The sequence below is a fragment of the Diceros bicornis genome, chromosome 9, assembly GCF_020826845.1.
Source record: "Diceros bicornis minor isolate mBicDic1 chromosome 9, mDicBic1.mat.cur, whole genome shotgun sequence".
NCBI lineage: Eukaryota > Metazoa > Chordata > Mammalia > Perissodactyla > Rhinocerotidae > Diceros > Diceros bicornis.
Window position 1 is genome coordinate 37221148 of NC_080748.1, and position 72089 is coordinate 37293236.

Consider the following 72089-nt stretch of genomic DNA (forward strand, 5'->3'; position numbering starts at 1 on the left):
ATACATCGATTTGACTGCCTGCTAAATCACTTTTTAAAATTTCACATGATAAGATATGCTTTATAATAAGAGGCAACGGAGAGAGAGAGAACAATGGACAACAATGAATAGTGCTATTTGAAAGGCTGATTACCACCAATAGGTTTCTTCTTTGTTCTTCTCTGATTTCTTATTCATAATTTAGCTTCATTTGAAAACACTTGATGTTATGTTATTGAATCAAAATTATGACTATGAAAAATAAGATTGCATGGATGGGAGGGAAATAAAGAATATAACAGTAGTACATCAACAATCTCCTTTTCCCCTCATAGTCAAAATTCTCATTAAATGTGAACTTCAATATAAAAATTAGATGAAGTCTGCCATAATAGTGAAAACCAGGAAAGATAATATCCACATAAAAAAATTAATCAGTTTGTACAATTGGAATTATATTCTATGACAAAAAATAAAAATTCCCTCAGTGGGCCAGCCCAGTGGTGTAGTAGTTAAGTTCACACGCTCCAGTTTGGCAGACCAGGGTTCACAGGTTCAGATCCCGGGAGCGGACCTACACACCACTTATCAAGTCATGCTGTGGAGGCATCCCACATACAAAAAAATAGAGGAAGATTGGCACAGGTGTTAGCTCAGGGACAATCTCCTTCAAGCAAAAAGAGGAAGACTGGCAACAGATGTTAGGTCAGGGCCAATCTTCCTTACCAAGAAAAAAAAAAAAAGCCCCTCAGAGACAGGTTCAAAACAGAAAATCTTATTGTGATATTTCAAGAGGCCTAATATGTCTTAAAAAATTACATGAGACAAAATACTTAGTTTAAAGCCCCACTGGTTATATAACAGTCTTGAAGTAACAAAGCATGGAATTAAATAAGACAAAGTATGTAATGAGCACAAGAAAAATCAACATAAACAACTATTTAGGAAGACTTTAATAAATCATTCTGTCTTTAAAAGAACAAGCAATCTACAATGCATAAAGATATATGTCAGAATAATATAATCCAGTAGACTTTTTGACAGTATAAATATATAAAATAACATATAGGTATATAAAATGACATATAGTTATATGAAATGATTTTTTTAAAGTTTTGCATATAAATAGAGGATACAATTTTCCACAATAAAATCAACAAATAAGACTGCAATGATATTCCAAATTAATGTGAAAGCTATATTTAAAGGCCACATTCTTTGAACTGCATTGCAATAAAACTACAATTTGATAGTGAACAATCAACTATTAATCATCAATAGTTATTGAACAATATGTGTAGCTGAACAGATCAATAGCCCAGAGAAAATTCAAAATATTTTAATATGTTTTCATCAAACTTTCAAAACTGCTTGATTTACTTGTTAGCTCAAACTTTTAAAGAACAAATAATATCTAGTCATATAAATAGTTCAAGAGCATTGACAAAAGAAAAAAAAAGTGTTCTAGTTAATTTTATGAAATTAGCTAAACCCCAATTTAGTGGAGAGCAAGAAAAAGCAAACTGTGCACCTATCTTGTTTGTCTGTAGAGTTTGAGTTGAGAACAGTGGGGAGATTATGCAGCTTGAATTCATCCTACTGTTAGGAGGAAGCCCTGGCTGCTGTGTGGAGAGGAGTGCAAGGGTTGGGGGTGGGGGAAGAGCCATGAGGAAGATGAGAAAGTTGTTGAGGTCATGGTGTCTGGGAGCAAGACGGTAGCAGAAGAAATCATAAGATGTGGTTAAATACTGGCTTCATTTTGAAGATAAACCTAATTTGATTCCCTGAATGATTAGATGAGGAGTGTCAGAGAAACAAAGGGCAAATGGCTTTCAATGGATTCTAGAATAAAATCTAATTTTTTTTGCTATGGGCTGTACAAGATTAGGCCTCACTTGCCTGGTTAGACTCACTCTTCTTCTCTTGGCCTGGTGCATCAGACCCCCACTTCACTGGACTTTCACCTCCCAAGGTGACCCTTAAATCTTTCCTCAACTGGGAGTCTTTGGCATAATATTTCACAAACGATTTTCCTCAGTTCTTGTCCTGGCTGTTTTTGCTGTTGTTCTTATCGTTGTTAAACCATATTGTGGGTCTCAGCTTAAATGTGCTCTTTAATAAAGACTTCCATGAGCATCATATTAAAGTACACCGCCCACTTACTCTCCTTCAACTTCCTCCAAAATCACTCTTTATTGCAGCATATAACATGTTTGTTTTCTTTGCAATACTTCACATTTTGGAATCATTTATTTGTAGGTTTGATTTCTTACCTTATTTTGCCTGTCTCATTGAATTTCACTAAGTTCCATGAAGACAGGAACTAACTCTGAATTAACTTCTAATGCATACTGGGCACCTGCTGAGGGCTTGGCCTATCATTTGCCCTCAGAAAACATGTAAATAAATGAATAAATCCAAACAAAATTGGATAAACTGAACATCTTTTCCTGATCAATAAAAACATAGTTAATTAATAATAGGGTAATAAATTACTTAAAGTGATAGAGAACCTTTATCTTAGGTAGAACTATAGCGGAACTCATACTTAACTGTGAAAGAATAGAAACATACCAGCAATGTCAGGATGTGACAAAAATGCCCCTCAACTGGGTGTCTTTCACTTTCCCCTTCAGATACACCTTCTTCTCTGTGCCCTCCAACATCAATTCAAATGAATGACATTAGGGATTCCTTTATCCTAAGGCTTCCTTTTGGGTTTATCTGAAGTTCAATACCAGTAGAAGTTACAGAGGTGGGAGAGAGTTAAGTGGAGTACATATTCCCTTGGTATGCTCCTTTTAGGGTTACTACACACTGATTGCATTTCACAACACACTCTCTCTGTTTCCAGGTCCTGGTAACTACTCTCTCCCTTGCATCTTTAGCATTAAGGTAGTATAAACATCCATTTTTACTAGGCCTGGAACTTCATTGTATCTTGTTGCTTCCCTGCCCCTCACCCATATATTTATAGTCTCTGAATTAATCTTTTTACGTTACTCAATTTGAGTGTGACCTTTTCTTTTCTGCTGGGGCCTCAACTGAAAAGCCACTATTCAAGCTATTATATTGCAATTTAAGTAACCTCTAGATGTAAATAGAACATCACGGAAATCAGAAATAAAAGGTGTAACTGTTGAAAATAGGAACAAGAAAATTATTATACATAGATGGCAGATATATTTATTAAACAAAATTAAATAAAAAGTTTTATAAGAACTTTAAGCAGTTCAGTAACAAGATACACATACAACAAAAAGCTTTCCCTATGTATTTTCTGACTTCTGCTGAGTGTTTCATAGAAGATATGCACTCTACTAGGTTGTTTGCCCCATATAAACTCATCTAATCCATACCACAACTCAATGAGGTTATTATTAGGATCATTATATTAACGTAATTTTATAAATAAGCTAACGTACTCAGAAATTAAATGATTTTCCCTAAGTGGAAACCAGGAGAGCCAAGATTTGAATCCAGACAGTCTGGGTCTGGGTAATCTGTACTCTTTACCTCTGCCTTATACAGCTTCCTGTTAGAACCCATGGGGTCCAAGATTAATCAGGTAGAAAACATAGAGAAAATACATTTTCTCAAAATAGTGTCTTTAATACCAAAAATATATATATATGTATATAAACCTATGAAGAAATGTTACATATCCTTTCAAAGAAAATTGCACTATTTTATCCAGAAAAAATTTTTTAAAGATGAATAAATGGAAAGAGTCATTATGTCACTAATTGAGAAAACACATTTTTATAAAGAGTTCAATTCTCTCCAACTTATTTAATAAATCAATTCAAGCTAACCATGCGATATTTTCAGCCCAAACTTGAGAAGCGATTCTGAGGTTAATATGGAAGAATAAATGGACAAGAATATCTATCAAACAATCACACAAAAAGAGAGTTTTATCAAGAGGCTTGTCAGAGACTAAATACAGTACAAAGACATAGTCATTAAAGTGTAAGCAACATGGAAAAATATAAGAAGAAGTAGACCATGTTGTATTCAAGAGTTTAATGGATAAAGGAAACTCTGGCAAATTTTCAGTAAAAAGTTTCTAGATCAATAGCTCATCTAAATGAAAACTAATGAAGTTGGATATAGACTTATTTAATTCCATGAATTGAAGCATTTTTAAGTCAAAGTATTACTTATAATATTATGTAAACAATACACTCAATATGCAACAGAAACACATTTGATAGATAAAGCATTAATTGTCAAAGAATATAAATTTTTAAAAAAAATTTGAAGACAAACTCCCCAAAATAAAAATGGACAAGTGACATGGGTAACCAATCCAGAAAATTAGATTTAAATGTCAAATGTCTACACTGAAAACACTATACCTAACTAGTAAACAATACATTAAAATTAAAATGAGATATTTCTTTTATTCAAAATTGGAAAAATCAAAGATAAAGACATTACATCATGAACAAGAGGATAATGGATTATTCTTTCCAATAGCTGAAACATAATCAAAGTGTCTTTGTATCTGAACTAAAATTATATTGAAAATGAGCCATTGAGAGTTATAGAAACATTCTTAGACTGCCTAGTAAGGAGGAACATAATAACTACAGAAACAAATCCCAAGTTAATAATAACGCCCAAGTTCTTAATTATGTTTTATAATGTTTATAGTTTTTCCCAGAAAATTCCATTAGAATTTTGCACCAAAATATTAACCAAAGCACCAAAATATTAACCATGCTTATATTAGGAGGGAAGGGGAGACAATAAGTGGTGAAATAAGAATACATATTTTATATTATGTTTATAAAAATTTTAGGATGCAAATGTTTTTATTTATTATCTGAACATTATAAATAGAATTTCCTAGAATAAAAAGTAGATGTTATATATGTTTTCAACTATGATGATCTTGGATGATGGAAATACAGGTGTTAATTTTTGATTTTTTAAAATGTTGTTATTTAAAAATTTTTCCATAATAAGCATATAATGCTTTAAAATGTATTTAAAGAAAACTGATACTTTTATAATTTTATTTATTTATTATTATTTTTTTGTGTGTGTGAGGAAGATCAGCCCTGTGCTAACATCTGCCAATCCTCCTCTTTTTTTTGCTGAGGAAGACTAGCCCTGGGCTAACATCCATGCCCATTCTCCTCCACTTTATATGGGACACCCCACAGCATGGCTTGCCAAGCCGTGCGTCGGTGTGCGCCCGGGATCTGAACCGGCGAACCCAGGGCCACTGCAGTGGAGTACGCGCACTTAACTGCTTGCGCCACCAGGCCGGTCCCTATAATTTTATTTTTTAACTTAAATTTGTAGATTAATGTGTCAGAGTCATTATAAATTCCCAGGTACAGCATGTTTCAGCCTAAGATAATATCTGTATAGGTTTAAATTTTCGAGAGCTGTTTGAATACTTTTGGCTGCACCCCAAGCACAGGGGAAGGGCAAAGAGAAGCCGGAAGAGCTTCACTAAGTATTTATTGACCTTCACAAGACCAGTGACACCATCAGGTGAACAGAGATCTGGCAGCTTCGAAGCACGTTTGCATCACTGAGAATTACACCAAGATTGTTTCATTGCGATAATTTTTGGCAGCTGTGTGAACTACAGGACTCTTTTTATCAGCCCCATATTTCATATTCTAGCTTCCTTCTTCTCCCTACTCTTCCATAGATCTTTAGTTTGGCATTTAAAACTTTGAACTAGTAAAGTTTATTTTATCATCCCAATCTTACATCTCCTGACTGCAGAAAAAACAAAAGCGAAAACAAACATAAAAACTGCTACTAGAGTTCATGATTCTCCAAATTTTCTGTCAACAACTTTGATACTTAGCTGCCTTTCCTCTTCTTGCTCTTAACACTCTAACAATTTTTCAAAGTCAAATCTTATGCTACCTATTTGATTTTTCCTTCTAATTTTGATAACCTTACTATTTCTGCCTTCCTAATATACGTATAGTATAACCCAATATATAAAGTATTTAATACAAGACTCACTTGGTTGAAATGAAGTTGAAAGTAGTTGTGAAAATTATTCTTTTAAATGTGCTAGAGAATCTCACATTAAATGTGAACAGCAGCAAAAATCAGCTAATGAAATAAGAAGGTACTAATTATTGTCACACTCTTTCTTAAATCTCTCTGATTTCTATTTATGTCATTTTAACTGCAGTTCTCAAGAATAATCTTTACTTGCTGCCTCCATTTCTTACACATACACTCCGTAGGCTACTCCAAAGTAAATCGATTCATTTCTCTCATTGTAATTAAAGCAGCCCTTAAAAAAGGTAGCCACAGAATGCTTTCTAAGCTTTCCTTTTTATATGATGTCTCAGTAAATTGAATACAGTTGGTACTCCTTCCTTCTCTAAACTCTTTCTTTCCCTGGACTTGATAGCACTTCTGTTTTATTACGGTTATTCTCTGTCACATTCAAAGGATAAATGTCTTCTTCACAACCTCCAAGTGCCACACCCTTAACTCTTATCAACCTTGACTCTCTCACAAGACTGTCTCTTCCAAGCACATAACTAAAATTTCCATATAAATCAAAGATTTGCAATTTTATCCTCAGCTAAGATTTCTTCCCTGAGCTTCAGATTTGTATTTCCAGGGTCTCTTGATTTCATCACTTAAATGCTTCAAAACCTCCCCAAACTTGCAAGTCAAGAATTGAAATCATGATTTCCCCCATTTCTTCCCCAGAGCCAATTCTCTTCCAGTGTTCTGGTCACAGTGAATAACACATGCTCTTATGTGAGCCAGAAACCAAGGGGTCATTCTTGACAACATCTTTTCCTTCTCTTCCTCATATCTGATCTACAACATTGTCCTGTTAATTTTATCTTGTAATTATATGTTGAGTTCATTTCTCCATCCCTAACATTATAGCCAAATCTCAGTTAATCTTGTCACGCACTATTCAACAGACTCCCAATCATCTCTTTGCTTCTACTGCATCCTCAGCTAATGTACTCTTCTCACTTAGATATAATGCTGTTTTTACAAAGTCTTCTCCAAGCATTCGGAGCTGTGGATTATAGTTGTGCAGGTTGTGTTTTGAACAGCTTTAGGGGGTATTCTTCACTCAGTACTCTTCTTAGTTTATGTAAGTCTCTGACAATTTTCCAGCAAACGTCAGTCAAGTGTCTTGAAGAAAGAACTCCTTTTCCTAATTACACAAAGTCACCCTTTGGGCTAGTAGCAGAATGCTCATCCCTCATTCTCTTGCTTAAAGTCATTCAATTCCTCTTCATATATTTGAGGATTAGGAATAACATACTAAACATGCACTAGAACGTCTTACACACAGACAACTCTGCCTTTTTTTCCAAATTTATTTTGTACCATGCCCTTCTTATTCCCTTTGGCTCAGTCATCCTGACTTTTTCACGCTTAATTCCAGGAAGCATTACATGCTCTCCTCCCACTCTCCTTTCTTACTTTTTATTTCTGTTCATGGGGTGCTCTTCCTTCCGCCTTCACCCCATTAACTCTTAATCTTTTTTCACATCTCAGCTCTACTTTCAATTCCCTAGGAAAATATTCTCAAATCTTCTATCTAGGTCAAATTCCTCTATTATGTCCTCTGATTGATCCATGAACCTCCCTACTCATAATATTTAGCACAGTTACAATTTCAAAATTTTGTATGATTATTTGATTAATGTATGTATTCCCTCCAAACTGGAACATTCATGAGGCACAGTGACCATGTCAGTTTTGCACAATATTGTATCCCTATTTCTACCCCAGATCCTCGACCCAAGTAGATTGGTCCACAATAAATAAGGAGGGAAGGAAGCCAAGAAGCAAAGAAGCAAGGAAGGAAGGAAGGAAAGACGGTAGAAAGGAAGGAAGGAAGAAAAGAAGAAAGGAGAGAGGGAAGAAAGAGTTTGTACTTACCAACTGCTGGTAGCATGGCAAACGGAGATGGACAACTGAATTATGTGGAAGGTTTTATTAGAAGTTTTCTGATAATAATGGCAGTGTTTAGAGGATATTAAAATTTAAAGTACAGAGAACATAAATAATGAAAGCTTTCAATTTAATAGAGTTTATAAAGTGATTTGATATTAGAAGAATGATAAACAATTTAGAAAGAGTTCCTCCAGCAGAGAGGAAATTGAAACTTTTTCAATTGTACATAATGTATTTTAAAGTTTTTTTAAAAACATGTTATTGACAATAGACTGGGTTTAACTACATAATACATTAAATATGTTTCACATATTTTCCGTTGAGTATGCTTATTTTTTATGTAAAGTTTTCTAAGAAGACTTTCATTAAAATTTTACACTTCAGTAACTGGAACATTAACAACAGGTGAATATATCTTTTCATTATCTATTTTGTTTCAGAAAATTAGTAAGAATGCTGTATTTGAATAGTACTCAATTTTGGTGGATGCTAATGAAATAAGAATTTAGCCTGTCTGTGACTTCATTTTTTTAAATTATGATTAAATAATGTGTTAAAAATAAATGTTACTCAAATTCATTATATAAAGTGAGTTTCGTTTAGATTTAAGACTTGCAAAATTAGGAAGAAAGATTACATTTATTAAAGGGATTAATAGGATTCCTGTTGGCCAACAAAATTGATGGTACATTTATACATCCAACTGGTCAATAAATATATATAAAATGTATATGTGCATTTATGTACACATATATATGTATCTACTGGGTGCTGTGTCATAGACTAGGTTATGCAGCACTAATTGAGACATAGTCTGTGTTCTCAAACAGCTTACAGTTTTATAAAAGAGATAGATTTAAAAACTTATTATACAATAGCTAATAATGAGCTAAAGATAAAGTGTTGCAAATGTATATGGAAGAGATTTCAATCTTTGAATTTCAAACAAGGATTCATCAAAGGAAAGATAGCAAGAGGGAAAAGAACTAATAGAAAGAGATTATACTGAAGTAGATGTGATCAAATCAATCAATCTGGTTTGGGGGAAAATATTTTTAAATGAATGGTATGTACAAGAAATGGATAGTAGTTTCTTTGTTGCTAATGTGTGGTTTAAGGAGAAAGCTAGTGAGAGATGAAGCTGAAAATTTTAAATTAGAACCAGAAATTGGCCTTGATTTACAAATTAGAAATTTGGTCTTTAATTTGTAAATGGTTCACAAACAGAGACTTTGGAAAGAAATTATAGCAAAATGCATCTTTCTTTTAAAAAGATCATGATGATGGCTCTATAAAACACAGATAAAATGAGAGGAAATCAAAATAAAAGTATTGCAAGAGTCTCAAATTTAATCAGAAACGTACCGACCAATACCAGAATTGTAAGAAGGAATCTCATATCATTTCTGGATATCATAAGCTAGAATTAAAAGGTCTAGTTGGGAAAAAATTGAGCTAAACAAAATCTTTAAGTTTTGAGACAACGTGATCGAATAAATGATTCTTTGTTAATTTTTATTCAGCGAACATTTATTACGTATATAAAATTTGTCAAGCAACTTTCTAGACTCTGAGGATACTATAGAGAACAAAACATACAAAAAGCCTTGCCTCCACAAAGCTTATATTCTTGTCAAGGAGACAAAATGGCTAACATTGCATTCAAACATAGAGAATTTTGGATAGTGATAAACACTAAGGAAAAATAATAATGAAAAGAAGTAGACTAGGAAGGGGAGAGGGTGAAATAGTTGATACAGTGGCCAATAAAAGCCTCATTAAATAGGTAAAAATTGAATAAGGGCCGAAGGAGGAGAGAGAGTAGATCAGAAAGGATTGGCCAAGTGTAAAGTGGCGAAGTTGGCCTTAACTAGGAACATGGACAATTTATCTTTATAAGTAGGTGAGAAGGTAGAGTATATGGATACAAACACATGAGGGAAGGTGGAGAAAAGTGGAAGTTTTCTTCTACTTACTTCAATTTTCTCAGTCAAAAAAGACACCAAGTGTTTCAGTTATGCAGGATCAATATGTTCTGGAAATCTAATGTACAGCATAGTGACCACAGTTAATAATACTGTATTGTATACTTGAAATTTACTAAGAGAGTAGATCTGAAATGTTATCACCACACACAAAAGAATGATAGCTATGTGAGGTGATGGGTGTGTTAATTAGTTTGATTGTGGTAATTATTTTGCAATGTACATGTATATCAAAACACCACATTGTACACTGTAAATATATGCAATTTTCATCAATTATACCTCAATAGAGTGGAAAAAAAGATACCAAGTTATCAGCAAAGAATGTTAATGAAAAGGAAGTAATATGGTGTGATGGTATGAATAGTCATGTAGAAGAGGAAATGGAACACATATGCATGTGTACATACTTATGAATATACATTGTATTAAATATGTATTTATATGCACATACATGCTTAAACATGTAGATATCAATGAATAAAAATATATTTAATTATATATGCATGCACACACATGTATGTATATATACATGTGTATATACGTACATACAAATACATATTCTTGTGTGTATATGTATTTTAATATACGTAGATATATATATACATTTGCTAATTTTGTTGCCCTGGTAGTACTTTCATTTTTTCTATTTTTTACTTTTTTTCACGTCGCTTTTTTTTATTGAGGTCATATTGGCTTATAACATTTTGAAAATTTTAGGTATACATTATTATATCTCAGTTTCTGTATAGACTGCATCATGTTTACCACCAATAGTCTTGTTTTTATTTGTCACCATACATATGTGCCTCTTTATCCCTTTCGCCCTCCCCCCATCCCCTCCTCCTCTGGTAACTACTAATCTGTTCTCCTTGTCTATGTGTTTGTTTATCTTCCACATATGAGTGAAATCATACGGTATTTGTCTTTCTCTGTCTGACTTACTTCATTTGGCATAATACCCTCAAGGTCCATCCATGTTGTCACAAATGGCACAATTTTGTCTTTTTTATGGCTGAGTAGTATTCCATTCTATATATATACCACATCTTCTTTATCCATTCATCAGTTGATGGGCACTTGGGTTGCTTCCATGTCTTGACATTATTGTGAATAATGCTGCCATGAACATCGGGATGTATAAATCTCTTTGAATTGTGGATTTCATGTTGCTTGGATAAATACCCAGTAGTGGGATAGCTGGATCATATGGTATTTCTATTTTTAATTTCTTGAGAAATCTCCATACTGTTTTCCGTAGCGGCTGCACCACTTGCACTCCCACTGGCAGCGTATGAGAGTTTCCTTTTCTCCACATCCTCTCCAACACTTATTATTTCTTGTCTTGTTAATTATAGCCATTCTGATGGGTGTGAGGTGATCTCATTGTAGTTTCGATTTGCATTTCCCTAATAATTAGTGATGTTGTACATCTTTTCATGTGCCTGTTGGCCGTCTGTATATCTTCTTTGGAAAAGTGTCTGTTCATGTCCTTTGTCCATTTTTTGATCGAGTTGTTTCTTTTTTTATTGTTGAGTTGTATGAGTTCTTTATATATTTTGGAAATTAACCCCTTGTCAGATATGAGATTTGAAAATATTTTCTCCCTGTTGATGGGTTCTCTTTTTGATTTGTTGATGGTTTCCTTTGCTGTACAGAAGCATTTTAATCTGATGTAGTCCTGTTTGTTTATTTTTTCTTTCCTTGCCTGAGTAGACATGGTATTTGAAAAGATACTGCTAAGACTAATGTCAAAGAGCATATTCCCTATATTTTCTCCTAAGAGTTTTATGGTTTTAGGTCTTAGATTCAAGTTTTTAATCCATTTTGAGTTAATTTTTGTGTATGGTATAAGAAAATGGTCTACTTTCATTCCTTTGCATGTGGCTCTCCAGTTTTCCCAGCACCACTTATTGAAGAGAATTTTCTTTCTCCATTATCTGTTCTTGGCTTCTTTGTCAAAGATTAGCTGTCCATAGATGTGTGGTTTTATTTTTAGGCTCTCAATTTTGTTCCATTGGTCTGTGTGTCTGTTTTTCTGCCAATACCATGCTGTTTCAATTACAATAGCTTTGTGGTATAATTTGAATTCAGGAAGTGTGATACCTCCAACTTTGTTCTTTTTTCTCAGGATTGTTTTGGCTGTCCGAGATCTTTTGTTGTTCCATATAAATTTTAAGATTCTTTGTTCTATTTCTGTGAAGAATGTCATTAGAATTCTGGTTGGGATTGCACTGAATCTGTAGCTTGCTTTAGGTAATATTGACTTTTTAACTATGTTTATTCTTCTAATCCATGAGCATGGCATATCTTTCCATTTCTTTATGTCTTCTTTGATTTCTTTCAATAATGTCTTATTGTTTTCAGAATAGGTCTTTATCTCCTTGGTTAAATTTATTCCTAGGTATTTTATTCTTTTTGTTGTGATTGTACATGGGATTGTACTCTTGATTCCACTTTCTGCTAGTTCATTATTAGTATATAGAAATACAACTGATTTTTGTATGTTGATTTTTTATCTTGCAATTTTACTGTATTCGTTGATTATTTCTAGTAGTTTTTTCGTGGATTCTTTTGGGATTTTTATATAGAATCATGTCATCCACAAATAGTGGGAGTTTCACTTCTTCCTTTCCAATTTGGATCCCTTTTGTTTCTTTTTCTTGCCTAATTGTTCCAGCTAAAACTTCCAGGACTATGTTGAATAACAGTGGTGAGAGTGGACATCCTTGTCTTATTCCTGTTCACATATATATACATATATAAACTTGCTAATTTTGTTGCCCTGGTAACACTTTTAAATGTTATTCTAAGGAAGTCAGCAAAGGCCTTCAAACGGATAGTTTCCAAACGCAGGACAGGGTGCCTATAGTGACCAATATTGGTTATCCACACAAGGGATAGTCTCCTTTACTCCTAACTATTGGAAAACTAATTTCATTTAAGCTCAGATATCAGAGGGTGGACCCAGAAGAGCAGTATGCTCATACAACAGCTAGGGGGTATGAATTATGATTGTTTGAAACTAATAGTGGTAATCCCATTTTTCTTTGCTAGTAATCAGATCAGGGTGTACATATGACTCAATTTTGGCCAACAAAAATTTAGAATTCTGTTCAGAGAGGAATTTTATTTTCTTATAAAATACTTTTACATGAAGAGAGTTGTTTTCTCCTCTTTCTCACTTGGAACATTATTACATGAGGACATGATATTTAGAGGTTTGCATGCGTCTTGCAACAATGGTGAAAGAGCGAAATAAATTGCAGAAATGCCAACCCAGAGTTCTAATATTGTCAACCAACTAAATGAATCCTGGGGTCAGCACTCTCTAAATTTTATGAAGTTAAAGTTAAAAATCATTGTGGCTTAAACTAGTGTAATTCGGGTTGTTTTTGCTTGGAGAAAAACATATCATAACTGACATACTACCTATAAAATGCCTTTATAGCAAGGCAAAGGGCCAAATAAATGGGATAACCCCATCGGAAGATCCTTGGAAATCTAAGTTACCCACTCAAGCCTAGAAGACCTTCACTATTCTGGAATGATTGTTTGTTTTGGGGGAAGCATGCAACTGTTGAGTGGAAGGACATTTGTAAATAGAAGAGATGAATAGAAAGAGGAGATAAACAAAACCTTAGTTCAAAGTAGTGGTAAAAAATTTTTCAGACATATGTAAACACTATATTTACATTTAAATACAGAAAGCAAGAGTAATATTTCTCAGCTAAATTCTCTTAAAAGAAAATCTTCTTAATGAAGTAGGAATCAGGAGGTAGAAACTAGAGGCTGAGATTCTCAGCAATCTAGAATATTTATGAAAATATTTAAATGTATATGTGTCATCCCCCGGCTACTTCTTCATAACGATCAGAATTTATACAACAGGACTTAGTGGTAGCTTAGTAATAGGTTTTCTTTAGAGCCAGCAAGAAAAATTGAGTCAGTCTTGAAAAAAGGGTCCTCAAAGAATACAGAAAGTAATGGTTGTTTTAAAAGGGCAAAAAGGCAGCTTTGGCAATGAAATAAAGAGTATATGTAGCCATCTTGGGGCTAAGAAGTAACCCTTGGGCTTACTAGTATATAAATCACAAGATTAGAAAATGCAAAGACAAATAGCTCCCTGCAGGCTATAAAGGTTACGGGGGAGTTGAAGGCTCCAGCCAAGCTAGGAACTATTCATGGATGATCAGCAATGCTCTTGCAAAAGATACACTAATTGACAGAGAAGTTGGGAGGTTGTTAATGCTCTTCTTTTGACAGCATGACATCTGATGAGTCAGTGAGCACAAAAACAAGATAAAGGTCAATAAAATTGCAGTACAATCCACCAATCATACAAATGTCAGATTTGGAAAACGAGTGTTGTAACTTTAAATTAAGTGCCAAGGAAAACTGTGAAATCAAAGCTCTTGAGTGGGATCTGTAAGCTGGCATAAATGCCATACATGGATCTTATTACAAGAATCAATATATTTTGAGGACATGTTACGTATATTATAAAACAATATAAATAATCTTGAAATCCTGAAAGATTTTATTAAAAAATGCTAATCAAGCGAAAGTCTTAGAAATTCCACAGAAGACCACATATTAGAACAAATTAACATAATATTTATATACAGCTGATATATTTTAATTTGATAATACTCTTTAGGTACTATCATATGAAGTAAGTTTCAGTGAAGAAGGTAAATTTTACAGGGAGTTTTGAAGGATTATGGCTAGAACTGTATTTGGAGATAGATATATGAACCTTAGTTTTGCAGTACAACATCAACATGTCTGCTAGCTGAAAACAAGATACTCCACAAAAACAAAATATCGCCTCTACTTGAATACCATCATAAAAAATAGCCCAAATCAACTGCTAGGCTCGCATCGTTAGGAAATGCAAAAACAGATTTTAGTTTGTTCGTTTCAAAAAATCACTCTTACGTGTATTCCTTTTAGAAGAGTCTCTTTGCCTAGTGATACTTACTGTCAACTTGTTCGAAAAATGAAATAGTATATTAACTTTCTGTTCTTTGATTGCATAACAGGTTATGTGGTAATTAATAAATTGTTGAGAAGATGTACGTCTGTCTAAAGTTCACAGCAATGATAATTTTGGAAGAAATAAAGCTAAATATTCATAAAATTATTTAAATATCATAACTATTTATATTGTACATAATTACTGATTTTTGATAAGAGAGATATATCGGATTTGTTTTTTGTTTCATCATATAGCTGTCTCTTTTTTGGTTTGTTTTTGTGAGGAAGATCAGCCCTGAGCTAACACCCACGCCAATCCTCCTCCTTTTTGCCGAGGAAGACTGGCCCTGGGCTAACATCCGTGCCCATCTTCCTCCACTTTATATGGGATGTCACCACAGCATGGCCTGACAAGCGGTGCATCGGTGCACGCCTAAGATCCGAACCCTGGGCCGCCAGCAACGAAGCACGTGCACTTAACCACTATGCCATGGGGCCGGCCCCGACAGTTGTCTTTTTTTATTGAATCAATGCACATTTGCTTAGTTTCATAACTAAGAGAAAACAACTATCAGAATTTTACTTCCATATGTTCAGTCATTCTCTATGCATGTTACATACGTGTGTCTGTATTCTGCGTATTCTAGTTTGTATGTAATCTAGTTTTTTTGTATAAAAATAAAATCGATGTTTTTTCCTATGTCAGTATCTCCACAACATAATTTGTAAGCTTTGCTTTCAAAAAGCCTTTTATATTTTATTACCACTCCCATAATTAACCAATCCCATATTAGTGTATGTTACGTTTCTTAATCTTTCCACTTTTCTGGGTAGTGTGTTGATGAATATCATATAACACAAGCTTTGACCACAGCCTTATTCTTTTATGATAAATAGCTCTCAATGTATTGTTGGGTAAATGGTATGCACTTAAAATATCTTAATATATGTTGCTAAATACATAAATATGCTATCAAGTTTTAAATTCCTAACAGTAGTTTATATCTCTTGCTTTCTCTCTCTTCTCCTGTATATTTGTGCTCAGATATACACATTCAAGTTGATCAGTTCTTCAGATTACTGCACACTATTACCAGTCATCAATTATCATTTGATTTATTTTAATTTTTCTTATTTTCCCTTCATCCAAGCTCCCAATCCTACCCCCTCTTTCACACAGACACCCTATTTAATGTATTTGGTGTGTGTCTTCAGATATATCCACCATTCTAAGATATATCATGTTTCTTTGTCTTTGTATATATTTTTGATTTACAGAAATGACGTCCTGCTCTGGAGCTCATTATTTTTCTTATCTATTATTCTCAACAGCATGTTCTATAAGATTTATGGTGCTTCTGAGAGTACATCGAGTTCATGCTTTTATCACTGCCTCCTTCACATTTGCTCCTCTAGTTCCTTTAGTGATGGGAATCTGAGTTGTCTCCAACTCCTTCTACCAGAAAAAGTGGTGCAACGAATGTACAAATACATTTTTTTCACAGACTAGTGCAAACTTATTTTTTGAGATAGATACCTTAATAGGGTAGTCTAGGTTCTAGGAATACTTAATTTTATTAATTACTCCCCAATTTCTTTCTACGATGGCTAATTGTCTAACTATGTTGCACTCTTAACTGCAGGATATGCATGGGTCTTTCTTCCCCTATTCTTATCAAAACTTGATGGTATCTGACCCCCTATTTTTGGCCAATCTGATGACCATAAATTGGTATCTTGTTGCCTTTTTATTTGCCTTACTTTATTCATTAGTGATAATGAGCACCTCTTTATAAATGATTTAGTGATTTGATTTTCAAGGTCTGCTGGATCTTATGGCCCAAGTGGCAGAGCATCTTGCACGGCAGCCTGGACCTAACTCACAACCTTCTCTGTTCTGGGCCCCAATCAAAACTAGCAGCCTTTCAGGTCACTTGGTAAATGGCCCAGAATAGCACGTCTAGGTGAAGAATATGTTGCCTCCAGAATCCAAAGCGACCCACTAAACATTATGTCTCTGTTTTTATTATGGAAGAGGACAGATGCAACAACTTAACCTTCACCTTAGAAGAGATATCCTGAAATGCCCTATACCACAGGACCCCTGGAGATTTTACTGAGGTGGAAGTTGCCTGAATTTTTATGGAATTTATTTCTTGACTTTTAACATGCAACTGTCTTAACAAAAAGTCTAGAGTAGTTGCTAATTCTTGCTGATTAGATCTAATCAGAATAATATCATCAATATAATAAACTGTGTAATGTCTTGAGACAGGAGAAGGTGATCAAGGTCCCTCCAGACTAAATTATCACATAGGACTAGAGATACCCTTGAGGTGGGACAGTGGAGGTGTACTGCTGGCCTTGCCAGCTGAGAACAAACTGCTTCTTGTGAGTTTTACTACCATCTACCAAGAAAGAAGTGTTTGCTGCATACCGGGTGCCAAGGGATGCGTTAATTTTCTGAAGTAATGAAATCACATCTGGAACAGCAGCTGCAATCAAAGTCTCCATTTGGTTAATTTTACAAAAATCCACTGTCAGTTTCCAAGATCCATCTGTTTACTGTACACGTCAAATAAGGCAAGTTGAATAGGGATGTGGTGGAAATCAGCAGCCCTGCATCTTTCAAGTCCTTGATGGTGCCATAATCTCCAAAGGGAACAATGTATGGATTCTGCCAGTTGCTAAGTAAGTCTATTCCAATTATACATTCTAGAACTGGGGAAATAACCACAGGGTGGATTCAGGAACCCACTAGACTCGGTGTAAGATGCACTTGAGTTAAAACTCCATTGATCACCTGACCTCCATAAGCCCCTACTCTGAGTAATAGACCACATGACATACAAATCTTCTAAAATCAGTATTATTTCAGAGCCAATGTCCAGAAATCCTCAAAAAATTTGAATATTTTCTTTCTCCAATCCATGGTAAACCTAGTAAAAGGCCACAAGCCCCTTTCAAGAAGGCTGGAAGAAAGATCAACAGTATAAATTTTTGGCAGTGTAGCTGTATTCTTTCTCAAGAGGAGCTGGCCTTCCCTTCATTCAAGGGGTTCTGGGTCTATAAACTGGTTCACAACTGAGAGTTAATTGAGGGGGCATGGCTCTCTGTTGTGGTGATTCAAGTTAGACATCTATGCATTCAACCTAGAACTTTTCCATTACATTTCATAAAGTAAAAATTTCATAGACTATCTCTTTCTCAACTATACTGGTTATAACTTGGACTCCACTGTTCATTATGGTAACCAGATCCACCTTGTCTTTAGTGATTGAGCTCTGCCCCTTGTCCGCTGCCTGCTCCGGGATCCAATTATCCCCATTGCATTTAAGGATCTCTGTTAACTAACAGCAGTTCCCACTGCAATTTCTGGCCTACAGAGAAGAGATAACAAAGAGCTCTTCAAAGATACTGGGGCTCATCTCATAAATTATTTCTCAAAGTACTGTGAAAAGTGTGTCTTCTGGACCCTCCTGAGGTGGGTAAACAGTTCTTACATGATAAACGCACTTTAACATTCTAATATTCCTAAGCCTTTTAATGCCTTCCTCTACAGCATATCAAGAAAGTTCTTGCATTTCAACTTCATGTAGTATAGGCCGCCTTTTGGTCAATTTTTCAGCTAACCAACCAACCAGTTAGAGCCCTTTCTAACCCTTCAAGCTGAAAAATTAATTCAGAATTTCTGCTTAATTGTCCCATATGTCAAGAAAGTTAGCCTGATTCAATTTTATGTTACTTCTACCATTATCCTTCCCTCTTTATACCCTGTCCCACACATATTTCCCAGATTTCTGTCTATATAAACTAGTAGGCAGTATTCCTCCTCGTAAGGCACATATTTTGCCTCATCCTTTAAGGCCTGCTGGGGCTTAAGTATGGTTGTCCCTTGGTATCCAAGGGGAATTGATTCCAGGACACCTGCGATACCAAAACCCATGGATGCTCAAGTCCCTTAGTCAATCCTCTGTGTCTGTGGGTAAACATAGTACACAATCGGCAGGTGGTTAGTTGAATCTGCTGATGGAAAACCCACGGATACCGGAGGGCCAACCGTGTAGTTGTAAGTCTAGAAGCAAAGAGAGATGGCGGAGGTGGGTCCTGAGACGAATCGGCCATGTCTTGAAAGGCAACAACCTCAAGGAAGGCCATTAGAGTTTCTTCAGGCACATCAGGGTTAACCTTCTTGGTCAGTAGTGGTGAAAGGACTGCTGCTACAGGCAAAGAAGACTCATTAGAGTTTAGGGGTTCAATGTTCACAGCTTCACCAGGATCTGCCCAGTTGTCCCCATTCCTATTTTCAGGATTCCATTCCTTCCCAGTCAAGGCCCTCACTTTATCAGAAGCCATCCTATCAAGATGATTGAGAATTCAATTTGTGTCATGATCCAGCCACTCATAGGATGAGACTCTTAATTTTGTTTTTTTAGAATCTCAGTTCTATAGCTATTGGAGATGGAGTTTGTTTCAGGGAAGACATAGAAGATTTCAGGTAATTTATTCAGACCTTGAGCTGGAAATTGGATGTGTTCATCCTTTCTTTCTCTCAATTTCTTCAGTGCAGTTAGGAACAACCAGCCAGTCTCATTATATTAATTAACTTAACTAAAATGTTCTAAAATATGAAATAGTTACTAGAATCTTACTTTTTATGTATATTTGATTAGGAGAACCCAGTGTGATATTTTGCGTAGTTCTGGAGGCCAGGAATTTGAAATCAAGATGTCAGTAGGGCCACACTGTTTTCAGAGGCTCTAGGGGATTATCCATTCCTGCTTCTTTCTTCTTATTGTTGCTTTTGTCTTTCCTTGGCTTATGGCCACATCCCTCTCTGCTCTATCTTCATATCACTTTCTCTTCTGTGTATCTGTGTGTAAAATCTCCCTCTGCCTCTCTCTCACTTATGATGGCATTTAGGGCCCACCTTGATAATCCAGGATAATCTCCTCCTTTCAAGATCCTTAATCACATTTTTTTTTTTGCCATATAAGGTAATAGCCACTATTTTACCGTATAGAGTAGTATTTACAGTTCCAGAAATTAGGACATGACACGTATTTTGGAGAGTCACTATTCAGCGCACTACACTCATATTATTTGTAAGATCCTGCATCAATCAATTGTACCCTGTTTTGCTTAAAGCATGGCATTGTGATTTGCCTTAGTATTTAATAAGAGAGAAGCTATCCATTTTTACTATCTTTTTTTCTGATGTTATGAATAATATCTCATTTTCTATTATAATTTTTATTGACTATTGACGATGTAGAAAAACACAGGTGGCTTCATAAGTTGATCTTGCATACAGGACATTGGCTAAATTTTCTCATAGTTCTAGAAATGTCTTTTGATTCAATTGAATTTTCTATATAGATAATCATATTGTCTGCAAATAATAGGACTTTGACTTTTCTCTATCAATCCTTATAACTTGTATATCTTATTCTAAAAAATAATTCTAATCCTATGTTTATTTGTAGTGGCAATAGTGAGAATTCTTATTTGTTTTGGTTCCTACAGGAAGTATTTCAAACAATTTTCCATTAAGAATCATGTTTATTAGTCAAACACATTGAAGGAGAGAGTATAATGTTGCCAGAGGGTACAAAGTTTCAGTTGTACAAGATAACTTGGAGATCTACTGTACAACATAGGGCCTATGATTAACAATATTGTATTGTGTACTTGAAAATTTTCTAAGGGGGTAGATCTTATGTTAAGTGCTCTTACCACAAAAGGAAAAACAAAACAAAGAAAATTATGTTTGTTGTTAATTTTTAATGTACACACTAGGTCAAGTTAAGAAAGATTCTTTCTATTCCTTATTTTCTGCTTTCAAGCATATTAGTCACATTATTATAATTTTGTATATGTATTTCCTTTTCATTATGTGATTGGCATATCTCTTTGTGAGAGGGAAATTTAAAATGTTCAGCTACAATAGTTTATTTGCTCTTGTTCCCTCTCCAATTTTGTGGTTGTTTGTTTACAAAATTGAAGGCTATATATTAAGGTGCATATACATTTAAAATAGTTATAACTTCTGAATCTATTGTCTCTTTACAGGTGAAGTATTACTACTCATGACAACTTTAGCTTAAATTATATATCATTTGATATTAAAATTTCTATATAGAATTTTTTTGGGGCCTATATTTGCCTGTCATATCTAGCTCTAACAATTTAGTTTCAGAATTCTGTGTTCTTTTCAGTTCAGTGAATTTCTTACAGACAATATATTGTAAGATCTTTTTTCCCCCTTATGTAATATCTCTTCTGTTTGATGCAGTTACCCTATGTAGTGGGCTAAATGATGGCCCTCAAAAAGATATGTCTACGTCCTAATCTCCAGGACCTGTGAATATTACCATACATGGCAAAAGATATGGTTAAGATAAGGCTTTTGAAAAGAGGAGTTTATTCTGGATTATCCAGGTAGGCCCTCAATGGAATCATATATAACCTTCTAGGAGAAAACCTGAGGAAGTTTTGGGACAGACACACGGCTAAGAAGACATACAGAATAGGAGGAGGCAATGTGACCATGGAGATAGAGATTGAAGTGATATGACCTCAATTCGAGGATCCACCAGAAGCTAGGAATGGAATGGAACAGATTCTCCCCTGGAGCCTTTGGAGGGAGCACAACCCTGCTGACACCTTGATTTCAGACTTCAGGCCTGCACAACTGTGAGAGAATAAATTTCTGTTGTTTTATGCCAAGGTTGTGGCAATTTGTTATGGTAGACCTAGGAAACTAATACACCCCATTTACATTTATTGTATCATGATTATAAGTACATTATTAGGATATTTTTTCTAATAGAACTATTATATGACATTTGGATAAAGAATGAGGAAAAATTGAAGCCTCCATGGTTTAATGGTTGGGAAGTAATGGAAAATTACTTTATTTTTGTGGCTTTATTTCTTCTCAATTATATAGAACAATATAATTAAATAATAGAAACTATTAAAAGTACATTTTACAGTGCTATAAAATTTATGTGTTTCTTGGAATTTGAAATAATTAAACATATGTAGAGTACATGTTTTAACTCTAAGTAGACGAAAGCTTCATGAAAATATAAGAGCTAAATTAATTGAAAACTGTTAAATTTAAATTTAAAATGTTTAATATGTCATAAAGGAATGGGAACATATGCCCACATTTATAATAGTCTATGGAGTTAAGATGCTTAGTGAGATCTTAAAACGGCACACACTTAAACACAATTTGGTAAGTATTCATTGATTTTTTTAATGTATATAAAAGTTTCAAATTCACATATCAACAAAGGTAAAACTAGCTCAGGATAATATCACTGGGGATGCATTTGCAGAAAGTACTACCATAAATAAATATATATATATATACATAGAGAGAGAGAGAGTTCACTACTTTTTTAAAATTGCTAACATTTACCTCTTACTTAAAATGGATCATGCACTGTTATGTTTTCTACTTATTAATATGTTTAATATTTATGATAACCCTTTAAAGTATGTACTCTCATCATGCACATTTTACAAATGAGGAAATGGTGGCAGAAAGAATGAAATAACATAGCCAAATTCACACAAGTAGAAATGATTTTAGCCCAGATTCTAACCTTGGTATTTTGGTTCTAGAACTGACAGTCTTCACCATTTTGTGACACTGTATCTTCAGGGTTATAACAACTAGAGTTAATTCTCCAGTAAAATGGTGATAGAGACAAAGTTCGCCATCTACACACTCAGCATTTTTATCACATTCCTCTGCTCCCATAACTCTAAGTAGCTCTGGGGTTGCTGCCTTTTCTAATTACTCCCAGGGTGATAATTAATAACAGGATATATCACATGTTGTTACATTTGTATTTTAATAGTCATACTAGAGATGCACCCATAGATTCAAAGAAATAGATTTGAAGTTGTTAAAAGTGAGATAACATGCCAAGCAATGGTGATGATGGAGGCAGGGGTTTGACAGGTACATAATTGTAAGCAGGATATCCTATTTAGTTCTCCTTGAATTGCACTATGGTGATATTTAAATTTTTCATCTATTCATATTATTTGGCTAGCACTAAAAGTATAATATTCTTAAACATTTGTATTAATCAGGGTTCTCCAGAGAAACAAAACGAGCAGTCTCATCCAAGGACAGGAGAAGACTGACATCCAGCTCAAGCAGGCAGGCAGGAGGTAAATCCTTCCTCCACTCTTTGTTCTATTCAGGCCCTCAATGGATTGGATGATGTCCATTCAGATTGGGGAGGGCAATTATCATTACTGAGCTCACTGATTCAAAGGGTAATCTCATCCGGTAATACTCTCACAGACACCCCCAGAAATAATGATTAATCTGCATACCCTCTGACTCACTCATGTTGACGCATAAAATTAACTATCACAGTATTTTAATGGTCATTTAAATGCATAATTTAATTAGCCTTCCTGGCATTTTGGAAAAAATAAATTGTATTTAACCAACGTCTAAATTGACAACATCTTTGAAGTGGAACCATACTGAGATGTTACTTGAAATGGCTAAATGCCATTTTGCAATTGTCCACAAAATAATATTTCTTGAGATTGTTGCCCAAATTCATCATGTGAATGTGTCACCCTCACCCTTGAAATATGCTATGCTCTGACTACTGGAGACACAGCAGCCATCACAGAGAGGCCTTTCAAATGAGGCTCAGCACCCTGAAAGCTGAAACAGCTCCAGTGTGGACTACCAAAGGCTTGTGACCTTTGCTATTAGAGAAAAGTGTCTGTTGACTCTTGGGCTCATTATTTCACACACAAAGCCAGTTGGATTCAAGTTTCCTAGAAGGGAAATACCAGTTTCCAACACAAAGTGATTTTTTTCTGTTGCAGAGATGTACTATTTCTCTTTCTCTGAGAGCCACTATTTACATCTGTATAATAAACTTCAGAGCCACAATGTATCCTCAGGAATAGGAATGGAAGCTCCAGCTTATCAAATCATATTTTTCTATAACTTCAGATCAGGCAGTAATGAGGGAAATCAGTACTCCCATAAAAATAATTTGATTTCAGTTATTCTAAAATAAAAAATCTCTATAAAAGTAATGTGACTTTCTTTTCAAGCGTAAATGTATATTTTACATGTACACTTTATCTTTTTTTCTGTTACTGCTCATTGTTTTTAAAATGTACATTTGAATATCTTTTCAAATGTGTATTTTACTGTTTCCCCTTTGTTTCTCAAGCAAATATTACAAATTTTTTCGTGTGTGAGTCCTAGGGCCTCCTTACCCTGTGGATCTCAAAACACTTTCTGAAACAATTGAGGGGAGATGTTTCATTGTGAATTATATTTACGCATAAAAGAGAACCTGTAAATCACATTTAAGAACTGATGCTCCAGTCACATAGTTTGACTGTAGAGATTCTCCTAATTGCCTTCTGCATGCAGATTGAAAAAAGAAATGTCAAAAGTCATATATCAAAAAAAAAAAAAGGACTCCTAGTGTGTGGTGCTATTCCAAAAAACAGCAGCTTGAACAAAGATAGCCAGCTCTCTTATTCCAAGGTCTGTGTTGAAATACAAAAGCAATTTTCCCAGCAAACAAGAAAAATCGCATTTCAGCCACAGAAATGGAAGAAAAGTTTCATCTCACACCCCAAAATTTGTAGGCTAGAAATGGAAATGATAGGTTAAAAAAACCAAACAAACAAAGAAAATGAGAGTGGCTTCATGTGTCCTCTCACAGGCACGAGTGAGGAATCATGGGAAACGAGCAGAGAAAAGAGGAAATTTTTTGTACAACTCTACTATCACCACTTTTCTTAGTAGAATGCTACACGCATTCTTGATTTGGAAAGAAAAGCCCAGGGAAATGGTCTAGGCACGAAGGAAACAGATCTCTTGGAGTCTCAGTATTCAGAAACAGCTATTTTGGAGGCCTGAGGTTTGTGTGGCGGCCATATTGTTCAGGAAGCTGGCAAAATTCATCCAGAGCTATTCTTTTATGCAGTGGACCTTGCTATATTAGACACTGGATGATGTTGTATTAGCAAAATCAGGAAGGAGCCTGGACATAACCAGAAGTGAAGAGGCTAGGACAAAGGATGACAGAATATCTAACTATTTCTGGCTCTGTCACTTCACCAAGCAGAAATACTGATTTTTTTTTTTCACTGTTTGGAAATTTCGTAGCCCTAAGCTGTTTTACTCAATGTTTAATTTACAACAAATAAACCACTTAGCTTAAAGTCTATGTCTACATCTCTGAGAACAGCCAAGAAGGAAAGATAAGACAAGAAGAAAATATCCTCACCATATTTGTAAGTTAGAACCATTTCTGAAAAATGTGTTCTTTGTTTAAAAATTAGTACGGGGGAGGCCGGCCCAGTGGCTTAGCAGTTGAGTGCTCACGCTCCGCTACCGGTGGCCCGGGTTCAGATCCCGGGCACGCACCACTTATCCAGCCATGCTGAGGCTGTGTCCCACATACAGCAACTAGAAGGATGTGCAACTATGACATACAACTATCTACTGGGGCTTTCAGGAGAAAACGGGGGAAAAAAGGAGGAGGATTGGCAATAGATGTTAGCTCAGGGCCGGTCTTCCTCAGCAAAAAGAGAAGGATTGGCACGGATGTTAGCTCAGGGCTGATCTTCCTCACACACACACACACACACAAAATTAGTACATATTTAAGATTAAGTAAAGAGAAAGTGAACCCAGTGAATCCATGAGAGGAGAGTGTCAAGGAAGCTATGGGAAAAGTGTTTCAAGAAGAAAACTTTTCTTCTTGAAAAAAAGTTGTCAAATGATTCAAAAGCTGGGAAGAATATGAGAACTAAAAATGTTTTTTACACTAAAGAAATTAAGATCCTTGGTGAATTTATTCAGGGTGATTTTAATGGAGTGATGAGAGCAGAAGGTAGGTTAGAGAAGGCTGAAGAGTTAGTGGGAAGTGTGTGATAGGCTGAATTATGCCTCCCACCAAAGATGTCCTGAGATTAGAGATTCCCACAAAATGGAAATTTACTGTTTTTTTAAAGGGGAATAACTCATAATGTACATGTGCGTCAAATCACCACATTTTACACTTTAAATATCTTACAATTTTACTTTTCAATTATACCTCAATAAAACTGGAAAGAAGAGAAATATCTTTTGGGTGAGCAGAAATACATGTGTAGATGAATATATGAGTGCATATATGCATATAGTTATTTATATATACACAAATCTAAATTGTTTTTTTTAAGTGGAACGCTTATTTCCCTGAATGTGTGTTAGTAAAAAAATCTGTTCACCTATGCTCTAGAATAACAACCAACGAGAACTGTAAGTATTCTGTTCAGTTATATATAGTCATAAAAATGAAACTAAAGCTACCAAACCCCTCTTCTACTCACTCCTCATAGTGTAAGTCTCTCAATTAGTGGAAAATCCACCATATGCTTATATCCTTCATTGGAGCTTAACTCCTATTGTGTCAAATTTATACAAATAAATTTAATTTTAAATTTACAGACCATATGTTGAGTTAAACTTGAAATCTCCTAGGAGGGCTACAATAAAATAAATATTCAAATTGATGAAGTAAATTTCCACAGCATAACCCCTACTTCTCCTTATTATATATCCAACCATTTTTATCCAAGCTGCAGTTCATAAAATAGACATATCATCCTAGGCCTGCCAATCATATTGCTCTAATTAATACAGAAAACTTCATGTGAATTGTACCTCTGCTAAAATTGTTACTCCACAAAGAGTTTCTCAACGTACTTTATCAAGAGTCTGTGGTACAGACCTTCACAATATAAAATGAAATACTAAAATAAAGTCACTTCATGAAGAAGTAAAGCCTTCACCCTCATTTGAGTTATCATCACTCTTTGAGAGAGGAAGGCAAAGAAAGCAATTATCTTGCCTGAATGAGGAGACTGCTCCCATTTCAGAACCTACTATATTGGTGACCTGAGTTTGCATATGTTTTGCATGACAATGAGCTGAGGGCTTTCTTGTGGGAAGGAGTTGGGAAAATAAGAAGCAGGAGTGGGGTAGAGAGAAACGGGTGGAAGCAAAGAAAAAAGCCCTCTTTTGGGTTTGTTCAAGAAAACCTTAAAATGATCTGATATCTCTTTCTGTTCAAAATAATGTATTTCCTTGAATATAGAAGCTATTGCAGTTGCCAAGAGAATACACTTATTGTATTGTTTTTTGAAAGAGTATAGGAAGTATCTGTGTAAGGTCTTGCTACAGCAAATCCAAGCTGCAGGCAACCTGGCCTGCTACTTGAGTTTTATGGTACTGGAAGTTTCTGGGAGATATGAATATTACGGGAGTCTCTGACAAGCCTCGGTATGGTAATCACAGTGCAGACCCCTAGGACTTTGGAATAAGGCCATGTCCTCTTCAGGAGACAATGTTCCCATGTTTGAAAAGCAGCTCCATGCTACCATTGGGCCTGATAGAGACTGAATACTTAACAATGGGCTACTGTGTGCTAATGAGGTCCTGGTATTGTCATATTATCATGAGATCATGATCCTGGTATTATCTGATCTTGCAAATCTGAAAACAAATAAATAAAAACAAGGATAAGAGAGCACCAACATTTTCTTGCTAAAAGGATAATCTATGTTTTCTATTAATTATTTGTATTTCCCCTCACCCTGCCTGTTTTCCTCCATTTCTATCATATAAAAGAGTACGCTGATGGTGGCTAGTTTCAATTTAGGTTTCAGGCAGAACTGTGATACATTGATACCAACCAGTTATAATATGATAACTGATAGACAGACAAAGAAAAGTGTATCCTGAGGGGCAAAATGAAAGAACTGTGTTAGATATTCTTATTTTCCATCCCAGATCCACTCTCCACTGCTTTCCACTACTTTCTTCGCTCTGAGAAGTTGTCCTCTATCTACAGAATCCAATGAGTTCCCTTGCCTTTTAACTGGATGGGTTCAGAACTCAGCTATAGCTACACTTTCTGGGTTCAGAGCTGTGGCCGTCTCAGCTTTGCGTGGCTGCTACTTCTGGAATGTTCCACAGTCTATGTCATTTCCCTTAACCCTGACTACATAGGTGTGAAAGCCCCCTTCCTTAAACTGTCTTTAATTACCTTTTGAGGATACCATCTGTTTTCTGATGGTCTCTAAAAGAGACAGCTGTTTTTATGCAGCTGTAACAAAATGGTTGGTAAAAAAATGTAAAGAAACTCTTCTTATGAGTTGTATCAGATATAAACCACACATCTCTAAACTTTATGCCATCTCCAAGCCTTGCCCTATTTCTTACACTCTGCTTCTTCTCAAACCCTTGACCAGCATCTCTCCACGCTATAAGCAATCAAAGATTCTCATCGCATCCTTCATCACAGTGGTGCTGGGAGTCAGGGATGTGATAAACTTGTAGTTGGGCGAGGCTCAGGGATAGAGTGAGAATGTCTCTTATGTATATGGCATGGCAACTTAAAAAAGAAAAAACAGGGTAAAAACAATTTTTCTAGGTCTGAACAGAATAATTCCAAGGCCAATTTTGCCTGTGCCCAAAGAGCGACATCCAGATGTCACATACTATACTCGGAAGAGTTTCAGCATTTTAATACCCAGGAACATGAATAGATAGACTAACTTCTATTACACATACTACAGAATCAACAAAAAGAAGTTTCCAGCCTTCAACTATGGAATGTAAGTTTCTCAAGGAGAGTAAAATTGGGAGAGGGTCTTGTTTGATGAGAATACGTTTTCTTCATGGATTCTCTGCTGGGGCGCAAATCCACTGTATCACCTTTATACTATTAGAAATGCCTTTATTTACTTTTCAATATTTATTTGATCCCAGCTGCTTGAAAATTCATAAGCATTTGGTCAAGAATATGCAAAGAAAAACAAGTTTAGAATAAGTGAGTAAACAGTGGGCATGTGAACTTTTAGAAAGCTGAAGATATATATTGAATTTAGATCAATTCTATTTTTGTAAAAGTTTATAACTATTTGCCAGCTTCTTTAAAAGCAAATACAAGCAAACACTCATTTTCCATATTTATTATTAAACTTCTCCCCCTGTATCTTTCAGGTGAATTCATTTTTGCTTCTGAGGGATCTGATCTGTAGAAACATATCACCGTGTGTTTTTTAAACTGAGAACTCTTTGGCTAAAAGTTAGGACTTAATGACAATAGAGGGATTTTTACACCAGAGCTCCAAGTGCCAACCTGACTTTTCTTTCTTCAAATACTTTCTCTTTTTCTATACAGTTCTAGTTTTGAGGCATAGACCAATAACACCATTATAGGCATAACTACTTTCTTGGAATCTTTTTGTTAGAGTATTTGAGGCAAATTTTTTTTCTATACGTGCCATTAAAATCAATTCGTGTTTCTGTGTACAGTTGAAATTGGACCTTGAATTGACTCTAAATAACAGTGAAAATGGAAAGTTGATCTCCATCCACCATTCTAAACTTAATCTTTTTAATGCTGTCTTTGATCTCCTTTTGATCTTATTTTTTTAAGAGTTCTGCATTTGTGAACCATTTTCCTCAGTGCTTGATTTGATGTTTTTATAAACCTGAAAAAATAAATGCTACAATAGAGAAATAATTGCCACTAACTTAACCTTTTCTCCTCAATGTTGCCATGTTGTTCCTCCCTCAATCCAAACTCACCCTTTTCGGTTCTCTCTCATTCTCTGACTCACTCAGTATTATTTTTACTTTCTTTGTAACCTTTGTCACTTCAGTAAAATTTCACTTGTATGGGGATCAAAGTAAAAGTGTTATAGTGATTGAGTCTGATGGAAAAATGAGGAATATATTTCAGAGACCTAGATTACACTCTTCTCTGTGATGTTCTAGTTGAGTGAAATTTAGAGCAAATTACTAAACCAACATTCACATATAATTCAATACATGCATAAAGTAGTTTGAATAAGAACTATTCACAAATGATTCTTTTTCTTTTATCACAATGGTTTGAATCTGAAAACTACTCCTGTAGAGTTAATTGTTAACTTTTCTTAGGACACATGTCCACATTTTGAGGAATTTTCACCTGTGATTGATGTTTTTGTAAATGTTGACTAATCAGATAGGAGTTTTTCAATAAACTTATGTGTTTATATATGTAATTATATTCATAGCTATATTAATTATAACATATGCATAATAATGTGTACACAATATAGATAATTAATTGAATTACCAATTAAGCACATCATTTTATCTCTAGTGATCTCACAAATAAAATTGATTTTTATTTTTTTAAATTTTTTTATAATTTTATTTATTCATTTATTTTTTCCCCCAAAGCCCCAGCTGATAGTTGTATGTCATAGCTGCACATCTTTCTAGTTGCTGTATGTGGGACGCGGCCTCAGCATGGCTCGAGAAGTGGTGCGTCGGTGTGCACCCGGGATCCGAACCCGGGGCCGCCAGCAGTGGAGCGCGCGCACTTAACAGGTAAGCCACGGGGCCCGCCCAAAAATTTATTTTTATTATTAAATAATTTTAGTCACATACAAGTTAACCAGCAATGTGACATTTAACTATTGATAATTCTCTTAACTCATCAGAGCTTTAGTTTCCTTATTTATCAACAGGAAATAATGATCCCGGCCCTATGGATTTATTGCTGAATTTAAATACAGGATATATGTAGACAATTTTTGCAAAACGCCTTGCAGAAGCTAACCACAAATTAAGTGGTGGTGGTAGTGATGGTGCCGGCAGCAACAGCATTTGCTGTAATTTCTTCTCTTTGTCTTTCCAGCAGTTCCCAAAGGTCATTTAGAACCGAAGAGAGGGACGTATCCGTTTGCTGCTATAACAAATTACCACAAACTTAGTGGCTTAAAACCACTCAGTTTTATAATCATAGAGCTCTGAATGCTGGAAGTCCCCAGTGGGTCTTACTGGAGTAAAATCAAGGTATTGTCAGGATTGTGTTGCTTTTGGAGGCTCTGGGGGAGAATCTGTCCTTGCCTTTTCCAGCTCCTAGAGGCTGCCTCTATTCCTTGGCTCGCATCTCTTTTCTCCATCTTCAGGCCAACAAATTTGTATCTTTCTGTGTCTTTCTTCCATACTCTTATTTTCCTCTGACTCTCTCTTCTGCCTCCCTCTTCCAATTTTAAGGATCCTGTAATTGCACTGAGTCCACCCAAATAATCCATAATAATGTCTGATTTGGAGATCCTTAACTTACTTAATCACGTCAGCAAAGTAACTTTGCCTTGTGAAATAACATTTTCATAGGTTTCAGGGATTGCGACATGGGTGTCTTTGAGGGATCGTTCTGCCTACCTCAAGAGACCTCTCCCATCTTTCAAAAACTTCAGTTGGACCTTTTAATCTCTTTTAGTTAAGGCTTCTCTTTTTCACCAATGAACTTTGTAAATTTAAAAAAATGCCAATAACATATATATGCAACTTAAAGGATTATAGTAAAATGAAAACACCCATGCACTCACAACTCAGCTTAAGAAACAGAATAACATCAATATCTTTGAAGCCCAGGATGTGGTCCTCACAGACCCAAGTTTCCTCTGTCACACAGCCCTAGTAGTCTTTACAATACTAAATTTAGTAGTATAAATATTCTTTTGATTTTCTTTCTAATATACATACACACATACATCTAAAAAGCTGTATTTTATTTGTTTTTTCCTATTTATGAACTTATATAACTTTGTTTTGAGCAACATGATTTTCAAGATTCATCCATATTGATGCACAGAGTTATATTTCATAGTTGCATAATATATTTTGTATGAATACATTGCAGTTTACCTCCTGTGATATTGATGAGCATTTAGGATTTTCTTATTCCCTTGCTATTAACAATACAACTTCAAGAATTCTTATGCACATTTCCTGCTGTTCATGAGGGGAGGTTTCACTAGAGAAGATGCCTGTTATTACGATTGGTCTAATGCCAATGTGATAGTCCCATTGTTTACCATTCCTGCCAACATTTAGTGTTGCCAGATATCTCAACTCCTGAAAATGTATATTAATTTACATCTCCTTGGGACTTTCATTTGCATTTCACTTTTATGTAATAATATTGTATACCTTTTTGCGTGTGGAGGCTATTTAGATTTTCTTTTCCGTGAAATGTCTGTTTCTGTATTTTGCCTGTTGTGCCCATTTTGCTTATTTATTCAAAGAGTTTATTTATAAATTCTGAATACTAATCTTTTTTCAGTTACAAGTGTTGTGAATATGTTTCTAGTTTGAAACTCATCTTTTTATTATCTCTCCTAACAAAGACTATGAGGTTATTCTCCTGTATTTTCTCATATTTTCAAATTTTGCCTTTAATATTTAAGCTTTAGCTTCTCACTCAAACCTTACAAAGACAGGATAGTGTCTCTGTAACCATACTGCCAGAGGAACCTTGGGGTTCTAAGATTTGCATATGAATTTGCTTTGTGGGAGAAAATGAAATGCAGATCCCTGATTGGAAGTGAATCTAGATATTTCACTTTCATCCTTTCATTGGTTAAGGTACAGAATGCCATGCTACAAGTGTCTTGAGTGAGTTAGGTGACCTGAATGAGTGACAGGTGCTGCAGAATCTGTCAAAGGAGCCATCAGCACACAGGTTAGGATGTCCTGTGCATGGATGAGTTCACCAAGGCCAATCTGTAAGGAGGCTGAGAAGGAGTGGGGTAGGAGAAGCACCGGAAGAGCTTAACATTGAGAAAGCTCAAGGAATTTTGTTTTCAATGAGGAGGTTACGGTTTACAGTGTTAAATGCTCCCTGGGTAATAGATAAATGAGAACTAAGTATTCATTGGATATAGCAACAAAAACTCAGTAATAGTCTTGCTAAGAACTTGTTCAGTGTATGAGTAAAGGATGAACTTGATATTGCCATGATCTGAGGAATAAATGGGAAAAGAAGATGCAGATGCAGGGATTTTGGATGTCTTTTTCAAGAAGCTTGGCAAAGCCAGGTAATAGGGAGATAAAACTGGAGGAGGTTTGAAGTGTAAGAACAATTGGGAAAGACATGAGGATTTTTCAAAAACGCAAGTGGAAAAAGAGAGAAAGTATGGGAAAAAATGAGAGAAGTTTTAATAATTGGAGTGAAATTCCTGAAGTAACACTCATGGGATCCAGAGAACAAATAGAGGAGTGAGCCTCCGTCAGAAGGAGACGTTTACTTTCGTAATGAGGGAAAGAAGTTAGTTACGATATACACCATCACTTTTGTAGATGGGGTGTCAGGAATTTTAAGGAGTTTTTATCTGATTGCTTCTATATTTCTGTGAAGTAGGAGACAAGATTTTCTGCTAAGAATGAGTGGGAAGTTAATAGGCTAGGACAGTTGAAGAGATAAGAAATGGTTTGATTAAATATTATGCAAAATGGAGAAAAATCTTATCAGAGCAAAGAATTGGTGAGCAGGGTAAATGGCCCTGTTGAGCTCAGAGAGCATTAACTTATAGAGGCAGTTTTCTGAGGATTTTGTGATTTTCTCCAGTTGGATTCAACTGCCCAGGTGTAGGAACAAAGAAATCCATCTGTTGGATTGCTTCAGCTTTGGGTTTGCTAGGTGGGTTCAAAAATGGAAATTGAAAATAGAATTGAAAATATTCACAAAGGCGTGGTTGAAGAAATCGACCAAGGTTTGTAGGCCAAAAAGGAAGAGAGTAAATTTGAGGTAGAAGTAAGATCTTGTATATAATTGATTGTATATCACAGAAGTGAATCCAAGTTAGCCTGATGAAATAAACAAAAATTAGATTTTTTTGCATGCACTCACTCACGTTGGTCTACTTCTAGGAAGTATTAGAAGATTAAGAAGTACTAGATACACAGACACGCACAACGTTTCTGTCAATTTATTTGGTTTGCTTAATCATGCTCTTTCTAACATCCTTCTGATAGGAGAGTATTTTGCCCACATTTCGAAAAAGCACCATGAGATATTTTCTAAACCATTTGCTCGTTTTCCTTGGATCACTAATCAGTGCTATATCGTCCTTAGGTCTTTCTTCTGCAAGTTTCTTCTGTGACATTTTTAATCTGGTGTTTTCAAGCTCGTGTAACCAAGGATATATAGTAAAGGATAATATAATTTTAGAAAATCATTTACCCCTTTGATCCACAAAATCTTATAACTTTAAATCAGATTAATGTCACTTTTGACATTTCTTAGTGAGATCAAATATATGCTGCACGTTTTGGTCATTTCATCTTGTTCAGTATATATTCTTGGTTTTCTATAAGCCCTTTCCCCTGCTGGATTTCAGTTGATTAAGTTAGTGATTTAGAACACATTGAAAGACACAGGTAAGTGTTGGAGTCTACACATAAGATCATTAAGTTGGCTTGCATGGCCCTGGGAAATTTACTAAGATAGGACTCAGCTCATTGCAATGATGGGAAACTTGAGGACGCAAGAGCAGATTTTACCAGCACTATCCTTCTAAGTCCTTACCTAGGTGTTCATTACTATTTCCTAGGGCCATGTTCTTGCTGCTGTACATCAAACGTCTTAGGTTGTGATTCATCATTCTGATTACTGTATTGCACGTTTACTGTATATGAACTGAAACAATTCTGATTTTTTTTTCATACTCTTGCACTGATTCCACTCCATCAGGATAAACAGAGAAGCTTATCGAAAACCGTATAATTACTCTGAAGTTCAAAATATTCTTTTACTCACATTTTGTATTTCATCCTTCTTACAGATTATGAAATATTCAGTATTTTTATCCTTAGACACATTGCTCTTAACATATTTGGCACAGAAGGTTATCTTTAAAATCCCCTCTAAATCTCTCAAATTAATGCTCTGTGCATTGAGCACCTGCCAGCTTTGATACAGTTATGAGATTAGACATTTTTGAATGATTTTTGACTCTGAAGGTTGTTTGCATGCTGTTACCAAATCTGGCTGTGTTTCAGCTCCAGCATCTTCTGTTTCGTGAAGAATTTGCTGTGAGCCTAATAAATGTTTTCATCTAATTTTATAATTATCATACCTAGGAAGTGCCTTTATTAGAGCTTGGCACTTTCCTGCATATAAAACTGCTGCCCCTGTAATTAACTTTAACCTAGCAAGTTCTAATCCACAGTATTTCCTTGGAGGTGGGCTGGGCGGTAGGGGAGGTTCTTTATTATACCTCTTTTTCTCCAATAAAATAAATAAAAGTTTATTTAACTTCTACAGATTGAGTTAGATGCCACAATAAGATAAAGTTAATTCAACATCCGTATGTTGTGACAGGTTATAATAATATTATTAAATGGGGAACTAAAACTGATCAGAGAGAAAATGTTAAGAAATAAACAGTAAGCCTAATGACAGTGATACATTGTGTGTAACTTGCACTTCATCCTTCAATGACACTCAGGATGATGTATACGTGTGGCTTGTTCATTTTGCTTTATTTTTTAAACTAATTCAAAAAAAGATCTATTTTACTTTTTGAGACCAGTTTTATCTCAAATAATTTGTATATCTCTGTTTCACAGAGTTTCTAACAAAGAAGATCTGGATCCTCTTGTAACACAGACGAATCATTCATATGCAGGCAAGTGCTCTCAGAATCTGTATAGTATTTTCTCAATAAACACTGAATAAATTTAAATGAATGTATACGTTTTATGATAAGCAAAGAAAAAAACCCATTTAGCTACTCAAAAAAGAGCTAAAATTAAAATATACCTAAGTAGAAATTGAGAATGCACATAAAACTTGGTTATTGGAGTATTTTATTTCTTGTATACCTAAAAAGATATTTAAGAATGTTCCCAACTTCTTTTCAGAGCAGATGGCTACATCAGAGAGAAGGTGTCTCTTTCACATTCAACTTAGTGAGACTAATTTCCCTTCAACAAGGTTCCTGTTACCTTTAATTTATGGCAACATGTTTTTAAGCTTGATTTTAAAACTTCAGATACCAGCTCTCTTTCTCAAAACTTGTACCTGCAGTTGAAACTACTATGCATCAAGCAGCAAAATAAATGATTCAAATTTAATAAAAAATAATGTCTTAACTGCAAGTAGGGTACCCCCTAACGGCTGAGACAAGTAAGTAAACTGGCGATTACACCCAATCTATGATTAGTGTAATGGGGGCAAATAATGTGATGCTATGAGAGCATAAGAAAGAGACTTTTAACCCAAAGTTGTAGGTGTCAGGGGAAGGTCACTGGAGAGGTAACATCTTTGCTGAATTCTGTAATAAGAGGCCAGGTGAGTGGGGGCCAATTCAGACAGACAAAACATGTGAAAAAAGGTCTAAGGCAAGAAATATCAGAGAAGGTTTGTGCAACAGAGTAGTCAGTAGATAGTTGTACCTTTCATTGAGATGGGAATCAATACACTGTAGTATGAAAAGTATATAAATGTATTAAAAATACTTCATCTTTAAAATATTTAGAATGTGGGAATTATCAAGCCTTGAATCCTATGGTGCTACATCTGAACTAGAAAAACGAACAGCAGAAAAGTTATACTTGTTACCAACATACCTATTTAAATTAATAACATATGTATATGTGTTACCACTTTCTAGTCACACAGATTTCTTCTCTGTCCTTTATAGAACAGTCTCCTCAATCTTATAAGCATTTGTTCATGCTATTTCCTTCCAATGTCTACCTAGAGAACTATTAACCCTTCTCTCAAAAAAGGCAGACATAATATACTTTTCAAACTCTTATAGTTTTCAAACGCATCTGTTAATGAACCTTCACCTCTCACCGATGAGAGCTTTGCTTCCCTTCTCTCTCTTTTCCTGTTTCTCTCTTGCCAAGCAGAAGAGAACATGATTTATAGTCACACTGCTGCCACATAGGCATTAAGTTAGACACTGATGGTAAAGAGTGGAAAACTGTGAAAAACATTACTCTCCTGAACAGTTACTTTCAGCCATGAGGCGTCAAGTCAGGGTAATATCCAAATCACTGGAGAGGTTTCAAAAATTCTGGTGCTTTGAGCCCCGGGCCCGGGAATGTCTGTTAACAGAATGGGGTGGGAATCTGAAAAAAATTTCCCCAAGTTATGTGAATTTATATTCCTTTATTTATGCCCCCTCCACACTTTGAGAGTCACTGGTTCTGAGCTGCAGAAGCATTTATGGAGCTCCGTCCAAAGGGTCATAAACTTAGATGGTAAATAATAGGCAGAAATGACAATTTGGAGTAAACATTTAAAGGTCATAATCTAACATTTATTTTTGGATCAAAGTGAAGTAGGAAGTTGTTAGAAGTCTGTGAAGAGAGAGGTAATGTGAACAGCCATTTTAGGTATGTGGTATAAAATGTGGTAAGCAAAAGTTTTGAAAACTTATAAGACAGAGATGGACCTCACCCAGAGAAAATGCTGTCAATTCAGGAACTATGAAATGTAAGTATATGATAACAACATGAGATGAATTTGAATTTCAGAAAAATTTGAATTTGAATCCCAGTCCTTTTGTTTATATGCTGTGTGACCATGAACAAGTTACTTTACTACTCTGAGCCTGCTTTCTCGTATATTAAAACATATTAGATATAAACATACTGCATATTGTTTGGTTAATATTAAAATCAGGTCATGCATGTTTAAGAAATGGGAGTTTCTGTTATTAGAGGCATACCTCATTTTATCGTGCTTCAAAGATACCACATTTTTTACAAGACCTTCCACCAGCAAAAAGGTTATGACTTGCTGAAGGCTCAGACGATAGTTAGCATTTTTTAGCGATAAAGTATTTTTTAATTAAGGTCTGTACATTGTTTCTTAGACATAATGCTATTACACACTTAACAGACTACAGTACAGTGTAAACATGACTTTTATATGCACTGGGAAACCAAAAATTTGTGTGACTCACTTTATTGCAATATTCGCTCTATGGTGGTGGTCTGAAACTCAAGCCACAATATCTCCCAGGTATACCTCTATTTAATTTTCAATACCATGGGAAAAATAGTAATAGGACCATACTAAGACCCATGGACATTACAAAAAACGTAAAGATGATGCATTATTTTGCACAACTTAAAAACTACTATGGAGACTCAACACAGATAAAACATCTAGTCCTGGGGCTAGCCCGTGGTGTAGCAGTTGAGTTTGCACACTCTGCTTCGGCAGCCCGGGGTTAACAGGTTCAGATCCTGGGTGCGGACGTACGCACCACTTATCAAGCCATACTGTGGTGGCGTCCCATATAAAGTAGAAGAAGATGGGCATGGAGTTAGCCCAAGGCCAATCTTTCTCAGCAAAAATAGGAGGATTGGCAACAGATGTTAGCTCAGGGCTAATCTTCCTCACCAAAAGTAATAATAATAATAATAAAAATAAAACAAAAAAAATCTAGTCCTGTTTTAAAAATGTATTCAAATATGTGACGCTGTAAAGAGGCCAGTGGTAAAATGTAGGCCCTATTGTAGACACTCATTTTCTCTATAACCTATAGCAATCTGAAAAGGGGACATCTTCCCTTTCTATAAAGGAGAAAACTGAGGTTAAGAGAGATGGAATGTTTTGCATGTGGCCACACAACTACCAAGTTGGGAGGCTAGGATTAGAACCAGAGACATCTGCCTTCACAGCTCATCCCTCTCCACTATAATACGTGCCTGAAATAATTATTTGTAGGTGAGTATTAACCTTTCCTGCCTACTCTATTCTCATCTAAGTTTAAGCCCTTATTTCATTTTACATTCAATATTACAAAACGCTTTCTAGTTAGTCTCCACACCTTTAGTTTTCTCTCCATTCACTCCTTTCTATACCTATTTATTGAGTAATTATTAGGTGCCTGGCACTGTTCTAGGTACTGAGGATACAGAAGTTTCTCTGTCTTTTTTTCCTTGGAGCAGCGACTCTAGTGTGGGAGACACGCAGCAAAGAAATATACAAACGTGTAGTATATGATAGGATGATAAGAGTGATAAATACGGCTTCAGCAGGGTAAGACGATTGAAAGTTACAATGGAGTGGTTATTTACAATCAAGTTAAAGTGAATTAGAGTAGACCCTTGAAGGAAGTGAGAGAGTGAGCCATGTATAAATCTGTGAAACAGTGTTTCACAGAACAGGAATAGCAAGGCATAATGTGAATGTGCCCTGAGTAATAAAAGAACAGTGAGAGTGGGGCAGAATTTTCAAGAGAGAGACAGAGGGACAGAGACAGAGAGAGAGAGGTGATAAAGACAAAGAGATAGTAGAGACTAGACCTAGACCTTAAACGCCAGAATAAGGATTTTGGCTTTTACTCTGAGTTGAAAAGCCACTGCAAAGTATTAATTAGAGAAGTGACATGATCCAATCTCTATTTTAGAAAAAAATTACCCAATCTACTCTGTTTTTATCCAAAATACTACTGATTACCTTTCCAAGATGCAGCATCCATCAGGCTACTTCCTTCCTCATAAACCCACACCACCTCATCTTCACGTGCCATTGGCTTTAGCTCCTATTCAGTAGCAACAGCTGTGTTAGTGGGTAGTGATGTTAGTAGTCATAATAATCGTCTCTACAAGGTGACCACCAGCCCTACAGATCTCTTACAGAGTATTTGATCTTTCATAAATGTAATTCTTCCAGAGAATCTTTGGTTTATTTCTAATGGAGTATCCATTCACATCTGAATGGGCATTGATGTTCTACACAGCAGTTTTGGAAATCCTGTTTGGCAGAATTAAGGTAAAACTCTGGCATTCAAGGAGCTTTTAGTTCTGCCACATTTTATTTTTCTCTTTGTGGATGGTCTTGTCTTTATCTGCTTCCCCTAGTTAAGTTCTATCAGTTCTTCAAGACTTGCTCAAATCCTACTCTCTCTAGAAAGTCTTACTTGACTTTTGGCCTGTAAGTAACAGCTTTCTCTGTGAGCTTACATGACATTGAATCATATCTGTTTTATGTCACTTGGCATTGACTATAGTCTATCCTATACGTGGTTATCCATTTCTTATTTCTAGTGTAAGGATTCATGAGGGGAGGCTGTGTGCCTAACCCATCTTTGTGCCTAACATAGTGTCTTAAACACAATGGGAAATAAATGGCTATGTCAGCAGTCAGTTAATTCTCAATATGATCTTATCTATTCTGATTGCATGTATCATTTATTTCCATGATTCAGTTGTAATCTCTTTTAAGTAAGAACCTATGTTTGTCCCTCATATGCTCCATATGGATGTCTATAACTTTCCCTTCAAGTCTTCAAAAGTTTATTGACTGAATGGTCGATTAATCCTCCAGGATGGAGAAATTTGCCAGTGGGTTAAAAGATTTAAATCGTTCCCAGAGCTCCATTCTGAAAGAGAGATTTCTTAGTTTCAAAATGTTTGTGAAATGCCCTGTGCACTGATGAGAGAGAGCGAGATAGTGAGGGCAGGTTCAAGGCCATCCTCCAGTGGCTCTCTAAAAAGCTGAAATGCCACTATTGGGGTCAGAAACCTTAATCTTTGCTATCATAGTTTTTATTGCTCTGGCGTGTTTTGATACACTCCAGAGATAACGGTCATCCTATCTTGCTTATTCCACAGGTCGGGAAACTGGCTTGTAGAGTATGGCGAAGTAGCAGGAAGAGGTGAAATAAAATCTCCATTTTACTCAGTCTTAGAATATTACACGGAGGTCTAATATCATAATTACTCAATTATAGAGATAAAGGTAAATTGCAGGAAAAAATCAATTAATTATAATATATAAATTTATTTTAGCTTTGATATTTTTATAGTGTTACTTCACTTGTACAAATTAATATGTACACCAAATGTTAGATATAAATCTGAATGCAAAGTAATAAGTTTTCATAAAACTTTACATGACAAAATTAAGAAAGAAAAAACTCTAAATTTTAGTAATGAAGCTTCCACCAACTTGCAAATAAACACAGGCAAATGATATGGAAAATGTCAATTCATGGTTTAGGCAGATCCAGGCCAGACTACTTTATGTTCAAATATTGTCTTACTATTTAAATTCTATATTATTATGATCTTACTATTTGCCCAGCTATTGCCATACGTCTCTAACTGACATGTTAAGACTCGTTTGAGATTCAGCCAAGTTGGACACTAAATAATTCACTATTGGGCTTCTCACATCCTGGAGGGAGTCAAAAGGTAGGATAGGAGACAGATATAAACTCAGGAAAGAATGAGATTCAAGACTTCAGTCTAAAGCACAGATGTAAGAGCACAGACAAGACAGGAAAATCTATTCAAAGCTACATAGAACAAGTGAAAATGATGCAATGTTTGGTCCAAGTGGTGAAATTATAATACTATATCCTAGTAATGTTGGTCCACCAAAATATTATAAGTAGCATTATTTTTTTTCCATTAGAATAATTTGAATTTACAATTCCAATAACAGAAAAATAAGAGTTTGGCAAAATTTGAGCAGCATAATTTAGTTCTGTTATAATCTAATGGAGATGTCTTAATGATTCTTTGAAGCAGGAAGGAAGGAGAGAAGGTATTTAATTTGATGGAAGTAAGATCAGTAAGGAATAATTTTATTTGAATTATACAAGAGAAGAGATTGGCTGGAACTTAGTCCAGAAAATAATTAAAGTATTGAGATACTTTTTTTTTTTTTTAAAAGGAATGAAGGAAAGACTGTAAATCTATGAATACATACTTTTGGGTTTATTTATCTGATCTATGATGAGGCTTCATCTTGAACTTGATCCTCTTGATCTGATAAAGTCTTTCCATTTGGTTTGCTGGTATCCTGTTATCTATAATTCATTAAACTATGGCTTTGTAAATATTAACTAACTTTTTTTGAAAGTTCTAGAAAACAGAAATAATTCTTCCTTATCATAAAATTCATTGGCTGATGTTTTTTATTTTTATTCATACTACTGTCTTTCAGTTCTGAAAAACTAAAAAACTAACTAACTAACACAAGTGCCAGCACATCTCAGGGTAAAGTGGGAAGAATAAAAGATAACCTAACGCCCTGTTTCCCGTCTCTTGTATGAAATGCAAATTTGTCACCTTTATCCTTATAATTTTAGAAGATTAAATGTTACTTTGGTATGTCCAACAGAACTTTTTATAAAATAGCTTTCCTTTTAATATTATGGCTTAGAGATTTGAATCTGGTTCTAGAAAGACAGCACGATATTAACCTGCACACCTCTCTTTGAGGCTTACAGTCTCCTAATTTAAAAGGAGACTGAAATGACAGTAGAAAAAGGTAGTGATACCTGTTATTGTTTTAACTTTGCAATTATTCAATAAGAGTTATTCCCTTATGTTTGACTTTGAAACAAAAATATTAAAAGAAAAATTAAAATTGATGTAAGTTTTAATGGAAATTATTTTTTGTCAGTAATATAAACACATTCTTTACACGAAGTTAGAAGGTTTTTATTAGGTAAGATGGGCATTTTTTATCTACAGCAGTAACAATTGTCTGGCACTGAAATAAATTCAAGGTAACTACAGAGCACTACAGTCTAGATGAGCATATATCCCTAGTGTTGGACGTAAGTCCTCGCCTTTGCTGGAGAAGCTGAGATTAGAAGTGTTTCTCTAGAAGCATGAGAGCGTGGAGTGAGATGATTGAAGTGTTCACACATTGCACTAGTTTAACGTGAAGGCTTTTTCATCCTCTGTTTATGAGACTGTGTATTAATAATTGAAATTTAATGAAACATAAAGGGGCCAGGTCAATTACGAGACTGTGGGCCTATGAAAGATCAAATAGATGTAGTAGGTAAGTTCAAGCAAGCAAATAACAGATACATACTTAATGATTGAGCTTTTCTCCATGCAGAGCACTGAGCAGGGTGCTGGGGACAATCACAGATACATAGAGCATTCTCCCTGCCCTTAGAAAGCTTCAACGTAGGGCCAGTCCCCTGGCTTAGCGGTTAAGTGCGCACGCTCCGCTGCTGGCTGCCCGGGTCCGGATCCCGGCGCGCACCGACGCACCACTTCTCCGGCCATGCTGAGGCCACGTCCCACATACAGCAACTAGAAGGATGTGCAACTATGACATACAACTATCTACTGGGGCTTTGGGGAAAAAGAAGGAAATAAATAAAACTATAAAAAAAAAATTAAAAAAAAAAAAAGCTTCAACATTGTTGAGGGAGACAGTATCTATACTCATAAAGCATCAAAACCCCAAACAGCGTGCATGTGCATAGCAAAGATGTATTTAAAAGGCTTATAAAATAGATTTTTGCATATAAGCAGTCAAACAATATAGCATACAATAACATCTTCTGAAATAAAAGGGATGTCAAAAGTAATTCTAAACACTTAGGGATTTCACTTTAAATTCCTTTTCTTGTGGAATAAAACAAAAGCTGTCCTCTAGATTTTTAACACTCTCCATCATTTTTTAGTGCTGTACTTCATCATCATCAATTTGTTTTCCTTTCAATTTACTAAGGCTTGTCTGGTTTTCAAGTCCCTAAGGGAAAAATGAGTAGATGATTATGCTATTTGGAACACTTCAACAGTGACAGAATAACTAATGGCAAGAAAGAGTTAATTAATCCTGTTCTCTGATGTGCCTTACTGTTCATAAAGTGTTGTTTTAGATTTAATTATTTTCCACTATGTGATTACATTCATTTAGGAAATAATTTAAGAGGACTCATGCTTAAAATCTGCTTAAGCAGACATGTAGGAAAGGAAAAATACCAATTCAAGAAAGGCTATGATTAAGCACAGAAGAAATAATGAAGACAATCAAGAAAAAAACTCTTCAAAATCTATCATATCATGCAATCTTTTCAAAAACCTATCGTATCCTCTGTGAAAATTGTATCCAGAAATTTCTTCAATTGTATCCAGAAATATGGGCAGACTTAGGATCTGAGCACTGGAATAAAATAGAATGAAAATTGAGGAGACCAATTTTATGTCTTTCTTTCATCTTTTGTATGACAAGAGACAGATGATCTTTTGTCTCTTGTCATACAAGATCTTTTAAGTGATCTTATAAGAGATCATTTTAATCTCTCTCTCTCTCTCACTCTCCGCATTCAGCACTATAACATTTGCTATTTTACGTTGTTGAGTTTCAAATGACCCCACAATGTAGGAAAAAGGCTAATAGAATAACATTTCATTGGAGAAGAACAAGGAAATTTTAATACTTTCTTTTGCTGGCTTTCGTTGTACACTAAATTCTATTTAGAAACGTTTATCAAGAGGGGTGCTCTTTGGAGGAACCAGTTTTTCTGAAAAACATTGAAAAATATTTAAAAATCTTATTTCACCCATAAAATTAGGTATAGATTAAGTGTTATGCCAACAATGGATCCATTCCCTGTTCTTTTTTCCTTGTACTCGTCTTTAAATTATTTATTTTCTGTGTCTAAAACCAGAGACAACGCTGGGCAAGAATAGCAGTTATCTTTTGCATTTAATGTGAGTTTAAAGTGGAGTCAAGAAAATCAATCATTTTAGAGTTACGTGTAATTTTAGACTAAAACAATTTTATTCACCTCGATCACCTACTTTGTTAAATGTGTTGGAGCACAATTAACTTTCAAATTTTTCAACATTTTAAATGTTTACTCAAAAAATAAAAATAGTATTATATTAATTGTAAGGATTTGTTTTATTCTGGAGCCAGACTGCTTTGCTTTCAATCCCAGCTGTGCCGTGTTCTGTGATTGTGGGCGATTTTCCTCAATATCTGCAACTCAGCTCTTTGACTGAAAGAAAGGAGCTAAAATAATAACAACTATCTCACACTCTCTTATATGAACATTAAATTAGTGTGTGTGTGTGTGTGTGTGTGTGCATGAGAGAGAGCGAGAATACGGGCATAGAATAAGCTTTAATCAAATATTGCTTTCTTTGAAACCCTGTAAAAAAAACATTCCTCACTAATATGAATTAAATATAACACAATTGACATTGGCTATCATCCCCCAAAGGAAGCTTATTCTGGTCATTTTAATAATCTTCAAATAATGTCATCCCTCATTCTATAAATCTGAATTTTTTATTCTTCACTTCTAGCCATATATTTAGGGATTACTGCATTATATTGATATGGATGTATACATAAACATATACTATTATTCCTTCTAAAAAAATGAAGCACTTTTTTAGCATTAGTCTATATCTTGATATATGTATCAATATCTATATATATATATTTAACAATATCAATATCAATATTTATATTCTTTCTATTACTGGATAATAAATTTCCACACACTTACCAATTTAAAAGTACATGTTCATCACCACACAACTTTCATAGGTCACACACTCAGGGCACTAAGCTGTGCCCTCTGCTCTTGGGAATATTCAAGGGGCTGTTAGGGTCTAGGGTCTCATCTGAGGCTCAAGATCCTCTTCCAAGCCCATGTGCTTGTTAGCAGAATTCAGTCTTTGCTGCTGTATATCTCATGGTGTTTCTTCAGACTGGCAGGAGATCCTGATTACTATCTCTGATCTCTCCATGTCTATTAAAAGTTTCACTTGATTGCATCAGGGCCACCAAGAATAATCTCCCCTTTGATTAAATTAAAGTCAACTAATCAGGGACCTTAATTATATCTGCAGAATTCCTTCACTTTTGCCATATGATATAACATAATCATGGCAGTGATAGCCCAGTACTTTTGCCATATTCTCTTGGCTAAAAGTAATTGAAGGGTTCTACTCCCACTCAAAGGGCAGGGGATTATATAAGGTCATGCATCATTGCGGGGGTCATCTCAGAATTCTGTCTACCACAACTTCCCTGCCATTCTGATTAGTATATTTGAACTTCTTCTGCTTCACTTGTTATTGAGTTTGTCACTCTGTTTAGACTCAGCTTTTCCTTTTTTCCTAATTTTATTTAGGCTTTTGCATGTCTGAAAACATAAAGTTACACAAGTAAAAACACTGTTCCCACATGTGTGCATGATGAAGAAATGTCAGGTCTGTCTTGGGCATGTCTGCTTTACGTGTGTTCATCATGAAGTGAAAGTTGTACAATAACAAGTAAATGTCAAGCACATTGACTTGTGTCACTTTCATATTAGGTAATTTTAATGACGATTGTAGTTTTTGGTGCTTCTTGCCTGACTTATTTGGTATGGCATGAAATCAGCTGTTAGATATTGTTAGTGATTTAACTTAGAGGCAAACATTTGTTACTATCCTCTCAAGCATCTAGCTCAGCTTAATTAAGAGTATACTCAGCTTTCAATGGGCAGTGACAAAAAGAAATACCATTTGAAACTACTTAACTGTATGAACCAGATTTCTGAAAACTCTGCAATTCAAACAAGATATGGAAATGGATGCTGAGGCTGATGTACCAGCAACAATAGTCCACAAACCCTTTATGGCCCTGTGTAGCCATTATTCTCTAGTTATATTATTCTTATTCTTTATAAGGATTAAAAATGTAACCTTCTAAGATAAATATATGGTCATAAGATTCTACTTTTATCAATGTCAGGGGCGGTGATTGAGGTGAATGTTTTGAGTGAGATTTTTGCTTGATTAAAGGGTCTATTGCCTTAAAAAAGTTTGAAAGCCACAAAAGAGTTTGAACAATGATAGTGTTGGAAAGACAGGATCTATAGCTAGTAAAAAAAAATCTAGGAAACTCAGGGGCCTCATCAAGTAATAATTAAATTCAATTTTTTCCCTGATGGACTTACGGAGCTATTTCATAATCTCACCATATTCACCCAAGTTGATGACACAGGACTACTGACATCGCCTCTTCCAGCTAAGAGTCTGTTATACCCAGTTAAGACCCCATTTGCATTCTCCTACAATGATATGTGATAACCTGTCTTGTGTGGCTGAGTAAGCCGTATATCTGAATATATAACTCTCCTACCACCAAGATCTGACTACATGTGTTTTATCATGTAGGGTCAAGTCTTTTAAGTGTTAGCTATAGTCTTAGTTAACCATAGGCTGCATAAGGTCCATGATACAAGTTTTGGCACAGCTATAGACAAATGAAGCAGATAGAGAGTCTCAGATTAAGACAATATGTAAATTTGGTTCCTGAAACTCTGGGCATTGTATGTCTATTATAAAGGGTTAAATGATGCTGGGACAATTGTTTGTGTGCATGAAAAATTTGCATTGGGCTCCTAACCTTGCACCATACAAAGAATGTTAACTCCAGGTGGGGATACAATTTTAAAAACTGTAAAAGAAAATATTTCCTTTTTTTTGTCAGCAAAAGATCATAAAAAGCTAGGAGAATATATACAGAGAAAAAGGATTACTAAACTATATATATATACATATTTTTTCAAAAAAAAACTCAAGGACAAAAGAAAAGCAAATAGAAAAAGCATGTGAAAGATATATACCAGAGTTTTGTGAAAGGGGAATCAAAAAATCAATCTGTGAAGCAATCTTTCAATCTTTACGTTAGTAATCAGAAAAGTAAATAATAAAACCATAATAAGATAGCATTTATACCCATCATATCAGGAAAAATAAAAGAAGTTGGGCAATTCCTAGTTTTGGTGAGGATGTTAGGCAATGGAACTTTTAATTTACTGCTATGAGGAATATAAATTGGTACAACCAATTTGGAAGGCATTTTGGGATTTGTTTAAAAAGTTGAACATTTGCATAACTTTGATCCATAATTCCGCTTTTTGAATATATTCCCTAGAGAAACTCTTATAATGTGCCTCAGAAGATATGTACAAAAATATTAATAGCAGCATTATTTGCAAAAATAAATGTTGGAAACAACCCAAATAGCTGTCACAAAGAAAATGTGTACACTGAGTGGTATTTTAACTCAATGACACTACTCAGCAATGAAAATTAAATAATGCTAACTATATAACTCAACAAAGTTGATTTCAAAATCAAAATTTTAAACAATGGAAGAAAGTCAGAGAAAAGTTAAGCCCTATTTATATATAGCTCAAAAACAGGCAAAGTTAAATATTGTATTGTCTGGAGATAAATTTGTAGAAGGTAATGATTAGTATGAAACATGAGGATGATATTTGTTGGGGGAGGGTGATACAATCTGGGAGGAATGCACAAGGGGTTCTTATGTACTAATAATATTCTATTTCTTGAATTGGGTTATAGGTACATATGTCTATGTTTTATTTTTTAAAGTTTTATGTCTTTGTTGAAATAGTCTGTCTTTTCATTAGTATTCTCCATCTTTTTGTTTATTTTTTTTGGATCTATTAATCATAGATATTTTAAAGTCCTTTTCTGCTACTTGTAATATTTTTGTCACCTGAGGTCTACTTCTATTGTCTTCTAAATATTTTTTCTCTCTCTTGAATATTGGTCATATGGTCCTGTATATTTACGTGACTACAAAGTTTTTCATGAATGATAGGCATTGTGATTAAAAGGATCATAAGGGCTCCAGTGATTTTTCCTCAGAGAGGGTCCACAATTTCCCTTATTAGGCAGATAGAATGAGGGGGTTGATCACCTTAATCCAATCAGGAACTGAGGTAGATTAAGACTAACTTTAAGTTTTGATAACATTGAGTTGACTTCTGGCTCTCTCCTATTTCTGGGGCTCAGACTTACACAGTTTGCAATTGAGAACTTTGCAGCTGCTTAGCACTCATTCTTTTTAACCTTTCCACCCTTCTTTTAACATGTTTTTAGCTTAGTTCTAGAATTCTGCCCAAAGCAGTTCTGATCTTGGCACATGTCTTGAGGAACAAAATGGCTACTTGTTCATGTAACTACCTAAAGCACTGCTGATTTCTTTCTGTTCCAGTTTCATTTTCTGCCTAGGACCCAACCAGATGTTCAGGCTCTTGCCTGCACATAAAATTGGTAAATTTCTTCTATTAAAAAGCAGATGCAGATTTTCATTGTAATTCTGAAAGATTCTGCCCTCCCTGGAATTTTACTTCATCTTCCATTTTTCCATAGCTTTCTGATGTCTTCAAAAATATTAACTCTGTGATTTATCTAGCCTTTCTAGCTATTCTCAGTGGGAGCATTGGCTTGCAATGAACTACTCAATCTAACCTAGAAATAAGATCTTTGTTTTAAAAAAAATACATACATATATATCTTCCTGAGGAATGACAAAGTTGAGTACATCTGTATAGATCATTTGGGTATTCTCTTTAGTAAAATGCTTGTTAGTCTTTTCTATTGTCCTGCATCCATTTCTGTTCATTTGCAGTGGTTCATTACGTAATCTCCCACTCTGACTTTTTATGAATAGGTGTTCTAATTTTAACATCATCCAATTGGTTGACTTTTACGAGTAAGAGTAGAATTTTGTGTCCTGTTCAAGAAAATTTTGTGTACTACAAGGTTATTTGATATTATCTTGTTTCCGTCCAAAAATTTTATTCCTTTATTTTTCATATTTTTATCTGCAATCCATCTGGAATAGATTTTGGTGTGCAGTGTCAGGTATAGGTCAAGATTCATTTTGTTCTATGTACATTTTTGTATATATGAAATATTTCACATTACCAGATTCACAAATTGAAATAAAAATTAACCATAAATATATGAATAACAACAAACAAGGACTTCTACATATTAAAATATAGTTATTGAACTTAAAGCTCAGCTAATGTTTAGAAAGCTCTAGAGAGAATTCATAAAATGTAAGCTAGATCTGAAGAAGTTACCCAAAATACAGAACAAGAGACAAAAAAAATAGAAGATCTGAAAGAGTAGTTAAAAGACACGGAGTATAGAATGAAAACACTAATTCTGTCTTTTCCAAGGGGATTAAAGGGAACCAATGAAAGAATTGGGGGAGGGGATACTTGAGGAGATAAGAATTTTTTGGATTTGAAGCAAGTCAGATTAAGAAAACAAATTAATTCAAGCAGGATGATTAAAACAAGTCTCCATGCAGAGATGTTCTAGTGAAACTACAATATATAAAAAAGAAGAAAAAAGTACACCTTAAGCCAGGAAAAAGAAAATATTGGTAACCTGAAAAATAATGAGAATAGACTTTATACCAACAATAAAAATTAAAGACAATAGAATGATATCTTCAAAGTTTTAAGAGAAATATCAATCTGGAATTATTGATCCTTTAATACTATGTTGCAAATGTATATATCCCTTTGGGTATTCTGTGAATAAAGCAAAGATGTGCATCTATAGGGATGCAGCTGAGACAAACTAGAAAGAGAAGTTTGAGATCGTTCTGGAAGGTTCCCAGACCTTCAGGTTACTGTGCTATGAAAAGTAGCATAAGGAAACAAAGATCACCAAGGAGGATGGCAAGAGCACAAGCAGTATCATGGGGAAGAGCCAGATCCAGCTGGATCCTCAGGCCCTGCAGGACAGAGACTGTCAGAGGACTGTCATCTCCATGAACGGGATTGAAGTGAAACTCTCATTCAAGTTCACCAGCAAAGAGCTGAACTTGAAAAGAATGTCTTCCTGAAAACAGACGGGGGTCTTCAGAGGCAGGATTGCTGTGTTCACGAAGAGGGACAGGTCCAAGTTGCCCTACATGATGCGCCGGTACGTGGAGGAGATGGAGCACTGGGGCATGGAGGAAGTGAGCATCTACTGCGTGTCCAGAGTGGCCACGGACATCCAGGAGCTGAAGGGAAGCTTTGATGTCAATAACAAGGATGTGTCGATGATGATGAGGGAGAGCGACATCAACGCCATCGCAGGGATGCTGAAGTTGTACTTCCATGAGCTGCCCGAGCCCCTCTTCACCAATGAGTTCTAACCCAACTTCCCCGAGGGCATTGCTCTTTCAGACTCTGTTGCAAACGAGAGCCGCATGCTTAACTTGCCGCTGTCACTCCCAGAGGCCAACCTGCTGACCCTCCTCTTCCTTCTGGACCACCTGGAAACGGAGGCAGAAGAGGAGACGGTGAACAAGATGACCCTGCACAACCTCGCCATGGTCTCCAGCCCCAGGCTGCTCAGAAAAGAAAGCAAGCTCCCTGCCAACTGCAGCCAGCCCATCTCCATTACCAATAGCTGGTCCCTGGAGGTCATGTCCCAGGTCCAGATGCTTCTATACTTCTCGCAGCTGGAGGCCATCCCTGTCCTGAACAGCAAGAGACAAAGCATCCTCTTCTCTACGGTAGTCTAAAAGCCCAACTCCGTTTCCAAGAGGCCAGCAGAACAGCTTGGAAATCTCGCGCTCAAATGGGTCATCCACAGAGCGGGAACTCAAGCTTCCTGAGGAGCGCCAATGACTGGGCCATCTGCCAAGAGACAGTTACTCAAGGCAAAAGGCCAAGTGGCCTGGCCAGTTCTGGGCCTCCCATGAGGGTGCAAGCTCTCGGCCGGCCTCAGACTGTGGTTTTCCACGCTGCCACCAGAGGGCGATGCAACCAGCACGTCTCAGTGCATGCCTGGCTGGAGACTAGATGAAGGCAGTGGTTTTTCTGAATGTATCATTTTATGAGATTTCTACTGGATCACTTGTTAAGATGCGCCCTCTCAAGGGAGATGGGGACACAACCAGATTCTCTCTCTATTGTGTCTTGAATAGACGCTGATGCTGCTTCATTAAAAACCAAAAAAAATGAAATGTAAGTAATTTTCAGATAAACAAAGACTGCTTCACCATTGTCTGAGATTATCACCAACAAATCCTCATGAAAGATACTCTAACAAATACTTAAGAATTTAAGTATTAAGAGAAATACTTAAGTATTAAGAAAAAATAATTACTATCAAAATTTCCTTTCTCCTTCTTACTTTGTGTGTTATACTTTCTTATTATATCCCTGTGATGTTTACCCTTGTATATATAAACACATTTGAAAACCTCACTATTTTTTCTGTCAAAGTATGTAATTAGTCATGGCCTATACCCTCCTCACAAAAAAGACAAGAATGTTCTGTTCTCCCATAACCATTACCCTTGTTGCAAGCATCTTGACTTTTAAATCTAGATTGTTATCAATTATTTTACATTATGAATCAATATTAATTTAGAATTAGCTCTTATTGATATCTTTGCGCAATATTATTGCCTATATTTCACATTTTTTAATCTTGGATTTTTTTCTTTAATTTTGCTATAGGGAAACATGGAATAATCTCCCAGGGAAGGTCAGTGGGTTGAAATTTTTTTACTCTCCAACATTGACCCCAGCTTGGCTGTGTATAGAAAATGCCATTCAAAGCCTTTTTACCTTTAACAGTATCACTGCATCGTTATTTGGAATCCGGTGTTGCACGTGAGAATCTTCACGTTAATCAGATTCTTTCCACTTTTTTTCTCTTAGAAAAATGAGCATCACTCTTGATTTGCTTAGAGATCTATTTTCTGTTGTAATCTGGGTATCTTTGCATGTTCATTCTATTCAGTGTTCAGTGTAGCCTTTCCATTTGAAGCGTCACAAGCCACATCAGATCTGGGAAATTTTCTTCTATAATTTCTTTGTTATTAATTGCTTTTCAGTTTCATCTCCTCTGTTTTACATTCTATGCTTCTATAAATCTTATCAAGTCATGGATTGAATCTCTGCTTTAAATATAACTTTCATATTTTTTACTCTGTTTTTGCATCATATCCTGCTTTACTTACTGATTTTGTTTTGGATTGTTAAATTTATCTTAACTGTGTTCATTGCATTGATATTACATTATTATAAATCATATTTTTATTTACCAATTTTTAATTTTGCCTCATTTACTTCAGTAAAAAGTATCTTTTTCAATAAATATTCTTTTTACTGAGTCTAAGTATATACCTTTTCTTTTTTTTTTTTGCTGAGGAAAATTCACCCTGAGCTAACATCTTTTGCCAGTCTTCCTATATGGTGTATGTGGGCTGTTGCCATAGCGTGGCCACTAATGAGTGGTGTAGGTCTACACCCGGGAACCGAAGCCAGGCTGCCAGAGTGGAGCGTGCTGAACTTAACCACTAGGCCGCTGGGGCTGACCCTGGTATACACTTTTTAACACTATCAAATATTTAACATAAATGAGTAAATAAAGTGAAAATAAATAACAAGTGGAAGTATTAAAGGAGATGATCCCCAATCAAATAAAATTAATATAGGATACAGGAAAGATCTTAAAATAAATTCCCTGACTATATTCTTGGTGGTTTGAGAATATATAATGTGAATAAAACAAGAGCTTGTACAAAAACACCTAATACAAGGTTTCAGCAGAAAGTGAGTATTAAGAATGTTACTTGGGCCAGCCCCATGGCCTGGTGGTTGAGGTCAGCACCTCCCGCTTTGGTGGCCCAGGTTCACAGGTTCGGATCCCAGGCATGGACTTACACCACTCATCAGCGGCCATGCTGTGGGGGCAACCCACATACAAAATAGAGGAAGATTGGCACAGATGTTAGCTCAGGGACAATCTTCCTCAGCAAGAAAAAGAATGTTACTTATTATATAAGTTAGATCTGTTTAATAATCTATTTTCTCCAGTAGAAGATGATTTCCTATTACTAAAAGTGTTACAGAAAACACTGACCTGTAAGAATTCTGTAAGAATACATGGATTCTTGCAGAAACTCATCTATGTGGCCTCAGAATTCCCTAGTAATTATATCAGTCATATAAATTGCTAGTTTTATATGGGTTTAAAAGGTTCCAAAAAATTTTAAAGGATTGCATGTAATATTAGCTGATCTATGTAGAATAATACTGTTCTATGTTGTATATGCAATTATAATAGTAGTCATTTATTAACTATTGTCTACCTAAACCATCAATATTATATTGATCTTTAAGAAGTTCTTTTATGAAATTTTTACTGAAATCACAATAACACTTCCTGTCATCAACTTCACCATTATCAAGTTTTATCAAAGTCCCGTATTTTCTCTGTGCTTTGGAATAAAACCAAGCAGAGAGATATACTCCTGCTTCCAAAGAGATAACAACCAGAGTTCTAATAGACGTGCAAATGTATTCATGACATTGTAGGGTACTCCATCAAACCAAATGCAATTCAAACGCTGAGGCAGAAGAGAGTTTTCTTTCTTTTAGAAAGAATGAAATGGAAACTAATGAAATGCAATGGAACTTGAGCACCATGATGATTCAATGGTAATTATGTTTATAAAAATTGCCCTAAAGTACTAAGAAGTTTTCAAGAGTCTTCTGAATATTAAAAGGCACTTAATCGTAATTTAACTTACTATTAGTTTTATTAAAATTAGTTTTAATATTCAGTGCATTTAAAACATCTTTTAAATTTCTTTGAAATTTTATTATCCAGATATTTGACTCAATGAGACACCCTATTTATTCTTTTACCATAGTCGACATTCGAGAGTTTAGAAAAAAGAAAACAAGAAAGAAAAAAAAAACGAGAAGAAAAGAGAGAGAATATGAAAATATTTTCAATTTGGCTATACTTTTTCAAGTTGATTCTGATTTTGGATGATTTACAGTATTTTTTCTTCTGGCCTCATGAACCATATTGATACTACCACATAAAATCCACTTCATTTAAATTACTTGGGTTAGTCAAACTTTTTTCCTTTACTTATTTGTCCACCTAGTGAAATAATTGTTTTTGATACAGTCTTAATATTTCTTTCTATGTGTTTTTTTATAATGCCTTCTCTCTCTCTCTCTCTCTCTCTCACACACACATACACACACACACACACACACACACAAATGATAAGGAAGTACTCTACTCTATGGATAAGTTTTCTAAAACTTGTATTTTCTTTAGAGGAGTCCAACAGACTTGACAATGTTCCACTCCTTCTTTGATAACAAAATGACAAACTAAAGTACAGAATAAAAAAGTCACTCACTCCTGACATTGCTGTTTTCTATCCATACAGGAAAGATGTGGTTTTCCCAGTGCACTATTCTCAGCAGCATTTGGGAGGTGAAGCAATCAGTGGTCTTTGTTTTGCATTTTTTGACAGCAATGCATTATATGGAGAGAGATACTCAGTTCTAATTCCTTACCCTTTCTCCAAGTTTTATAACTAAATAACCTTTTTAAATAAAATATTGCAACAGTCCTGCATTTTGAGGATGAAAGTGCTGTTTTCTAAAAGGTCAATTCAATCTGGGAAATGTTTTCGGTTTAGACAATACGTTATAAACTGTAGAAACCCGTGGCAATTTTCAGCACCACTAACAACGGGAAGTAAATTTCAGTCATTCACAGTAAGATGGCAATGTGGTGACATTTGAAGCCTGGACGTGGGCTCTTACATTCGTTGTAGGTGACTGACTGCTGTGGGGTAGGGGCCTTTTTCCAACTGCGAGATGAATTTTAGATATAAATGAAAAAGATCATGAGAATGATTTACAAAATGAGTGAGACCCCATCATCGGAGTGACAATATTCCTCTTCTACAGCAGGCAAAGATTAAAATACATCAAATTAATAAATCCCTGGGAAACCAATAATCTCACATTTGCTGAACAATTGTGTCTTCTCGTAGTCATTATCTTTGAATTACAGTGAGCCACTATCTTTGTTTCATTTTCCAGATATATGTCATTGTCTATCAGAAACTCTGGCAGTTGCTCTACACAGTCAGGCAATAAATTTACGAAACATCTCTCTGAAGTACATGCTTGTTTCATAATCCTGATTCCATATCTTTATTTACTTCAAAATATATGGAACTGTCAGCACGAGAGTCAGGAGATTACAGCACTTTCTTTGTTTCTTTGCTGGTGTTTTTATTTAACTTGAAAAATAAGCTGCAACGTCAAGGGAGTGATGAAATAAAGGATATATAGAGTCACAATGGCATAAAAATAGTGAACACACAGCTACAGATATACCGTAAGAAAGATTGTCATATCAAATCATAAATATAAAAAATGTTTACTTCAGTAACTCACACAGGTAACTCACATACCATCTTTATTAAAACTTCTAGAATATATAAAATGATATGCAAGAGGTTTAACATCAACAGGAAAAGCTTCTCTTCTCTCTGAAAACTCTCATGGTATCATCCGGCTTCTGACCTTAAGACATTGTGTACTGTGAGTATGATTCTCTGTTATAGTCAGTGATGGGCTTATTTAGCATTTTTAAATGTACCTGGGCTTCAAAACAGCAAACCTCATGGGATAGCAATCTTTTAAAAGGCTGGGATTCAGTTGGAAAGGTTATAGATAAATAAGTTGGCAATTTTAAATTCGGGTGAAATAACTCATAACAACCAACCAAAGGCATATTCAGGTGGGCTGTAACAACACATTCTTACTATAGAGCACTCTGGGCTTACAGTTTTAGAACTCAAAATATCCTTTAGCTTAATTCCATCCATTAAGTAAGTGTGTCTTTTTAAAAATTTCCTCACTATATAAGATATTGCATGAATTAAGTATGTTGAAATCAATTTAATTACATGGTAGATTTCCAGAGATGATGGAAACATGTCAACTCCACATTTCTATGATTAATTTCTATAAATATTTTTGAAGGAATTAGGGGTGGGAGGGAAGCAAAATAATTTTCCCTCTACCCTTATAGGTTCTTGACTGAGACACCCCTGTAATAAAAGACAGATTAACAGGAGAAAAACAAACGGAAGTTTAATAACATGTATACCTTTTATGTATATGGGAGATACCCAGGAAAACTGAGTAATTCCCCTAAATGGCCCAAGCCATCACCTTAAATACCATCTCCAGCTAAAGACAAAAGAAGGTGTTGGAGGGGAGGCCAGTCACAGGGAGGTGACCAGGAAAAGAACAGAAAATAAGAGTAAGGTTGTTATGCAGATTTAAGTCACTGCCTTCTTCATTGACAAGTTTCTAGAGATTTAGACTTATCTTTCTCTTCCTGGTACAGAGAGGAAGACACCTATACAAATGGAGATTTCCCTTCTAAATGTTAATTTATCTTACAAAACGGTAACTTCTACTTAGTTTTCAGAGCTTCTCCTGTGTTGTCTGCTTTTCCAAAAAATAACCAGGTCAAAATAATCCTTATACCAAAGAGACATATTTGGGGATGATATTTCTGCTCCCCTTTAGGGGATATTTGTTATTGTTTTTGTTATTCGATTTTTAAAATACTGCTGTCATTACCCACATTTTACAAATGTGAAATTATGCCTTCTGATTTTTCATTTCAAATACAAATCTGTATAATTTTTTGCCAATTTTTTATTCATCTCTAAAATTTTTAAAAAATTTTTTTGGCTTTGAAAATTCACCAAGGATATCCATAAAAAGAGTAAATACACTAAATATCCTTCAGACTCCTCTGATAATTTATCAGCTTTCTCCTAGGACCAAGGAGTTATTTAATTTCTTGGAGCCTTAGTTTGTATAGAGCCTGGTTCACAACCTTATTATCTGGTTTCTCCACTTACATTATGTTCTATATCTTTGGGGAAGCTATGTTGGGGATTCAGTATACTTAGAGGTGAGTATAATTTTCATTCCCAAGCAGAGTACAAATAGAAATGCCTTGAAGTTCTTTGTTCTCCACACTTAGAACTAAGTAGTGTTAAGAGAGTCTTATGGGACTTTCAGGTGAAAGCTTCACTGATATTTTCTGAGCAGAATGCATTCGGTTTAGGGGCAGTTATCACTGCTTCTAATTAATCATGACTTCTTGCTCCATTTTTTTTTTTTTTTGATGAGGAAGATCAGCCCTGAGCTAACATCTGCCAATCCCCCTCTTTTTTGCTGAGGAAGACTAGCCCTGGGCTCACATCCATGCCCATCTTCCTCTACTTTATATGGGACGCCACAGCATGGCTCGGCAAGCGGTGCGCACCCGGGATCTGAGCTGGTGAACCCCGGGCCGCCGCAGCAGAGCGTGCGCCCTTAACCGCTTGTGCCACCGGGCTGGCCCCACTCTTGCTCCATTTTTACTAATTAGTTATATTATTCTCCATAGCTTAGTCCTACCATTTGTAGCATTTCTAGTTTGCTATGGTCTGAATGTTTGTGTCCCCTCAAAATTCACATGTTAAAACCTAATGTCCAGGGCCGGCCCCGTGGCTTAGCTGTTAAGTGCGCGTGCTCCGCTGCTGGGGGCCTGGGTTCGGATCCCGGCTTCTCCGGCCATGCTGAGGCCACGTCCACATACAGCAACTAGAAGGATGTGCAGCTATGACATACAACTCTCTTCTGGGGCTTTGGGGAAAAAAATAAATAAATAAAAATTATTAAAAAAAAAAAAAAACCTAATGCCCAAAGTGATGGTATTAGAAGGTGGGGGATATGATTAGGTCATGAGAGTGGAGCCTTCATGAATGGGATTAGTGCCCTCATAAAAGGGGGCCGAGGAAAGTCCCTTGCCTCTTCTGACATGTGAGGACACAAGGGGAAGTCTTCGACCTGGAAGAGGGCCCTCACTAGACCATGTTGGCACCTTGATCTTGGACTTCCAGCTTCCAGAACTGTGAGAAATGAATTTCTGCTGTTAATACCCAGTCTGCAATATTTTGTTATAGCAGCACGAATGGACTAAGACACAGTTGGATAACTAACTAGGCATGTAAGACTTAAAAGATGTAATAAGAAATGACTCATTTTCCCTCCACCACATCCCATCTTCTATCACCAGACCTTTCACAATCTCAATATGTGGCATCCTCTTTTGCCTATCAGGTCACCTTTTATTCCCCCCTTCCCCTCATACCCCACATCCAATTCAACACTAAGTTCTTTAGAATTTACTTCCAAAATATATCTTAAATTTTATTCTTACCACTGCTGGGTACAAGATACCACTATCTGTCTTCCAAATGTTTACAATAGTCTCCTAACACGTTTCCCTTTGTCCATTCCTGTCTGCCTCTAGTCCATCTGCTCTTTCTATAGATTAAATGCTATCATGCCACTCTTCAGTTTAAAATCCTCCAGCAGATATTCATTATGTTTAAAATAAAATCCAAAGCCTTTATGATGTCAAGTATTTCTCTCTCCCTTCTCTCCTACCTCTCATTCATTCTACTCTGGCCACCCTGACTTTTCTGTGCTTGAACAACACAAGTGGGTTCCCCTTTCAGGACATTTATAATCGTTGTTCTTTTTAGAGCAGCTACTCAATTCATGCTTTCTCACATTACATTTTATTTTCTTATTAGCACATATCTGTACTTATTAGTATTAACATTGTCCTGTTAGATTATTTGAAAGATACGTAAATTACTTGAATCAGTAATTTTGTTATAACTTAGTTTGTTATCTACATTGCATATCCAATTCTTAGAAGATGTTGAATAAATATTTACTTACTCACAAAATTTATCTTGGAATCATTTTGGGAAAGGAAACATTATCTTCCAAAGCACGGTAGATGTTCCATTTCAGGAAACTAATAGATTCAAGGGAAAGCCTATTGAACTGAGAAATGTAGTATATTGGCATAGTTGCAATTATACCACTGTAGCAAAACTTTACTTTATAATAAGAAGAACTAAAAATGCTAAATTGTTAAATCCATTCTCAAAATTTTATTAGTAGTTGCCATGATGTACTTGATTTTTTTAAAATAAAAAACATAGTAAAAGATTTTGTTCAATGGAAAATAAATATTTTTTTTAAGGAATGAGATAAATTGAGCAACATAGGAAGCAACATCTTTATGGTTTCATCTGAGCTGAAGAATGTCTCAACATTCATAACTTTTATAAAGTATTTCTTTCTAATTGCTGATATTGTCAATAACATAATAACTGTAGAATCTTAAGTTAATGTTATACAAACCCTTATCTATTTAAAACTTGCTCATTTTTTTAAAAATAAAAATATTTACTACTGAAGGAAATATTTCCAAGGAAAAATATAATTATTATATAAACATATTATATATTAGATAAAATGTTGATTTTTTGTGCCTAAAACTCCTTAGCCCATGTTTTTTTTTTTTTTTTAAATTTTATTTATTTATTTATTTTTTCCCCCAAAGCCCCAGTAGATAGTTGTACGTCATAGCTGCACATACTTCTGGTTGCTGTACATGGGACGCGGCCTCAGCATGGCTGGTGAGGAGGTGCGTCGGTGCGTGCCCGGGATCCAGGCCCGGGCTGCCAGCAGCAGAGCACGCGCACTTAACTGCTAAGCCATGGCGCCGGCCCAGCCCATCTTTCTAATAACTTCATTATGACTCTTGCTTTTGAAACATAGTTCTTTTACTTCTCATAGTCTATCTACATGAAACTGTTGATGTGAATCTGAGGCAAATCATGTTATTCTGAGGCTTTTAATTTATATGATGTGTAATATTGTGAGAATATCTAATCCATGTTTATAACACTGTATGGATAATATTATATATGTACTACATATAGAATGCACGTCTATCATATATTAGGTGGTATTATTTAGGTAAGTAATATGTATAAAAATCTTGCTACATAGAAGAATAACTAAGCTGAAGACACTTTAATCTCTACTGAAGTAAAGTAAATATTTCATTTTTTTTGTGTGTAAGGAAGAGCAGCCCTGAGCTAACATCCATGCCAATCCTCCTCTTTTTGCTGAGGAAGACCGGCCCTAAGCTAACATCTATTGCCAGTCCTCCTCCTTTTTCTCCCCAAAGCTCCAGTAGATAGGTGTATGTCACAGTTGCACATCCTTCTAGTTGCTGTGTGTGGGACACGGCCTCAGCATGGCCAGACAAGCAGTGCGTCAGTGTGTGCCCAGGATCCAAACCCTGGCCACCAGTAGTGGAGCGCGCGCACTTAACCGCTAAGCCACAGGGCCGGCCCGTAAATATTTCATTTTAACTTACATAAAATGATACCTAAAGAAAAAATACCAGCTAGATAAATTTAAAGTGCTGAATACTTTCACTTCACAATTTTATCTGGATTTCAGCCTAAAGTATTTTCAGTAAATCCCACATTGGACAAAATTCCATAATCTTTATGCCAATGCTTCTTGGTAATTTGTTTAGCTAAGAGGAGGTGACATATATCGATAGTCTTTATAAAATTGTCACAATTAACTAACTCAATTCAATAGTATTTTTATTGTTTCAGACAGATTTTTGCTAGCTAACACATTGTTATTTAGCAGCCATACAAGAGGTATTAATCATAAGCTACATTGATTTTCAAATTATCCATCTTGTTTTTCCTAACCCACCAAATCCACACTTTTCATTATAAAGTCATTTATAAAATAGAGAAGTCTTTAAATAGTTCAAACTCTGACACAAATTCTGATGATTGATTTTGAGGCACCAATGGGCCAGTAGACATGACCATAACAGTCACATAGGTCTTGAGCTCTCTGTTCTTCATCAGCATGCTAAATCTTGCCACCTGTCTCTCTTCTTCAGTCACAAAATTGTCATGGCATAGGTATGCTAAGATGTAATTTTGGTGCACGTTGGGAGATCATTTGATACCTTTTAACTTCTTCTTTTGATGTGGTGTCAAAAAGGTGGAAATGAAGGCAGGAGAACTGGTGCAGAGCTAATTCCTCTGCGTTCTCCTCTGAAAACGTTTGATCTGCTTGTAATCCTTAGGAAATTTCCTCAAAGTGCCGACGCCATGACATTATTGACATCTATTTTAATGTCTCTGACTTTTGTTCTTATGTGAAATTTAATTTAATTTTTTCAACATTTTGTAGTATATACATATTTAAAATTTCCACATTCACCCCTGTAGGGGAGGAAGAAATTTTCCTCTATCCTTCGAGGTTCTTCTAGCTGGTCTAAGAATTAAATTGACATGAGACAGAAAAACAGGAAAATCAAACAAAGTTTAAGAACATGTATACATGGAAGAAACCCAGGAAAATTGAGTCACTCTCCTAAATGGCTGAAGCCACCACCTTAAATACCATCTTCAGCTAAAGATGAAAAAGGATGTTGGGGATAGTGGTTTGAGACTTCAAAGAAGAGGAAGGCAATTCACAGGGAGATGGAAAAGCAAATGTTTGGTAAGCAAATGTTTGCCATGCCTTGAGGAGACAATGGGGCATGGAGAGGACTTTGATCAATGGCCTTACTAAGTTCCTCGCTGTCTACCACACCTAGTTCCCATTATACTATAGTTATCTATGGTGATAGCTCCTTCCTAGAACAGGCCTGCTATCTTAAATTCTTTTAGATAGTTAGAGAGAAAGTCAAAGTTTCCCCCTGAGTCTTTAGTTCTTAAAAATAATCAAGCCAGGGGCGGGCCTGGTGGCGTAGTGTTTAAGTTCACACACTCCGCTTCAGAGGCCTGAGTTCACAGGTTCGGGTCCTGGGAGCTGACCTATGCACTACTTATCAAGCTGTGCTGTGGCAGCTTCCCATATAAAGTAGAGGAAGATGAGCACAGATGTTAGCCCAGGACCAGTATCCCTCAGTAAAAAGAGGAGGATTGGCAATGGATGTTAGCTCAGCGTAATCTTCCTCATGCACAAAAAATTAAATAAATAATCACGCCAAAGAGACACATTTTGGGGTGGCAAATTCTGCTCCACAACAGTCCCACCTTTGAAACTTCTCAAAGAAGCTGAGTTGGTAGATTGTTCCATCTCACCGAACCCCGTATCTTAGTCCTGACAATAGGCCAGTCCAGTTAAATTTGTTTCAGGAGGCAGTGATGCAGCTGGGCTTCCAAAGTTAGGCCTCTATTGTGTAAGCAAGAAATCAGCTATTTAATGGGAGACATTTCTATGGAAACAAAAGAAAAACAAAGGTTAGTGGTTAGAGCAAACTATAGAGCAGTTTCTGAGCCCAGGGGACAGCCAGTCAGAAAGATTTCTAGATGTTAGGGTAGAAGCATCTTTTGCAGTTTGAAATGTCTCTGATGATGTCTTCAGGTGTTCAAGTATCTTTCTGAGTGGCTTATATAGCAACAGGCATGAAAATTTTCTAAACATGGGCTATTGTGGTGATCTTTCTTAAGTTTATATCAAGTTGTTCAGTTTTAGTTTAGTTTAGGCTTCAGAAAAAGGACAACTTTAGTTCTCAATGATTTCAAGTCAAAAGTGGGAGAAAAATTAGAAACATTAGTTTGGAGAGTTGTAGCCAAATATTTGAGGACACTAGAAGAATTCAGGATCCAGCCCAGGTTACACGTGAAAAACAAAAGCTCAAAGACAATTAATAGAACTACAATCTAATATACACAAGTGTGTATTATAGTTAACAGTGAAGCATAATTTTTCTTTCTAAAGTCACCCTCATTTCCACCAAAGATAGCCAAAGTAAGACTAGTTTGTTTGCAAAATAAGTCTAGTTTCAATAAACTTGGCCTGTTTATTTATGTAAGTACAGGAAGAATAGTGATTGATCATATAGGCTCTTCTAAATCTGCTTGGCTAGAATTTTTCATAAGGAATCTTAGAGTTATCAGCATTGGATATGATGCAGATGGACATAGAGCGTTCATTCTACCTGGAATTATTAGTCGAATAAGCTCATGTTACCTCTGTTACAAAATTTGTCAGCAAAAATAATAACTTAGAATGATAGCTAATTTTGTCTAATGTCTTATGAAGTTTTCGTGGGTAATCTAAACATAATTGTGAGGCGCAAATGATTTAGATAGATATAAGTGAGATAAGAGGTTATAGACAAACTTTTTAGTGATAATTATGTTTCATGGTATGTGTACTTAAAAATTAGCTTCCAAAATCGTTTTGGTAACTTCAAACTTTAGAGTTTCGTTAGGTTAAATTAAAATGATAGAAAATTCATTGAATATCTAGATGATTTTCAAATAGGATGAAATATTGAAATAACAATTGCTAAACAAGTCTAAGTTTACCTACTTTTGTTTTCTTATTACAGAGAAACTAAAGATTTAAGGATCTATTAGTAAACATATCTTGAGATTTATTGAAAAATTGTACTATTAAGTAGCATATGTTTCTAGAAATTTTAAAAAGTGTTTATAAATTTTTCAAGCCACAGAATGCTAATGCAAAAGACAGTTCATAATTATTTACTTCTTTATTTTTCACTAGAAATCAAGGTTTTTAAAGGTTAAACATTCTAATATAAAGATACATTTTGTTAAGGGAAATGAGAGTAATTTGTTTAAACTGGAACTTCTCATTATGAAGGACAAAACTAAATGTATACAAAAAGTTGAAGAGAGAGAGAGATTTACTTTGTTAGTCAAATTGGCTCAAGTTGAATTATTATTATGTGTTTTAAAATTAAGCTTTAATATCAATAGTGCACTTATGTAAGTGTAGAACTTAATTTTCTTTCATTTTCTAAAAGGAAATGAATGAAAAGCATTCCCCAGTGAGACACAATGTCCATCCCCATAATACAACCCATAATACAATCAAACAAAAGAGCTGCAAGCACTTCACATCAATTCTCCTGCAAACTTTCATTTTAAGTCCATCAACTCTTATGCCTCTAACCATAGCTTCCCTTGAGCCTCCATCAACAAGTCTCAGTCTTATAATACTGGTAGGAGAAGCATTCCCTGCTAGACATAACATCCATTCCCATGAAACACTCAGGCAAAGTTGACATCACCTCTTCATATAATACTAGCTCAAACATTCGAAACTTTATGATCCTATCAACACTTACACTTTTACATTTTCTCCATCTAATTGTAGCCTGAGTCAGTGTCCCATCAATGGATTTTGGTACCACAGCTTGTGGGGTTCCTGCATCAAGGAGTCTCAGAAATTTGTCTTCTCCATCTCCCAGTCATTTTATCCATTCCTAGGCAAACGGCTTTGAGTCTAGTGTGAAGTGAAGCCAAGGGACCCTGGCCCTTTTTTCAATCTTTAACTTGATTAACAAGTAACTGTTGCCCCAAGCAATTGTTGGCCAGGTTTCTCATTGTGATCTCTACCTTCTGGTTTTTTAAATTTCTCCAAACTGGGGTAAATAGAGTGCACCTGTTTGGGGCCCTTTAATGTTAAGGAGACAGTAGGGGAGGAGGATCCCTTTGGCCTGCCCAACCTTAGGTAGTATTGTATTAAAACGTTTGTTTTAACCCCATCAATGTCTGTCCTGTTAATCTCATTTTTTAAATAATCATCTAAAGATTTCCATCCTACTGGGATGAGTCCCACGACTCTTCCCTTTCTGATTCTTTTTTGTTTTCCCCCCTTTCAATATTTGCTTTATTTACCTTGTTTCTTAATAACCCTTTTAGAGATTTCAAACTTGTTGAGAACAGTCCCTTGACCCTTCTCTCAGTTTCTTCCTGTTCTCTTATTAATTAACCTAATGTTTCCATTAGCACCTGTAAGACCATGAGGGGAAGCTGAGACCCAAGATTTGATTAAATTCTTAAGGCTAGTTGTTCTTTCCTTATATCCAACTTTTTAATTTGGTCTTTCTGTAACCACAGGCCCTCTAGGACCAATTCAACTGATCCCATCTCTTATCAACAGAGTGATTAAGAATTGTCTTTTAGAAAAACTACAAAACCAGATAGCCAGAGTATGCATAAAAGAAGAAATCATGACCTGAAATGACCTTAGAACTAAAGATCCTCCTCCCCACGGAATGCAAGGACTGAGACATGACAGGAACTTGAAAGTCAGACTCTTATCAGAAGTGAGGGGTCCCTCATTCAGGAAGATCAGTGTTAAAATTCCTTCCCTGCCTCATCAAAAATGTTCAGAACCCCATCATAAATGTTTATAATCCTGTCATAAATGTTTGAAACATTACCGTAAATGCTCGAAGCCCAGCAATCAAAATCTGTCCCACCAGCATTTCCACATGACAGCCTGTTCTCCCTAACCACTTAAATTTTGCCCCAAATCCTGAATCAGGAGACAGATCTGAGGGCACATGACCCCTGTCTCCCTGCAGATCAATCTCTCAAAATAAAAGCTGATTTCTCCCCGCAAAGGTTGATGCCACAATTAATTGGCTTATTCATGCGCATTGGGCAGAGAACCCCAATTTTGTGTAGTAACCTTTCCATAGATACCAGTAAAAGAGGTGTTTATGACGAGAGCTCATTAAACAATTTTTCCAATTTAGAAGTTTTTCCAATTTTAAAGATTTACTGTCTGATCATTGATGAGTAGGATCTTAGTAGTGACTCAAACCAATAAGCCTTTTATGGCTAAACCATGGATGAAAGAGACATCCCCAAAAGAGAGTGCAAAAAAAGCAGCTCTCACAAGATCCAAAAAGTTCCCTCTCAAAAATAGTTCAAGAAAGCAAATGTCTTCATTGCACAGGCAATAAGGATGGTATAGTAAAAACGGTATCTCTGGTCTCCCGTGGCATGACGGGATGTCTCCAGCCACAAACCTTCTAATCTGTGACACTGGGCAGGCACTACTGGGGATTTTTTTCAGCACTAACAAGCAATGAAAACTGAGACAACAAATGTCCCCTATGTACTAGGACTCCTTATGACAAACTCCCCTGAGAGCTAACACAACCGGACAAAGAGTGTCTCAGAACCATAGTCTATTGAACTGGCCACCAAGGTGCACTCCAGAAATGCACCTTTTAGGTGGTGGAGACCAAGGAGAATACTCTCACTTGTCAAAAAAGCCAAGCTCTCAAGGCATAGAATGAGACAAAAGGAAAAACGTCATCCTGTTCTTTTTTTTTAGCTAAGCCTTGGGTCTCTGGGAGCCAAACTAATGCCTAAGAGGGATGTGCCATGGAGTTGGGGATTGTGTATTGTCTTTACAGTGTACCTCATTGCATGGAAGTTTTCTTGAGGTTGGTAGGTGTCCATCTAACCCATTCTGTGACCAATTTATCCTATCACGGAGTCTTCTTGAGGTGGCAAGCACCTTAGTGGCTCTTAAGTGCTCGACCTATGCCCACCAGTTTTGAGGCTTTGACTTCCAAGATGTCCGTTAACAATACCTTTTACCTCATGTCCATATTAACCACAGCAAAGTTTGTCACCAGACTGCAGGGCTAGCCTGGACAACAGGCTTATAGCACTTATGCCTGTGTCCTGCCCTATGGTTTTTCCTTTTTTTGACAAATGACACAAATGACAGAGACAAGGAAAAACAATGACCATCTTTGAAAGGACAAGGATCAATAAAACCCAAAGTGTACTGTACCAAGTTTCCCACAGTTACTAAGTCCCAGAAACTAGTTTCACAAATATTTTCTCTTGCTAATCTGAATTTAGAAAAGGAAAAATCTCACCACTCTCACTTCCATTGGACCCTGCAGGCAGAGATCTGGGAGGCTGATGTGGGAAGAACTCTTACCTCCTACTGGCTCTTGTCAGAGGTCCAGGGTCTCTCTGCTGCAGCAGTCCTGGAGAGAGCAGCCTCCAGCCAGTTAAGTTTTCTTCCACTCTTGTCACCAACTGTAGGAGAGGAAGAAATTTTTCTCTACCCTTCTAGGTTCTTCTAGCTGGTCTAAGAATTAAATTGATATGAGACAGAGCAATGGTAGAAAATCAAACAAAGTTTAATAACTTGTATACATGGGAGAAACCCACGAAAAGTGAGTAACTTACCAAAATGGGCAAAGCCACCCACTTAAAAACCATCTACAGGGGCTGGCCTGGTGGCACAAGCAGTTAAGTGCGTGGGCTCCACTGCGGCGGTCCGGGGTTCGCCGGTTCGGATCCTGGGCGCTCACCGACGCACCGCTTGGCAAGCCATGCTGTGGCGGTGTCCCATATAAAGTGGAGGAAGATAGGCATGGATGTTAACCCAGGGCCAGTCTTCCTGGGCAATAAAAGAGGAGGATTGGCGGATGTTAGCTCAGGACTGATCTCCTCACAAGAAATAAAAATAAAAAACAAACAAACAAAAAAACCATCTTCAGCTAAAGACAAAAAAGGATATTGGCCGTAGTGGTTTGAGACCTCAAAGAAGAGGAAGATAATTCACATGGAGATAGAAAAGCAAATGTTTCATAAACAAATGTTTGCCATACCTTGCAGAAACAATGGGACATGGAGAGGACTTTCATCAAACGAATGTGACTAATTTCCTCCCAGTTTATCACACCTAGTTCATATTACACTATAGTTAACTGTGGTATTAGCTCTTTCCTAGAACAGGCCTTCTATCTTAAATTCTTTTAGGCAGTTAGGGGGAAGGTCAAAGTTTCTTCCTGAGTCTTTAGTTCTTAAAAATAATCAAGCTAGGGGCCAGCCCAGTAGCATAGCAGTAAAGTTCGCACACTCCGCTTTGGCAGCCCAGAGTTTGCAGGTTTGGATCACAGGCGAGGGCCTACACATGGCTTATCAAGCCATGCTGTGGTGGCGTCGCACATAAAGTAGAGGAAGATGGGCACAGATGTTAGCCCAGGGCCAATCTTCCTCAGCAAAAAAGAGGAGGATTGGCAACAGATGTTAGCTCAGAGCTGATCTTCCTCAAAAAAAAAAAAAATAATAATCAAGCTAAAGAGACACATTTTGGGGTGGCAAATTCTGCTCCCCTACACTTCAAATATATATTTAAGTAATATTGATCATATGCCTTCCATATCAACTTTCCTTCCAAAAATGTCAATTTAATTCCAGAATTGCTGAAACTGTCTAGTCCATAGCTGATTCACAGTAATAGCCACTGAAATGAGTGTATCACTGTTCAAGTCTCTATAATTTCAATATCCTCTGAGCTTTCTGACTTAAAACTCTCTTCTCATCCAATAATATATTAAAAAATAGCATATCACTGGAGGATTATTCTTCCTAACATATAATTTTCATCTTATCACTCTGCTATCTAAGAATCTTCTGTCGCTCCTGTTTCTTTACTACATTAAATCTACAAATTTTTGTTTGGATTTTTAGATATTGAATCTGATCTCAAGCAACCTGGTTTTCCGTTACTCTCCAATATGAATTATACCATCTAATCTTTAAAATAATGTTTTCACTATGTTTGAATATTCTGTATAAATTCTATATTCAGTTATTGTTCATGGTTATATTAGTTAAAGCATAGGTTTCACTGCAATGACAGAGACTCAATATATATAAAATATAGAAGTTTACTTCTTTCTCTTGCTGGGTTGGTTTGGTGGCTTCATGGACTTAGGTGTTTCACTGCCCTATCTGCATCCTGCCAGTGTAAAGAGGAAAAGGGGAAGTGGAGGTCATGTTCTTTCTCTTTAATGGCATAACCCAGCAATCACACTCATCAATTTGCTTGTATCTCCTTGGCTAAAGCATAGTAAGATTATAAACCTATATGTTATTGTTTCACAAACTTTCAAATATTATTTTCCAGCTTTTGTTCCCACCCTTTCGTCCCATCTCTCCATAGTTCTGTGGTGCAGAGCAGCCTGATCAGTATTGACTTTCCTGTCCTAACTCATACCCAAGTTTAGTGCTCAAGCTTTCCCTCTGCTAGTTACTGCTCAACCATCTACTTTCCTTAGCTTCCAATATTTTGTAGATACCTTTGAATCATTTCTCTTTCATTTCTCATTCTTATAAATCTTGAATCTTTTGAATCATTTTTTGTTCATTTTGTGGTGTTTTGTGATAGAAAAAAAAGGTTCATAATAATTGTATTATTAGCCATATAAGAAACCAAATATTTGATTATTTATTCATTCACTGAGCAGTTACTATAGGCAAACTACAATGATAGATGCTTGTAGTACTCACAGTAAACATAATTTCTGCCCAACACAAACTCACTATTTTAACCATTAGTACTTAGCAGAGCTAGTTTTCCCCTGAGGAAATGCTACACATTTCCAGTGGGTACCTTGGGATCTCAGAGGTCAAGTGATTTATATATAACCAATTATGTACAGTGCATTTTTTATCAGCAAATTTCAACATTTTAAAACACAGCAAGATCCTGCCATTTGGGGAAATAAATCTTTTATTTTTTTTATTTTGTAGAGGCATGTTTGTCAGCAGAGTGAAAGAATTATCAAAACACTGGCACAAAAACTGACAGAAACAGAAAAAAAAACATCAATTGAACGTGTATGTTTTTCCGTTTCTAGAATCCTTGTCATAAGTGACTCTGAGTGATTACTATGTTTATATATTCATTTACTTAGTCTCTATTAATAAAAAAAGATGATTGAGAAACATAAAGATGGAGGCTAAACAGGCATTAGTTATGCCCAACTGCTTCTCCCTAGCCATGTGAGCCAATTTGATGTCACCTTTACCAAATGTGTACTTCATTCATTTCCAAAAAAGAAATCTTTCTAGGTGTTGCCTTTAAAGGAAAAGGAATACTGTAGAAATTTAAGATCATCTTTCAAATTGAATGATTTTGTAGTCCCAGTGGAAAACAGGTCTTAGAGAGAGTCCATTTTAAACAAGTGAACGGGAAGGACACGCTTTCAATTGCATTTCAGAACTGGCATTGTTTTTGACCTTTAAGTGATTTCCTTAAGCATTTAACACTTATGAAAAGACATCAAATTGGTAGCTGATTGACAATATAAAAAGGATTAACTATACTCTAGCCCCTTGGAATCTGACTCTTAGGAAACTAATCAACCAAAAAAAAAAGAAATAGAGTGAGAGTTCATAAATGCATGAATGTACTCAGACTGATAAAAATGGGAAAGAATCTTTGTCAAGGTCTGTGCTGCCTCCCCGGAAACCAAGGTAAGTGACAACCATGCTTTTTACATAGATGATCATAAAACTTCATAACAATTGTAGGATTTTCTCATGTGATTACTATAACAATTTATATTTGAAAATGTATCAGTAGATATCACCTGAGTTTGCCTTATAAAATATGAATGGCTCTCAGCCCTATTTGAAACAAAGTAGGCTTGAGGCTTGTGCTTTTTCCTAAACTCTGAAACAATAATGTATACCTTATTTAAATGTAACAACATGTTACACTGTATTAAACTGGGCACTTTTTATGTAAGTGGGTTAAACTTCAGATACCTATTATAAGTGCAAATAAATAAGCTTCTATAGTTTAGTATTTTATGTGTAATATTAAAATCTTGAAGTGGTGAGGCACAAGTTACATTTGTATATATATGTATTAAATGTAAACAGACATACACCAAAGAAATTTTAAAAGATAAATTTGGCTGTATTTTGGACTCAGATTTTCTAGAAAATGCATATTTACTCCAATGTGCCACAATTGTCTCTAATTTACTCTATGAATATGGCTGCAAATATTCAACAGGAGTCTGACTTGAAGGCCAATTAAAATTGTGGGAACTTAATTTGCCTTACCTAAATAAACAGCCTTCCCAGAAACAAGTTTCGTAACTACGGATCTGAACTTCTCCCTGCATTTTTATGCACCATATCTTTCCTACCCTTCTTCTATTTTAAATGAACTTCTGCCTTTTTACATTTTAAATGACCACTTCTCTCACCATGCCTGAGTACTCACCAGAACTGACCTGATTCCATAGACCTCACCGTGACTTTGTTTTTAGACATTTCTTCTGTGAATTGGAACCATTAGTAGTCCAGAATGCTGTTGTCCCAACAATATCAATTGCTAAGCTCCTTGATGAGTTCAAGATTAGCAAATTGTTTTGGAGGAAACCTAATAAGCAGATTTGTATTGGTGATAAATGCATCAGTAAAATTATAGTAATGCAAATGAAATAAAGCTGGCAGTGAGTTGAAATAATTTTTATCAGCTTGTATCTTTTTTATTCACATTGTGCTTAAGAACCTCAGAACCTGTGTTTTAATGGAAAAATAAATTTACTTCTTTCCATTTAACAGTTAAGATCTCTTGATTCCTGACTATGGTGAAAAGTAAAAGTCAATGAAGAGTTGGGATTTCTGGCTATGACAGAATCCAGATGTCAGTAAATCCTCTCCCAAAAAAATCAAGAAAAAAATTGGACAAAATTTTCTAAAACAAGCATTTGGGGGCTCTAGAAATTGACATAAAGTAAACATCAAATTGCAAAATGTTTATTCATAAAAAAATATTCAAGTGAGAATAGCTGGGACTATGCCCTTTTTGCCTGAAGCTCTTCTCCCCACCCCCACCCCCACCCCCAATTCCTCCAGGTGAATTAGTAAGAACAATTTTTTTCACTGTAAGTTTGACTGCGAAAACGAGCAACCACTGTAGTCAGAGGAGACAGGCTTTATTTTGGGTGGATGGAGGGCAAAAACCTGCTGTCGTTGTCAGTACAAGTGGTGAACCTGGTAGCAAACGAACAAGAAAATCCATAGCTCAGAAAGCCTGTTATCTTGGTCACAGTTAGAGCAAGCAAATAGACCAGGTGGAAAATATGAGGCGATCAGGAAAACGAGAGAGCAACAGAAGGGCAAGGTAAGCTTTCCACACATCTCTGGAAAACTGTATACAAATGCAGGGGACACCTGAGAAATTCCAGAGGAAAATGAAGGCTGAGGTAGATATGAGAACTGACTCTACTTTGAATGCATTCCCCATACTACACACAAAAGATCAGCAGAGGGTTGAAGCCTTGAGGTATTTGAGCATATCCTCTGCCCAAATTTTTGGCTGATCACTAAGCAGTGCAGAAACTGTGACAACCCCTAGGAAGCCAACTTTAAAATTAAAAAA

The 72089-nt window shown here is 35.7% G+C and overlaps 1 pseudogene; it reads left to right on the forward strand.

The window, feature by feature from the left end:
- The first annotated feature begins 33433 nt into the window (after positions 1–33433).
- On the forward strand, positions 33434–50866 carry LOC131409990 (breakpoint cluster region protein-like; annotated as a pseudogene).
- The last annotated feature ends 21223 nt before the right edge of the window (positions 50867–72089 follow it).